General features: G+C 43.6%; 1 protein-coding gene and 1 non-coding gene across 2 annotated transcripts; one reads left to right on the forward strand and one right to left on the reverse strand.

Moving 5' to 3' along the window:
- Positions 1-3939: 3939 nt before the first annotated feature.
- Positions 3940-4011, forward strand: TRNAA-UGC (transfer RNA alanine (anticodon UGC)). The gene has a single exon. It is a non-coding gene; the product is annotated as a tRNA-Ala (tRNA).
- A 23069-nt stretch (positions 4012-27080) lies between these two features.
- On the reverse strand, positions 27081-29417 carry SOWAHB (sosondowah ankyrin repeat domain family member B). Its single transcript, XM_052642399.1, has one exon. It carries the CDS (start codon positions 29415-29417, stop codon positions 27081-27083), a length of 2337 nt encoding a protein of 778 aa, XP_052498359.1.
- Positions 29418-72089: the final 42672 nt, after the last annotated feature.

The following is a 72089-nucleotide window of genomic DNA, read 5'->3' on the forward strand; positions in this document are numbered from 1 at the left end:
AAGTCAAGTGGGCCTTAGGATGCATCTCTACAAACAAAGCTAATGGAGGTGATGGAATTCCAGTTGAGCTCTTTCAAATCCTGAAAGATGATGCTGTGAAAGTGTTGCACTCAATATGCCAGCAAATTTGGAAAACTCAGCAGTGGCCACAGGACTGGAAAAGGTCAGTTTTCATTCCAATCCCAAAGAAAGGCAATGCCAAGGAATGTTCAAACTACTCCACAATTGCACTCATCTCACACGCTAGTAAAGTCATGCTCAAAATTCTCCAAGCCAGGCTTCAGCAGTACGTGAACAGTGAACTTCCAGATGTTCAAGCTGGATTTAGAAAAGGCAGAGGAACCAGAGATCAAATTGCCAACATCTGTTGGATCATCAAAAAAGCAAGAGAGTTCCTGAAAAACATCTACTTTGCAAAGAGTCAGACACTACTGAGCAACTGAATTGAACTGAACTGAATTTCATATGCTAATGAGTGGGAGGATTCGGTTCAGTTCAGTTCCTCAGTCATGTCTGACTCTTTGCAACCCCATAGACCGCAGCACAACAGGCTTCCGTGTCCATCACCAACTCCCAAAGTTTACTCAAACTCCTGTCCATTGAATCAGTGATGCCATCCAACCATCTCATCCTCTTTCGTCCCCTTCTCCTCCTGCCTTCTATCATTCCCAGCATCAGGGTCTTTTCAAATGAGCCAGCTCTTCGCATCTGGTGACCAGGGGATTGTAGTTTCAACTTCAACATCAGTGGGAGGATTATTCCAACTATTTGGGAGAAGGGGTGGTGATTTCCAGGTTTTGGACCACCACCCACTCCTTGATCTTTTGACCCCTTGGAACTGTCATGGCACCTCTGGCTGTGTCATTTCACTTGCTGATTGAGGATCAAGGTCTAGTCTTGTCTGCCATCTTTGTCCCACTTGAATCCAACTGGTTTATGTTGTGTCCTTGGGCTATGTCATTCTTTCAAAAGCTGTGCCCTGCCCCTTTCCCTCCTGTTACAATGGTGTGGCCAGAAGAAAAAAAGTATTGACGAAAATACTCCTCCCAAATGCAAAGCATGTTTAAGAACAAGTTTCCCCCAAACCAATATTTAGCCAAAGACTGAAAACTTTCTAAAGTTAGATTATAGAGCAACCCTGATGAATACACAGGAAAACAGAAAACTTGAAATTGAAGGATTCCCAATAGACATGTAATCTCCTGAGCTGAACTTCTAAAAACTTAAAACAATTTAAAATGCACATGGAATGCATAAGTAATTGAGCAGGATTCTATGGGGTCTTCCTGGAACAGACTCTCCCAACCTCCTTGTCCTCTGCCTGCCCCTAGTCTGTAGAAAAACCGTAGCATTGTAGGCCTTCCCTGAGGTCCACAAAGTGAGTTTAATCAGAGGAAAGAGAAAACGCAGAAAGGAAAACAGTCAAGCAAGACAAAATAATAACAGTTCAGCCACTAAACCAAGTCAAGGACCTTTAGTTCCTCCTCGAGGGCTATACATGATACTCTGAGTCACATCCTTTGAGCTGTTTTGCAAATACTGAAACCCCTACCAGATGGAAGAAGTTAACTGTCTGCTGCCCACAAGGATGAAGACCCCAGACCAGTTGGAACCAGAAGGTTGATGATGTTGACTCCCACAATTACCTCACCGCCAGTCAGAAGCATGTACTTGAGCTGACACCACCCCCCTCCCTTATCTTGTTTTTAAAAACCTTTCCTTGCAAGCCTTGGGGAGTTCAGAGTCTTTTAAGCACTAACTGTCCTTGACTCCTTGCTTCAAAGTGAAGGTGTTAGTCACTCCACTGTGTCCAACTCTTCAAGACCCCATGAACTGTAACCTGTAGGCTCTTCTGTCCGTGGAATTTTCCAGGCAAGAATACCAGAGCAGGTTGCCATTTCCTGTTCCAGGGGATCTTCACGACCCAGAGATCAAACCCAGGTCTCCTGCATTGCAGGCAGATTCTTTACCATCTGAGCCACTAGAGAAGCCAGGACTCCTTGATTGGTGCCCTGCAATAAATGCTTCACTTTCATTCACTACAGGGGCTTCCCTGGGTTTAATTCCTGATTTCTTAACTTACTTGATCTGTAATTCAGAGCCTGTTGCTGCCTTTCTCCAGACCTGTTTTCCCCATCAGTAAATTAGGGATAATAATTATCCCCAGGATAAAACTGTCCTCAGGGGTTATGCAAAAAAAAAAAAAAACCATCCTCAGTTTTCCTCCTTTGTGTCTCCCTTAGTCTCACACTATTGCCACACTCAGAACATTTTTAAAAAAATATGTTTCTCCTTTAACTCACAATAATCTATTTTGCTTTTAATTGATTAATTTTTGGTTGCGCTGGGTCTTGCTGTTGAGCAGGCTATTCTTCATTGAGGTGCTTGGGCTTCTCATTGCAGTGGCTTCTCTTTTTGTGGAACACAGCCTCTAGACTCACGGGCTTCAGGAGTTGTGCACAGATTTTAGTTGCTGCCCCACCCCACCCCCCACTGGCCCTGGGATGTGGAATCTTCCTGAACCAGGGATTGAACCTGTGTCCCCTGCATTGGAAGGCAGATTCTTATCCACTGTACCAATGGGGAAATCCCTCAAAACTTCTGATACCAGATGAGTGGCTGTTTTTCCCACACCAAATAATGCTCTGTGACACCAGCTCTGTGTCTTACAACCTAACTCAGTTTTGATACTCTGCCTGGAGATACTTTTGCAGGAAGGGGGACCCCTTCCAGAGCCCGAAACTGTGCTCTTGTCTAACATTCGGAAATGAATTGTCTGAGGAGACACATGTGCTGACAAAGCAAGAGATTTTATTGGGAAAGGGCACCTGGGTGGAGAGCAGTAGGGTAAGAGAACCCAGGAGAACTGCTCTGCGGCGTGGCTCACAGTCTCAGGTTTTATGATGATGGGATTAGTTTCCGCGTGGTCTTTGGCCAATCATTCTAATTCTGAGTCTTTCCTGGTGGCGCATGCATCGCTCAGCCAAGATGGATGCTAGCGAGAGGGATTCTGGGAAGTGGACTGACATGTGGTGTCTCCTTTTGACCTTTCCTGAACTCTTCCGGTTGGTGGTGGCTTATTAGTTCCGTATTCCTTATCAGGATCTCCTGTCATAAAACAACTCATGCAAATTGTTACTATCCTGCCTGGCCAGGGTGGGCATTTTCAATCAGTGTGCTTCCCCTAACAATACTATCAACTCCTACAGGTGAAGGGCTCAGTCCTGCAAGACTGTCCCAACCCCACTTCAGATGATAATCACAAGTCCAGGTTGTTCCCTGTGCTTCTGACTGATGAACTATACACAACTCCCTCCCCACTCAGAATCAATTAATTTGCTATGGCAGCTCAGAGAATTCAAGAAAACAGTTCACTTACTGTTGACCAGTGGATTGTAAAAAGATATGATAAAGGCTACGATGAACATCCAGAAGGGAGGAATGTGTAGGGCCAGATATATGGGGGCTTCCCTGCCCTCTCTAGGTGTGCCCTTCCCTGGCACCACCATGCATTCACCGACGTAGAAGTATCTCAGAACCTGGTCCTTTGGGGATTTTTGTGGAGGTTTCATCACGTAGGCATGATTGATCATCAACCCATTTCCAGCCCTCTTCCTTCTCTGGAGAATGAAGGAGTGTGGCTGAAAATTCCAAGTTTCTGACTGTGGCTTGATCTTTCTGGTGACCAGGCCCCATGCAGGAGCCCACCCAGGGCCACCTGACTAGAACAAAAGACACTGCTGTTACCCAGGAAATTCCAAAGGATTTAGGAACCAGGGATTTAAAAAAAGATGCTCCTCCCAGTGCTCTTATCATTTAGCAAATGTCAATGGTTTTAGAAGCTCTGTGCCAGGAACCACAGACAGAGACCAAAGATGAAAGATGAAAAAAGATAATGCATGTAGAGTGCTTTGTCTAGGACCTGGCATATAGAGGGTAGGGGATGTAGCTCAGTGGTAGAGCACATGCTTTGCATGTATGAGGCCCCGGGTTCAATTCCTGGCATCTCCACATTTTTGGGCTTCCCTTGTGACTCAGCTGGTAAAGAATCTGTCTGCAATGAGGGATACCTGGGTTCAATCCCTGGGCTGGAAAGATCCCCTGGAGAAGGGAAGGTCTACCCACTCCAGTTTTCTGGCCTGGAATATTCCACAGTCCATGGGGTCGCAAGGAGTTGGACACTACTGAACAACTTTCCCTTTGAAACTTCCCTCGTAGCTTAGTCGGTAAAGCATCTGCCTGCAATGTGGGAGACTTGAGTTCAGTTCTTGGGTCAGGAAGTTCCCCTGGAGAAGGAAATGGCAACCCACTTCAGTATTCCTGCCTGGAGAATTCCATGGACAGAGGAGCCTGACAGGCTACAGTTCATGGATTGGCAAGAGTCGGATATGACTATCTATCTTTCTTTCTGGCATGTAAAAACTGCTCTATAAATGTTAACTCATTATTTTAAGATGCTGTTAGCAGTGGAGAATGAATCTGGTGATGGGATGGAAAGAGTTATGAAGCTAAAGACTAAAAGGTTAAGAATCAAGCAAGAAAGTTTACGTTTAAGAAAGAAAAATAATTTATGTTTTCCAAAGCCTGGCCTATATTCCTATTCACTGCAATAGCTATAGCAGCAATTCACAGAATGTAGTCTGGGGACATCTGAGAATCCCCCAAACCTTTTGAGGGAGTCACTGAGGCCTTTTTTCACTCTCATTTTTTCACCCGCATTCCCTGGCATTTCCTAGAGCCTTGGACTGCAAGTAGATCCAACCAGTCCATTCTGAAGGAGATCAGCCTGGGATTTCTTTGGAAGGACTGCTGCTAAAGCTGAAACTCCAGTACTTTGGCCACCTCATGCAAAGAGTTGACTCATTGGAAAAGACTCTGATGCTGGGAGGGATTGGGGGCAGGAGGAGAAGGGGATGACAGAGGATGAGATGGCTGGATGGCATCACGGACTCAATAGACGTGAGTCTGAGTGAACGCCGGGAGTTGGTGATGGACAGGGAGGCCTGGCGTGCTGCGATTCATGGGGTCACAAAGAGTCGGACATGACTGAGCTACTGAACTGAACTGAACTGAACTATGCACATATGATGTCATACCTGACGAACACAGAAGCAGATATGAGAAATCCAGCTGTCTTTTATTAAGCTAGGCATTAACAATGCTTGCCAAAATTGTAAAACAATGACAGTTCTATCGATTAATTTTTTTGAAAAATATTTATGTCAACACTGTTGTTGTTAAGTCTTTAAGTCGTGTCCGACTCTTTGAGACCCCATGGACTGTAGCACACCAGGCTTCCCTGTCCTTCACTATGTCCAGGAGTTTGCTCAAACTCTTTTCCATTGAGTGGATGATACTATCTAACTATCTCACCCTCTGCCGCCCCTTTCTCCTGTTGCCTTCAATCTTTGCCATTGTCAGGGTCTTTTCCAATGAGTCAGCTCTTTGCCAAAGTATTGGATCAGCTTCAGCATCAGTCCTTGCAATGAATATTCAGGATTCATTTCCTTTAGGATTAACTGGTTTGTTCTCCTTGCAGTCCCAGGTACTCTCAAGAGTCTTCTCCAGTCCCACAATTTGAAAGCATCAATTCTTCGGCACTCAACATACACATTAACTATTATTAATTTAAAATGAATAAATAAAATGGTAAAGATTTCTCCTTTAATATCAGGTACAGTAAACATCAATAAATATAACCCACAAAAAAGCTCAACAAAGCTCGTAAATTCTCATTTGTTAATAGTGGGAAGGGTCCTAAAACCAAAAAGTTGGTCTAGAGGAGCACGTAACATGCCGTGGGGCCAAACAGTTTGGCACTGTAGCAGGTAATCACTGGATTGAAGTGGGCTCTACTTTTATATTCAGAGCTTATTTCATCATTGGCAAGACTTTTAGGAATTTTTTGGGGATCCTGGAATCAGAGTTTCCATAATGTATCATTTCCTTGGCTTCGGAGCAACCCTTCTGATTAGGGCAGAGCTCCGTTAGTTGTAAAAGTCATCGAACCCCTCAGGACAGCGCAAGCAAAGGGGAACATGAAGTCCACTGCTGAGAACTCAGACTGTGACCTCCACTTGTACTCAGTTTCCAGCACAAACTCCCCTTATTTCACGTCCTTTCTTACTTCATTCATCTTGGAATTGCCAATTTCATTTGCAATTAACTGAAAACCACTCAAACTTTTACTTAGAAGTTAGATTACACCTTTGCTTTTTTCTTTTTTAAAATATTTCTATATTTACTTGACTGTGACAGGTCTTAGTTGCAACATGTGAGATCTTTAGTTGAGGCATGTGGGATCAAATTCCCTGACCAGGGATTGAACTTGCCCCACTGCATTGGTGTCTTAGCCACTGGACCCCAGGGAAGTCCTACTTTTGCTTTCTGTTGTCCTTGTTATGTTCCAGAACTCCTGGCATTTCTTTCCAAGATATAAATGGTCATATTTTATACCATGTGACCCCATCCTAACTGGCCACAGCAGACTGAACTGGAATTGGATACTTAATTCAAAGGTAGCCATTCATGGTTTATCTGTAATGTGTGTTTTCTGCTAGACTGATGATGGCTTCCCTGTCCTTTTTTTTTTTTTCAATCATCCAGGAGCATGCTCATACTTTTCTGATGATTAAAATACACACAGACACACACACACACACACACACACACACACACACAAGGGGCTGATTTAAAAGACTGATTCCCAGCCCTCTCGGTCTTGGAGATTCTGATTCAGAGATTTGGATGGGGCTTGTGAATTAGTTTGTCTAATAAGTTTCTAGGTGTGTCTTCTCAGTGAAAAGTGAAAGTGTTAATCACTCAGTCACCTCTGACTCTGCAACCCTATGGACGGTAGTCCACCAGGATCCTCTGTCCATACAATTCTCCAGGCAAGAATATGGAGTGGGTAGCCATTCCCTTCTCTAGGGGATCTTCCCCACCCAGGGACTGAACCCGGCTCTCGAGTACTGCAGGCATATTCTTTACCACCTGAGCTACCAGAGCAGTGTAGAAAGTGATGCCTGTTTTACAAATCCATTGGAATATCCAAGGTATGGGAAAGGACAGAGATTTTCCATCTTCATGACCACACCAGCTCCTTGGGTCCACTGCAGAGATTCTAAGTAGATCTGGTCTGGGGCCCAGGAATCACCATTTTATGCACCCAGGTGTCTGATGTGAACACTCAACTTTGAGAACAGCCAAGAATGAGATAGTTTCACCAGATTATTTTGCTTCTGCAATTCCCTGCCATGAAAGACCGAATGTTTAAATTTTATTTTAATTATTTATTTTTGGCTGTGCTAGGTCTCCGTTGCTTCGAGGGCTTTCTCTTATTGCAGCAAGCAGGGGCTACTCTCTATCTGTGGTTCTTGGGTCTTCTCACCGCAGTGGCTTCTCTTGCTGTGGCCCCCTGGCTCTAGAGCACAGCTTTAGAAGTTGTGGCACACAGGCTTAGTTGCTCCACCACATATGGGACCTTCCCTGACCAGGAATCAAACCCTGTCTCTTCCACTGATAGGTGGGTTTTTGTTGTTGTTGTTTTTTTACCATTGAGCCACCTGGGAAGCCCTGCATTTTTTTTTTTTTAAATGAAAGGTCATATTGGAGTGGATACAGTTTTGGAACAGACCACTATCTCTGCTATGGGGGAAGGTCGAGCAGGATGAGGGGTACAGGGAAACCTAAGGATGGCTCTGCAATATTTAGGGCCTGAGGCTGGAGTAGGGGCGAGGCAGGAGGGGCCTCGACAGAGAAGTTCCATTCCTTCCAGTCCTCCTGACAATTGCTCTGTCCAAACCCCACCAAACACCAGCCCCAACCCTGACACTGATCATGTGCCTGACAATTAGAACCGGTTGGAACAGTTATGCAATGTTGTAAATGCCTCTGTAAACTGCAGCACATACTACCTTGGTGAAGACAGCAAATTACACCCTGGATCTTCCCATCCCTGGAATCTCAATAGTAGCTGCACACAGGCCACCCAGAGGATGTCAGCTCTCAGAGAGTTACTTATCTTTACCATCAGACGATCCTATCACTTATTTTCCAAGAAGGTCCAATTACTCTTCTCCTTTCTGGAAAGAACGTAACCACTTGTACCAGCTTGACTTGGTGTCATATGTATTCTACTTCTCCTACTAGAAAAGGGTTCACTGGTCACCTCTCAAGATTCACAATGAACCTCTGTCTACCACAGGCTCCAAAAGGCAAGCTTTATTTTTCTCGGTAGGAGTCTATCCCCATCTATCAAACTATTGTTGCTGGTTAGTCACTAAGTCATGTCTGACTCTTTGCATAACCCCAGGCTCCTCTCTGTGTGGGATTTCCCAGGCAAGAATACTGGAGTGGGTTGCCATTTCCTCCTCCAGGGGATCTTCCCAACCCAGGGATCAAACCCAGGTCTCCCGAATTGCAGGTGGATTCTTTACTGTCTGAGACACCAAGGAAGCCTTCAGTTCAGTCACTCAGTCGTGTCCGACTCTTTGCGACCCCAGAAATTGCAGCACGCCAGGCCTCTCTGTCCATCACTGACTCCCGGAGTTCACTCAAACTCACCTCCATCGAGTCCGTGATGCCATCCAGCCATCTCATCCTCTGTCATCCCCTTCTCCTCCTGCCCCCAATCCCTCCCAGCATCAGAGTCTTTTCCAATGAGTCAACTCTTCACATGAGGTGGCCAAAGTACTGGAGTTTCAGCTTTAGCATCATTCCTTCCAAAGAAATCCCAGGGTTGATCTCCTTCAGAATGGACTGGTTGGATCTCCTTGCAGTCCAAGGGACTCTCAAGAGTCTTCTCCAACACCACAGTTCAAACACATCAGTTCTTCGGAGCTCAGCCTTCTTCACAGTCCAACTCTCACATTCATACATGACTACTAGAAAAACCATAGCCTTGACTAGACGGACCTTAGTCGGCAAAGTAATGTCTCTGCTTTTGAATATGCTATCTAAGTACCCTTACTTAAAAGTTTCGCTACTGATTGATCTAATGCCTATAATAAATTGCTACTCCTCAACATAAATTAAAAACAAAAATCCTGGGGCTTCCCTGGTGGTGCAGTGGTTTAGAATCTGCTTTGCAATGCAAGGAACACCAGTTTGATTCCTAGTCTGGGAAGATCCCACAGGCCTCGGGGCAACTAAGTCCTGTGTGCCACAATTGCTGAAACTTCAAACCTAGAAACACGACTGAGCGACTGAACTGAACTGAAACTGCTAACAATGTATCATATATTTCCGCTAATTATCCCTGACAAATTCACAAGTATTGTGAGACTGAGTTTGAATCTGAGTATTTTTTAAATATATTTCACTTTTTACTTTGAAACAATTCCAAACTTATAGAGAAGTTGCAAGTAAAAAAGAATTTCTGTATTTCAGATTCCCCAAATGTTAACATTTACCATGTTTGCTTACCGTTCTTTCCTACACTTGTTCCTTAACCATTTGCGACTGAGTTGTAGATTTAATGTCCCTTTCGCTCTAAAGATTTTTGTATGTACTTCCTAAAAACAAGGATAGTTGAGGACTTCCCTGGTCATCCAGGAGTTAAGAATCTATATTCCCATGCAGGGGACATGGGTTCAGACCCTGTCTAGAGAACTAAAGTCCCACAAGCTGTGCAGGGCAGCCAAAAAATTAAAAATAAAAACAAGGACCTTTTTTTCCCCATAACCACAGTACAATGATCAAAATCAAGTAATTAACTTTGATTCATTGTTGTTGTTGTTGTTGTTCAGTCTCATGTCCAGCTCCTTGTGACACCATGGACTACAGCACATCAGGCTCCCCCGTCCTTCACTATCTCCCAGAGTTTGCTCAGATTCATGCCCATTGAGTGGGTGATGCTATCTAACCGTCTCATCCTCTGCCACTCCCTTCTCCTTTTGCCTTCAGTCTTTTCCAGCATCACAGTCTTTTCCAATGAGTCAGTTCTTTGAATCCGGTGGCCAAAGGACATTACTATATTCTAATCTACAGACTTCATTTAATTGTTGCCCATCCCCTAATGTCCTTTTGACAAGCATCTTGCAGAAATGGGCCTGCTCAACACAAACACCATCCAGGAATCCAGAAAGACAGCCTGGCAGTGAATTCTCCTTCTGCACCAAGGGGTCTGGATGGTGGACATCTGTGGCTGCCAAAGGTAGTCTTCTTGTGACCAGACAAGAAAGAAGAGTGTCCCAACCTGAACAAGGCTGGACTGTGGATCACTTTGTCAGTAACCCTACCTCTAGACCTCATGCTGGGCCAGCAACATAAGCCCCTATACATTTAAGCCATCATAAGCCCCATCAAGATTTTTGTTATTTATGGCCACAACATTCCTAACTGACGTAATCCTCTAAAAGTGGAAATACCAGATTTTTATACCTACGCATGCACGCACACACAGACACATTCAAACTGCTCTTAAAAGAAATTTAATGAATGAATTATGTCATATGTGAGTGCACCTGTTTCCCCTCAGCATTTCTAATATATTTTATCACTTCAGTTTATTTGGATGACTGTAATAGGCATAACATCTTGCTTTACAACAAATCTCACAGGATCACAGGATTTTAGTTAGAGGAAACCTGATTATCTCATCTAAACCCCTTCACAGTATGTACAATTTTAAGAAATGTGTTTATAAGTAACAGAAGTTGTCACAAAAGGGGAAAGGGTGATTTAACAGCAAGGAGAAGAAGCAGGTCAGCTCAGGTAAAAAGGATTTCAGTTATGTTGGGACTTCCTGACATTCCAGTGGATAATTCTCCATTTTTCAACGCAAGGGTGCAGGTTTGATCCCTCATCTGGAAATTAAGATCCCACATGCTATGCATGAGACCAAAGATTCTTTTCAAAAAATTGTTTAAAAATATATTTACATTGATAGAGTTTTATTATGTTATTATATTAATATAGTGTGGTGGAGAGAATCAGATTCTTCAATAGCAGACTCAACCAATTTTATTGCCAGCTCTGCTGCTTGCTAAGGGTATAACTATGAGCTAACAATTTGTCCTTTCTTTCCCTTAATGTCTTCATCCATAAAATGGGAATGATATGAGTGATTGATAGCCTCCTAAAGTTGTCTGAGAATTAAATGAATTAAGATGTATAAACATTTAGAACATGCTGTTGCTGCTGCTAAGTCGCTTCAGTCATGTCTGACTCTGTGTGACCCCATAAACGGCAGCTCACCAGGCTCCTTCATCCATGGGATTTTCCAGGCAAGAGTACTGGAGTGGGTTGCCATTGCCTTCTCCGTAGAACATGGTAGCTATTAATTATTATTATTATTAGTGTGGCATGCTAAGCCATATGCATTGCTTATGTCATAGAAATGAACATGGATTGTTATCCTGGCGTTTATTGGCCTTGCTTGGAGGATCCACTGCAAGAGTTAGTGAACTTTGGGCTCTGTCTTCCACTGGGTCTAATGAGGCCTCAGCCTCCCTACCTTTTCATTGTTGGGAGGAGACTAGACCTCAGATCTTTGTATTTGAGAACCTTTGAACCTGAAACTACAACAAAGGGAGGGCAGTTTATTTGGGGATGTTTTACTCCTGTTGCCATGGAAATTGAACACTGTTCCAACCTTCTGTCCACATCCTCCAGTCTGAGTCACTGCTGCTTAATAGACTTTTAAAGACATCAGTAAATACCCTCAGAAGCATTTGAAAGTCTTAAACCAGGACCTGAGGCTTTCTGCACGGTCCCTCTTGTAATCTACACAGATTTTCCCTCTAGGACTTGTGAAATGTTGCAGCTCTATATTAATAAACAGAATGTCTATATACCTTTATCCACATCTTGAAAGGGAATAGCCTGTGATCCAAGCCTCAGTGTCCAGCTGAGGTGTTCACACCAGAAGCCAACAGAAAAGCATTCTCAGTTATTCAAGGGCCCAGAAGATCTACCACCATTATATCATTTCTGTAAAAACTACTCTAAGGCACACTCAGCAAACTGAGGAATAAAGTAAACTTAGTAAAGAAAAAATTGTGGCACAAAAAGCACCAGTGACGAACATAGACCAGTGAATTAAGGCCAAACAGCGTCACACTAGGTCAAAAAGTAACTGTGCGATAATTATCTGTGCCATTTGGGCAATGGTGCACACTTTATGGATTGAAAGGAAGAAAGTAATAGTGATCCATAGCAACTTAGTAGCTATAGACTTCCAGGAAAACTTCCTAGTCCACTTAGTAAACCTCATCTGCAATTGACAATAAACTAAGTAGTCAAGAATTGTTTGTTTTTGGCTGTGCCATGTGGCATGTGGGATCTCAGTTTCTTATCAGGGATGGAACCCACATCACCTTCATCGAAGTATGGAGTCTTAACAATTGGACCACCAGGGAAGTCCCAGTAATCAAGAATTTAAAGAAGTCAAGGAAGTCAAATCAGTTTCTTAACTTACGTTTACTAAGTTGAAACTAAAAGTCCATCAATTGTAAATAAAATGTTACTTCTATCTTAATGGCTTTGGGTCAGATTACCCATCTTTCCCCACTGTCTCTAAAAATAACACATATGATGGAGAAGAAATTGTACCAAAAGAACTCTGTCCTTCCCACTCCCTAACCTTAGGGGATACCAAATGACATAATGGAAATAGCAAGTCATTCAGGCCAGGTAATCAGTACTGAGTCTACAAATTGTTAGCTGTGTGCACGCTAAGTCGTTTCAGTCTTGTCCAACTCTTTTCAACCCTATGGACTGTAACCTGTCAGGCTCCTCTGTCCATGGAATTCTCCAGGCAGGAATACTGAAGTGGGTGGGTTCCTTAGACAAATCACTTTACTTCTGTTTGCTTCAGCAATTTTTGACTTATTCTTCATTCTTCCTAGGTGGCACTAGTGGTAAAGAATCTGCCTGCCAATGCATGAGACACAAAAGAGGCAGGTTCAATCCCTGGGTCGGGAAGATCCCCTGGAGAAGGAAATGGCAATCCAATCCAATATTCTTGCCTGGGAAATCCTATGGCCAGAGGAGCCGGGCAGGCTACTTACTGCACATGCACACAAACATTCTTCATTCTGCTGCAAAGGGAGATAAAGGAGCTTTCCTGATTCCTCATAGTCTAGATTCTGGGGTGAGAGAGACAATTCTCAATAATCAATACTATCTAAAGTGGTACATTGATTGAACGATCAAAAATAATGAGACAAACTCACACACCAGGAAAGGTTAAAGAAGTGGGATTGACATGGGATAGAACATAGAGAACTGGAATCCTTGCTAACAACGGACACAGCAATTACATTCATGTGTTTGTGGGTTTCTGTAGCTTCCTCAGTGGACTGATGTATGTGTGTGTAATTTGATCTTTATGATATTCTGGGGAATTATTATCTTCATCTTTTCCCAAATGGAGAAATAGAGGTTCAGAGAAATTAAGTGATTTCCTCAAAAATAAATGGCAAGTTAGAAGTGGAGAGGCAGTGACAATAGTGGGGATGGTGGGGGGAAGGACCTATGAAAAGTTGCTCTTCCATAAAAACAGCATGAACACTGGCAACAACTGTCAAAGACAAGTTTTACAGAACTCCGGCAACTGGCCAAAGGGGAGGATTTATTCATAAAAAATGGCTGAATGTCAGTAAACACAGAGAACTTTGTGGAATTTTAACTTGCCTCATTCCTTCCCCTTTTCCCCAGCTCCACAATAGCCTTGAAAACAAATGGCACCACATTCACAGTGAAAACCAGCATCTTGGCAGCCCCTGGAAGGGGAAGAAGGGGGCTGGAACTCCCTAGAAAACCTTTCTCAGGGAATTGTCATTATTTGATATGCCAGGCAGTTCCCTGGAAAACTTTGTTCTAAGGACTTGTCTTTATTTGATGTGACTCAGAACAGCTTTTTCCACAGGAACACTTGTCAAAAACAATCGACAGCAGTTATTTAACATCACAGCTGCCTAAGGTAGTACAACAGTTGAGACAAACAAGAAATTGACCAAAAAATTAGAAGGAAAAGCTAGGGAATAAGATATCCATGGGAAGCTTTGAAAAGGTCCAACAGATTTCTAGAAACCTAGAAGGATTCAAATGATAGGGTTGGGCTCATGCTTCAGGAAAGACCTAAATAAATTGAAAGACATCTTATGTTCATAGATTGGACATTTTAATATTGTTAAGATGGCTGCTGCTGCTGCTGCTAAGTCACTTCAGTCGTGTCCGACTCTGTGCAACCCCAGAGATGGCAGCCCACCAGGCTCCCCCGTCCCTGGGATTCTCCAGGCAAGAACACTGGAGTGGGTTGCCATTTCCTCCTCCAATGCATGAAAGTGAAAAGTGAAAGTGAAGTCGCTCAGTCATGTCTGACTCTTTGCGACCCCATGGACTGCAGCCTACCAGGCTCCTCCACCCATGGGACTTTCCAGGCAAGAGTACTGGAGTGGGGTGCCATTGTTAAGATGGCAATACTCTCCAAATCGATCAACAGATAATGCCTATTGAAATCCCACATGCCTTTTTTTTAAGGTTTTGTTTATTTGCTTTTATTTTATTTTTGGCTTTGAAGAGTCTTTATTGCTGCGTGTGGGCTTTCTCTAGTCACAGCAAGTGGGAGCTACTCTCCAGTTTGGGTTGCTTGGGCTTCTCGTTAGGGTGGCTTCTCTTTGTTGTGGAGCATTAGGCTGTAAGGTGCACGGGCTTCAGTAGTTGCAGCTCACAGACTCTGGAGCACTGGCTCAGTAGTTGCGGAGCACAGGCTTAGTTGCCTTGTTGATTGTAGGATCTTCCCAGAGCACAGATTGAACCCTTGTCTCCTGCACTGGCAGGTAGATTCTTACCCACTGGACCACCAGGGAAGTTCTCCCTATCCCATGAGCCTTTTTTTTTCTTTGCAGAAATTTACAAACTTCCTAAAATTCATATGGAAATTCCAGGGACCCAGAATAGTCAAACATTCTTGCAAAAGAACAAAGTTAGAAACACACTTTCTAATTTTGAAAGTTATTGTAAAGCTCTAGTAATCTATTCAGTGAGGTATTAGTGTAAAGATAGATGTATAGATCAATGGAACTGAATCTCGAATCTAGAAATCAATTATTACATTTCTGGTCAGCTGATTTCCACAAGGGTGCCAAGACAATTCAATGGAGAAAAGAATAGTACTGGGACAACTGAATATTCATGTGCAAAAGAATGAAGTTGGAACCCTATTTACATTAGTCAGGATTCTGCAGAGAAAAGAACCAATAGGATATACACAGATGTATAGAAAGAGACTCATTATGAAGGATTGGCTCACAAGATTGTGGAGGCCCAGGGAAACCAGTGCTGCAGTTCTAGTCCAAACCTAAAGGACTAAGAACCAGGAAAGCTAATGTTGTAAGAATCCAAAGGTCTGAGAGCTGCAGGGGCTGATAGTATAAATCCAATCTGACTTCAAAGGTCCAAGAACTAGGAGTGCCAATGTCCAAGGGCATGAAAATATGGACGTGCCTGCTTGAACAGAAGAGTAAATTTGCCCTTTCCCTTTTTTTGTTGTTCTATTCAGGGCCTCAGTGGATTGAAAGATGCTCATCTGCTTTGGTGAGGGAGATCTTCTTTCCTCAGTATATCAGTTGAAATGCTAATCTCTTCTGGATAAACCCTGACATATCCACCCAGATAGGTTGTACCAGCCATCTAGGCATCCCTTAGCCCATAAAATTGACACATAAAATTCACCATCACGTCATATACAAAAGTTAACTCAATATCAGTCAAAGACCTAAATGTAAGATCTAAACTATAAACCTCTTAGAAGAAAACATAGGAGTAAACCTTCATGAGCAATGGCTTCTTTTTTTTCCTGGCCATGCCATGCGGCTTGTGGGACCTTAATTCCCTGACAAGGGATTGAACTTGGGTCCCCAGAAATGGAAGTGTGGAGTCCTAATCACTGGACTGCCAGAGAATTCCTAGCAATGGTTTCTTAAATACAATATTAAAAGTTTAGCAACCAAAGAATTTGCACTTTGTCTAAACTTAGAACATTTTTGTTTCAAATGATATTATTAAGAAGTGAAAGATAACAACAGAATGGGAAAAAATATTTGGAACTTATATATCTGATAAGAAACTACTACCTAGAATATACCCCATAGACTGTAGCCTGCCAGGCTCCTCTGTCCATGGGATTCTCCAGGCAAGAATACTTGTGTGGGTTGCCATGGCCTCCTCCAAGATATCTTCCCAACCCAGGGATCGAACTTGAGTGTCTTGTGTCTCCTGCATTAGCAGGCAGGTTCTTTACCACTATAATTCTCCACACTTCTAATTATTATACAGTGCCTGAGGAATGTAAAGCAAAGTTTTTCTTCAAACTTCAGTGAGCATAGTAATCACCAGAGCCTTTGACCAGGCCCCAAAGATTTGCCTTTGTTAAATCTGGGGTGGAGTTCAGGCATCCATCATTTTTATCTAACAAGCAATGTAATGATGCAGATGAGCCATAGACCACACGTGAGAAAACCTGCTTTCCATCATCTTCCAAGGTCTTGACTTATTTCTAATTCAGAAGTGGCCAGCTGTAATGAGCTCTGCTATGAAAGATGAATTCTGAAAAATTCACCAAACTGTAATTTGGGGACATCAGCGACCCCAAACTGGAAGGTTATTTTTTTATAATTAATTAATTTTTTTATTTTTGACTGAATTGGGTCTTCGTTCAGCACTGGGCATTCTGGATCTTTGTTATGTCATGCAGGACACTTCACTGTGGCCAAGAGGCCTTCTCTCTAACTGTAGCACAAGGGGTTCGGAGGGAGTGCATGGTCTCAGTAGTTGCAGTGGGCAGATTTAGTTGCCCTGCAACATGTGGAATCTTAGTTGATCAAGGTTAATCAACGATACAACCCTCATCCCCTGCATTGGAAGCAAGAAGTTTTAATCACTGGACCACCAGGGACATCCCCAAATTGGAATTTTTACAGAGCACCTCACCTTAGTTTGCTGTCCCTTGGACTGCAAGGAGATCCAATCAGTCAATCCTAAAGGAAATCAGTACTGAATATTCAATGGAAGGACAGATGCTGAAGCTGAAACTCCAAAACTTTGGCCACCTGATGTGAAGAACCAACTCACTGGAAAAGGCCTTGATGCTGGGAAAGATTGAAGGCAGGAGGAGAAGGGGACAACAGAGGATGAGATGGTTGCACGGCATCACTGACTCAATGGATATGAATATGAGTAAGCTCCGGGAGTTGGTGATGGACAGGGAGGCCTGGCGTGCTGCAGTCCAAGGGGTTGCAAAGAGTCGGACACGACTGAGCTACTGAACTGAACTTAACTGAGGGAAAAATAGAGAAAATGCCTATGTTTCAATTCAGACAAATGCCTTGTGTCTTGTCATCTTGTGACAATACAATAGGTGAGCAGTCACTTATCATTTCTAAACTGGCTCCTTTGATAAATTTAACATTAAAAAAAAAAAACAAGCTAAAGAACTACTTAAAACCCTCTTTCCTAATTCTGAGAAATTTTGCTATTCAGTTACTGTTTAGACTTAGACTTTGGATAAGCAATGATAACATCTCATCCGCACTTCAGTGTAATTTTATCATCTTTAAACTTGGACAGTGCAGTGAGAATCTGGCTGTCTGGCAGGGACTCCTCTCTCCCAGAGATGCCCTAGAGGTGAGAAAGAGGGACATCCAAATATTCCATCTGATCACAACCCCGGCCCTTGCCAAGTACATGTCCAGCTGCTTGGAGTCGGTGATGAAAGGAAAAGGAAATCTGTGCTGGAAGCTCTCACCTAATTCTAAAGGGAATTTCACTGCCTTTGTAGCCAGCCCGGAGTTCTACTTCTCCAGCAGACATGTGATTCAAGTGCAAGTGTTAGACCCACAAAGAAGAGCTTGTAAGGGGAAAAAAAAAAGGCTTCAGCAAAATCTGTTTACTGCAGTTAACTGTTAAATCTGTTAACTGCTCTTTGTTGTTGGTTTGTTTTGTTTTTGGCTGCACTGGGTCCTAATTGTGGGATTTTTAAAAAATCTTATTTGAGGTATGTGGGATCTTTAGTTGCAGTATGTGGGATCTAGTTCCTTGACAAGGATGGAACCCAAGCCCCCTGCATTGAGAGCATGGAGTCTTAGCCACTGGATCACCAGGGAAAGTCTCATCCTTTTTGCTGTTCTTGATATATATATATATTTTTTAACCACAAGCTATAGCACTGGCCCACGCATGCAGGTCCACCTCTTTCCAGCCCCAGACAGTATCTCTACAAAGATGGTGGGGTGGGGGAATCATTAGAGAGGAGGTGGTGGGCAACAGGCTACAGGGAATTCCGGGTCCTTTGAAAACCGATACCAGAGGGGACAGAGGCTCAAGATACATTTTTAAAACTCAAATGGCTTCTGGGATATACCTGTTGGATGGCACTTGCACCTTTATTTACCTGGCCAGGAGACATTCAGCCTCTGGCTATCCTTGGCCAGACCTGTCCCCTTCCCAGTTGTGGAGAACCCAGATTCTGCCTAGTAACAGGCCATTTGAGATTCCCATTGGTGGGAACCAATTTTAGTTAATAAAAACAACCTCCCTTATTACATTGCAAGATTAACTATTGGTGAGCAGCTAGGATAGATGTGGTTCCAAAACAGGGATAATCAGTTATAGTTTTAAATTTCTGGTTTGAAATAAATTAAACTTAGAGAAAAGCTGCAAGAACTGTATAAAGAACTATTTACCCTTTACTCCTATTCCATGTTAAGGTTTTACCATCTTTGCTCTGTACTTTTTCTTTTTTTTGACTAATGAGCTTTTTAAGAACAGCTTTAGATTTACAGGAAAATTCAGCAGATAGCATATAGAGTTAAAATATCCCCCAGCATAGTTTTCCATATTACGTAGGTATAGTACATTTATTATAATTAATGAACCAACATTGATTCATTATATGCAGTCTATAGTTTACTCAGATTTCTGTAGTTTTTACTTCCTTGCTTATGTCACTTTAATTTGACTCAATCCTTTTGAAGTTCAAAGTGGTAAATGTAAATGTAAGCTATTAAATTGCACCTGGGAAAATAGCCAAGAAATGAAAGGACCTCACAATTCTTTTCAAAAAGATATATCAGTACTATTATAGTGAGAAATGATCCGCATGTCAAAAAGTAGAGAAATAGCTAAGCAAACTATTATATATTAACATAGTGATATACCTCCTGGCCATTAAAAATGTAAGCTAGCAAAATTGTTTTAATATATGAAGTATGCTCTTAATGAAAATAGTGGAAGAAAAGATAAAATATGCATGCTAGTTAGCATTAGTCAGTTAAAAGTAAATTAAAAGTAAAAGTAATTGATGGGATTGAAAATGATTAGAACTTATTACTCCCTAGAGTATATCTTTTGTAACTATGTTTGAATTGTTTTTTATTATTATTAATAGAAAATAAAAAACTAACAGCAAATTTCATCTTCAGGAAATTCTTTAAGTAAAAGATGGCTACAATCAGAAAAAAAAAAAGCCTTTGGTATAACTATATTCCCTTCTCCATTCTTATGTTGAATGATAAAGTCATTCTAAAATATTCTCCCTAGCTATCAAAAACAAAACAAAACAAAACAAAACCATACCAGTGATACTGGTAGATCTAGCCCACTTTAAGTAACAATCAAGCGTAGTATTGATAAATGTTCTTTAGTCATATCTGGCTCACACCTGTCTCATGTCTCCACTACCCCACAAGCAAACAGAACAATCACAGGTTTGAGATGGGCAGTAACAGGAGTACCTTCTTGTTTTCCTGCCATGAACAGGAGCAGGCAACCAGTTTCCTGGAGGAGGGCCCTCCTGCCTAAAAAGTCATGCACCCAGAACACTGGGCCAAAAGAAAAAAAAAAAAAAATCTGCTGAAAAACAAAAGAAAATCATTGCTTCAAGTCAAATGAATGCAAAGAATGATTTTTAGAATAATTTAAAACTTAATACCTTTAGGATCTAGTCCTATATGGTAAAAGAAATGACACCGAAGCAAAATCTGGTCTACAGATGAATTCTGAACTGCCCCACTTTCAGCCATTTAAAGATCTAAACTTTGACCTTGCACTCAGTATATAATACCCAATTCAAATGGAAAAATAATAACATATTAAGCAATAAAATAGGCTGGAAATTTCTATGCACAGTATAGCTTCATTTTTGTTATAAATTCTGGAAAGATACACACCAAAATATCATCAGTGATTACCCTAAGGTAGTAAAATAGGGTAAGTTTTGGTTTTCTTATTCTCTTCTCTTTATCTGTGTTATCTGATTTTTTTTTTTTACAATAAACATGTATTGTTTATATGATTTTAAAATTCTTTGAAAATATGAAAATAGATGTAAAATTTATCAAACCCAACCTTTTATCAACTGACTTTAGTTCTGTGTATTTAAATGCAAAGATAATTGATATTTATAGTAATAATCACAAAGCATTATGGATCTTGTATGGCTTTTTGAAACCATAAATTAGTTTGTGTTCAGTTTTAGTGCTGAGTGTATTTAATTGTAGTTCAATTTTCTTAAACTATTAATTATGTGAAGTACATGTGAGAAATTCTTACGAAATAGCATAATTTATTATTCAAAGCAATCCATTTCCCATACCTACCAGATAATGGGAGTATTATGGTACCTTGCCACATCACAAAATATAACAACGTCTGTAAACTTCCTATTGTGGTTTTGTTTTGTTTTTTAAGGAACACCAACAGTTCATTACTGCAAATCCAATTCCCATTATAAGCCAGTATCTGGATGCTGTGGCTTTAAATTTATAAAGAATTAGGATTTTCTCTTCTTAACTCATAGAAAATAAAGACATAAGGAATTTTGAACCTGAGGAAATATGTCCAAAGTGGAATTCGAGTCAGATGCTTACCACAATAAAGAGTAAACATTAATTCTGGTAGAATAAAAACAGTCCTGTGCCCACGATCCGAGATTGCCAGGTAATACGAGTCCCACCTGTTCTCTCACTCTGCTTTTCCAGGTGGTCTTAAAGAAGCTTTTAGCAGGAAAGCACCTGGACCCAAAAGACCGCAGAACGTGTACGGTGACACACACATAAGGGACATACAGTTGTGGTGAGGTGGCACCCAATGCAACTTCTGTCTGTGTCCTGCGTTTAGAGAACTAATCCTTTTCTCAGAGAGGCACAGATCACTCCCAGGATTAGGAGTTTTCACGGTCACTTGGTCAGCTGCTTCATGCAGATGCCTTCCTTTATTAAGAATCTTGGATACATCTCAAATAAAAACACTAAATCTTATGGCATAAGAATATAAACTGAATTGGTTTTATTTAAATAAAGTTCTGTCAGAGTAACAATTATGGTTTCAGAAAGTGCAATGGCATTAAAATGCCTACTAATAGCTGCTGGATTTGGGAATATTCACTCTTCCCTCGTAGCTCAGTTGGTAAAGAATCCACCTGCAATGCAGGAGATCCCGGTTCAATTCCTGGGTTGGGAAGATCTGCTGGAGAAGGAATAGGCTACCCACTGCAGTATTCTGGCCTGGAGAATTTCATGGACTGTATAGAGTGTTGCAAAGAGTCAGACCCGACTGAGCAATTTTCATTGTCACTTCACTCTTAAAAGGAGAAATGGAACACATGGGAGAATCAGACCCTCTGAAAACAGAATTCTGGCTTTGACGCCAACATGTAACTTCAAAAATATCTTTCTCCTTATTTGTCCTGTCATTTTCTTGTTTGAAGCATAACTTACATACAGTAATGCCTTAAAAAAAAAAAGTCTTAAAAGTAGAAAAGAGGAGGCCAACTTGGGAGCTAAGAATCAAGAAGTGCTAGAGTAAAGAGGAAGAATATTTCAATACGTCAATAATTTTTAATTCAAATCAGTGAGACTTCATCTTGACCAAGTTAGTGGAATTTTGGTAAAGTTTACTGCATGGTTGAATTTAGATATTTCAGATTTCCTGAGTGATGGTAGCTTTACATAGACACACACTTGACTCCCCATAAGCCTTACCCCTTCAGACCTCTGCCTGGGTTTCTATTCCAGACTAAACCAGAGCTGCTAATTTGACTGGTGCTAATAATAGTTTACATGACTTCAATTAAAACCAAATTTTGTTTAATGACATACCATAATAGCTCATGATTGTTACACAGGAGAGATAATTGAAAAGTCTTTTTCATTTCAAATGAGACATAAAAGCTCTTTTTGTATCTGAAACAAGGAAAAGTGTTTGGTTTTATCAGCAAATCTTATTCTTGTAGCACCTTTTTAATCAACTAGAGAATTCTTTGTCTTCAGCATAGATGGAAAATTTAAGTGAACTGTATATTTTGAATGGTGTTTAAAATAATAATAGCTAACATTTACTGAGGATTTACTATGTACCAGATACTTTCTCAAGACTTTGTGTTCATTCACTTGATCTTTAAATTAAAAAAAAAAAAAAATCTTAAAAATGAGAAAACCAAGAAGTTGAAGGCTGTCCATGCCAGAACAGGAACCCAGGTACCCACGACCCTAAATACTACACAGTCCACTGATTCATGACACATTTTTAATTATTTGTTTGATGTCAGCGAACTCAAGCACACACACTCATACTGCTGTGCTATAACAGCCTCTACAGAGATCGCATTCATACTCTTAGGTCAGTGCCAACTTGAACCTAGACCATCTTCACAGTAGTGAAGAGGTCTGCTGCAAGGAGACCCAACCAGTCCATTCTGAAGGAGATCAGCCCTGGGTGTTCTTTGGAAGGACTGATGCTGAAGCTGAAACTCCAGTACTTTGGCCACCTCATGCGAAGAGCTGACTCATTGGAAAAGACTGATGCTGGGAGGGATTGGGGGCAGGAGGAGAAGGGGACGACCGAGGATGAGATGGCTGGATGGCATCACGGACTCGATGGACGTGAGTCTGAGTGAACTCTGGGAGATGGTGATGGACAGGAAGGCCTGGCGTGCTGCGATTCATGGGGTCGCAAAGAGTCGGACACGACTGAGTGACTGAACTTAACTGAACTGAACTGAATCACTGAACTAGGACATTGGGATGAGAGGAAATGGAGAGATCCTTTTGGAGCTTACTTAATTTTTTCTGATTTTAATCAACCAAGGCAGCCCCTCCAACTAAAATTTTCTTTCCTCATCTTAGACATTCAAACTCACTCACCTCATCCAGCTGATGGAGTCAACAATCCTATTTCCAATATGAAACTAGGACACTACAATAGCTTAACTGATCTCTGCCTCTAATTTGTCTCCCTGGCTGCAGCAAGAGGAATCTTTTTTTTTTACCCCAGTCTTTATGTGTCTACGTTAACTGTCAGTGGCTCCTCATTCCCTGGGTCAGTAGTTCTCAAACGTATACAGGAATTTATTGTGGTAATGGTTGTGCAACTCTATGAACATACCTGAAACCACTGAACTGTATACTTTAAATAGGCGAATTATATGGTATGTGAACTATTAAATATAGATCAAAGTTGTTACTTTAAAAAATGCATTAAGAAAATAAAATCCTCTGGAAGTCATGGCATGCTGTGTGGAACATTCTGAAATGTTAAATCAAAAGCAGTTTTGCTAGCAGAAAATAACAATATCACAGTATAGTAGATATTAGATATAAAATTAAAACTCACCACTTTACAACTTTATCTACAAAAAAGCAAGTGGTTGAGCTAAGATTATCACGTTTCTAATGTTTGCCTCTAATAATAAATTTTTATTTCTTAAATTATTTTATTGCCTCCCCCTATTTGCCAGCAAAGCAGCATTAACATCAAAGGCAAGGAAAATCTGAAAGGGAAACTTCAAAATTGAGTATATCCTATACAGTACTTCAATTTATATGTCTACTTATTTGCTTTCAAATTAAGACATTAGGAATGTCTCCATACTTGTATTACACTAAGGTACACTAAGGTTTTCTGGAGGAGATTGGACAATCCTTGGCTTTCTGGAAAATGCCTATTTTTCTTTTTATCTTTAATAGGCTTTTTTTTTTTTTTTTAAGAAGTATTTACTTATTTGGGTGCTCCAGGTCTTAGTTGTGGCATGTGGAGTCTAGTTCCCATCCAGGGATCTAACCTGGGCCCCCTGCATTGGGAACATGGAGTCTCAGCCACTGAACTATCAGGGAAGTCTCTAAAATGACTATTTGTCTTGACATATAAAATCGGGGAAGCCTGATGGCTCAGTGAATAAAGAATCTGCCTGCAATGCAGGAGACCTGGGTTCAATCCCTGGGTTGGGAAGATCCCCTGGAGGAGGAAATGGAAACCCACTCCAGTATTCATGCCTGAAAAATTCCATAGACAGAGAGGAGTCTGGTGGGCTGCAGTCCAAAGGGTCACAGACTGGGACACGACCGAGCGACTAAGCACACACACACACATACACACACCATAAAAGATCTTTTCCAAGTTGACCTTAAATTCCCTTTCCATCCTCACCTTATTCCACACCACCTCAGGCTGCCACACCACAGATGCCACATACCCCGCACAGTCATGAGCAGCTAAGTGTCCTCCAAATACATCCCTAAGCTTTGCCTTCATGAAGGCATCAACCTCTGAGCTGTACTCTGAAACACACAATATCTCCAGGAAAGGAGCAAAAGGGATTCTAAGCTGAAAGAATTCAGCACCAGGACAGAAATTTTGAGGGTAAGAGCATTCGCACTCTGGTAGTTTGGCGAGGCCTCAGTGTGGGGTGCGTGGAAGGGAGAGGCTCGGAGGAGATTGGCCCGGGCAGTCCACCTAGTCTGTGCTTTACGACATGAGCAAAAGAGTGACTCCAACAGGTCTGTGCTTCGCTCTCAAAACCCTCTTCTGCCCCACATTCTTCCCAAATACATGTTAGCCACGTTGGAAAGTCGATCAGAGTCAGAGGTGTGATAGTGGACAGAGGGACCTGATGGATCCTCCTAAGAATGAACCTGGGACTGTGTTCTAACCATTGAGCAATCAGTCAATGCTGTGCTATGAAATCACACGTGGCAGCCAGTCAAGAATGTGGTAGAACCAACACAGCTGGTTTCTGTGGAAAGCCAAGATCATTCACCTAAAGATGCCTGGCCTTCCAGCAGCCCGCCCTGATCTTCCTAGCCCAAAGGAGTCTCTCCTCAGAAATCCTCTGGAGCACTTAATTTTGTACTTGAAACACTTAGAAAAAAAAAATTTCTTCTTGCATTGGAGTGGTTTTGTCCTCATTCCTGGTAGTATCTTTTTGTTTTTTCCTTTGTCTCAATTTCAAAAGCTTATACCTAATATAATGCAACTTTAAAAGACACTTTGAGAGAAAGGTATGGTATAAATCAATCAGTAAAAAGTCTTGTTAGATCTTTAAGTTCAAGACGGGAGAAGTTGTGTCCCACTCGCCTTTATAAATCCCAAAGCACTAAGGAAAACATACTTGTTGAATAAATTGACATTGTGATAACAACATGGTAAAGTAAAAACATTTCCTTGACTTTTAAAAGAAGTTGACATTTTTGTGATTTTTTTCCACCCTTGGAGACCACCAGGTTTACTAGAGTATTCACATAAATGTTTATCTTTTATCTTAAAAAATTTCATTTCTTCTAACCATACACCTACCATCTGTGCCTGTAGCTTTCTTGATTTGATTTGCTAAAGTTTCATCCCGAGTATAGGCCTTTTTGGAGAAAAGCAATACTTAGATTTATTTATTCTGCCTGTTTTTTGTTTTCTAATAGAACAGAAAGACATTTATTTCAGCAAAATTATAAAGTAACAAAGAAACAAAAATATTTGACATTCACTGAGACACAATTTTGTAAAGAAGAAAGTTAACAGTAATCAGCATAAGAACAATAAACTACAAATATCTGTTGATATTTTAATGGGGTGGGAAGCCAGAAGAAACACAAAAATACGTTAAAAATACAACATCATTGCCACAGCACATAAAAATATCTCCATAAAAAATTAACTATTTCGATTTGGACACTTAATCTTGCAACTCTCTTTGAACTGACATTCTGAAATCTTGATGTCCTACTGCAGTTTATTAACTAGTCATTATTTTATTCCATGGATCCACAGAGATCAGTCTCATCACAAACAAATAAAAGAGCACTTCCTGTTAGAGACACAGCACTAACTCAAGGCTAATATTTAATCTTAATTGGCAATGAGTTTAGTGCAAATAAAATTATATTTAGCAGCTTAGAGAATTCCTGGTGGGGATGCATTCACCTCACAACCCTTATTGCATCCCCAAAACAAAATCATTTCTCTTTCCATGAGTATGAATATTGGCCATTCAGACCCACTAAAAACTACTAATGCTAATTCTGCCGTTTGTCACAGAAGGAGTTTCCATAAAAGATGGTTTCAGTCACTATGCAAATGAGCCATACAGTTTTTACATTTGGAAAGTTCCCCTTAGTTTTGATTTTTTTTTTAAAGCAGGGCCTGAATGTCATCACAACTGGATCTTACCCAACTGCTTCTCTGAAAAGAGGCATTAATCTTTTCTTGCACTGGCCACCAAAGGTCGCCTTCAAAGGAAAACCTGAGGATAGGGTAGATGAATCTCTTAGTGCAACTTCTACTTCCCAGTAATAATTTTATTGCACCGATTTGAATGCAAAAAAAAAAGAGAGAGAGAGAGAAGAAAGAAGAGGAACCATCTGATTTCAAACCTGGTACTTTTCCTCTCAGCCAAGATTTATTCTCCAAATGAATGGAAGCCAGAGAGCTCCTAGCCAGCGAGAGGATTTTGTTTGAGGCTTGTCAGTTCCCTGAATTGCCTCTCTTCTTGTTAGACATCTGTTCCCTCCCTAGCCAAGGCCTGGGGTGGCTGCTTGGGAGAATGGCGTGGCCACCTGTGCCCAGGTGGCAAAGGAAGGGGAAGAACACCCCGGTTTAGGTACCTTGTCTACATTCACTGTTAGAAAGCTTGGATGACCTTGAAGGCCCAGGATGCGCTGACACAGAATAAAGGGAGGTAAACAGGCAGGCCATCTCACTTGACCTCTCAACCAACTCCTCGGCAATTTTTCCACTCTCCCTGGATTCTCTCACTGAATAGCTCAAGGATGGGGGTGTGGAGGTCATGTTGGAGAGAGGGGCTCCCCTCAGTCACTGTCCTCCTCTCTTTCCCTCAGATTGGGGCATTTCTCATACTGGTTGGCCAGCTTCCATTTGGTGTGCTGACTTTTGAGGAGTGCAGCTAAGGAAGTCTTTCGGGTGACATGTCGAGATACTTCCCGGCTCTTGGCCTTCCTGGTGGGGGAAGAGCTACGAACCAACGAATAGGCGGGGAAAATGGGCTTGCCCCGTGGGGCCTCCAGTAGCTGCCATATTTCCCCAGAGGTATTACTGGTCAGATACTGCCAAGGCTTCTTCCCACTGCTGTCTCGGATGCTTACACGAGATGCCAGCCTTTGCACAAGCAATTTGATGATCCCCTGGTGGCCGTGAATGGCCGCAAGGTGTAGCGGGGTGTACCCACAGCTGGACTTCACATTTACATCAAGAGCAATCCCTGCTTTCTGTGCACTTGAGACCAAGTCCTGAAGGGCCCTGAGAGCACCGTGTTTGGCTATCCAGTGCAAGGCAGTGTACCCGGTCAAGAAGTCTTTGTGCAAAGCCAGCTGGGGGTCCTCCCAGAACAAACTCAACACCCGAATCCAAGAGCCACTGGCCAGCTTCACGATCCATTCATGCTCCCTGGCATCGAGGGGGACAAGGGATGACTTGTGCTCGGAAGATCTGTGGGGGACCGAGGCCACGGGCCTGTCCCCTCCAGGGGCCCACCAGCTGTGTGGATGATCCTGCTCAGCGGCAGCAGCAGCCTTAATGTCTGCATGTCCTACTGTCAATGCAGCATCCACCCTTGGGCTGGACATGGCTCCCACTCTGGAGGGTTTCCTGGGCCGGGGTGGGCGCCGGCTCCTTTTCAGCAAATCCTCCTGAAGGCACTCTTCATCAGAGGAGGACAATTTGGCTCTCCCCGCTCTGGAGCTCCTCCTTAGGGATCTCCTTAGTTTGGGAGCTGGCCAGGATAAAGGTTGGGAGTCGCCTGCAGGACCATCAGCTCCTGTGGAGACCGGCTGAGAGGTGTGAACATCTCCTATATTCCTGAGGCCCTGGGGGCTCCTGGTGGGCCTGGCCTCCTTTGGAGAAGGGGCCCCAGCTGGATTCCTGAGCCTTCTCCCATGTGGGGCTCCCAGGGCCAGACGCTGCCCGTCTTCGGAACCTCCAGGGGACTCTTTGGGGCCGCTGCTGCTCTCCTCACTGCCATGGCTCTCCTGTTCCACGAAGTCCTCCAAATCCTGGAGGGACAGCTGACAACGAATGCTGCGAAAGACTGCCAGCGGAGAATCCCCGGGCCAGACTTCCGAAACAGTGGGAACGACGAGAGACTGAGAAGGAGGAGGGGGTTCCGCGGACGCTGACTCAGATTCCTGGACCCAGGAGCCCTGCTCCGAGGGCAGCCGAGGGAAGTCGTCTGGCAGCACCGACCAGGCTCGGACTGGGCCGTGGTCCCGGGTCTCGGGTACCTGGGGGTGTCTGGCTACCCACTCGCGAGTGCGCTGCTGCTGCTGCTGCAGAGTGGAGTAGTGCACGGAGCCCGGGGTCACCGGCGCGGGCGGATCTCCTGCGGGACTGGGACTGGACAAGACAGCGGGCGGTGCAGCAGCCTCGACGGTGGCAGGAGGCGAGCGGGGCGCGGCAGGCCCTGGCGGGGGCTCCGCGGGCGCATCTTCCCGCTGCGGCCTGAGAGCCCCGCGGTCGTCCTGGGCCGGCTTCTCCGCGGCGCTGGCGGTGGCGGTGGCGGGGTCCGGGAGCCCCCCCAGGCCGTTCTGGAGGCATTCCCAGCAGCAGCGGCCCTGCGTCTCTGCCGCCGCGCATCTGTCTCGGTCCTGAGCAGCCGCCGCCACCGCGGCCGCGGGCACCGGCGACCGATGTCCGGAGCGGCCCCTCGGCCTGCCGCCTCCCCGCGCCGCCTCCCGGGCGCCGCCCGCGGGGAGTCCATTGCAACCTGCGTCCGCGACCCGGGCTGCGGCACCTGCTGGCGCCTCCTCACGCCGGATCCGCCTCCCCGGCTGCGGTTGCAGCGGGTGTTCCCCCCGGCGCGCGGGGAGCGGGGAGCCGGGCGCAGCTCCCCCTGCAGGGGCGGCGGCCGCGGGCGGGTCGCGGGGTCGCCGCAGCCCCTCCTCCTCCCCTACAAGGTCCCGGTACCTCCTCTTGAGCACCACGTACTTGGTGCCGTCGGGGTCCTGGCGCACTGCGGCGACCGAGTTGACGAAACCCTTGAAAAGCTCGCGGCGGCGCTGCTGCTGGCCCGGGGGCGCATCGGGGTCGCGGAGGAAGCTCTTGAAGTGGCTCAGCAAGGCGGCGTTGGTCACCCGGCCCCCGGCCTGGCACAGAAAGTCCAGGAGCGCCTCCTGGCTCAGCTCCCGGGCCATCGCGGCCCCGTCGTCCCCCGGCCCCGAGGTGTCTGCGTCTCGCCCTCCCCGCGCTCTCCCGCGCCGGCGGAAACCCCGGCCTGGAGTGTGTCACCTGCGCCCAGAGTGGCGCCACCCGCCTCCATCAGCCGCGGCCTGCGGGCAGACCCAGAACGTGCCGAGAGGGTGGCGGGCTGCCCCCGGCCACAGGCCCCGCGCGCCGCCCAGGTGGGAGAGGGCGGCTCCCTGGGAGGGCCCTGCGCGCCGCGCGCCGCGAGTCCCCGCGGCGAAAGTTCCCGGGATCGGCCGCAGCCGGCTTCACCTGCGCCCTGGCAACGCCTCCTCCCCGGCTCGGGGGAAGGGCCTGGCCCGCCTCCTCCCGTCCCTCCGCCCTGTGAAGTCTCCCCCACCCCTGCCACCCATCCCAGATGAGTCAGGCGGGTCCGAACCGGGAAGAAAGCGCCATAGGTGAGGTGGCCGGCGACCCGGCGCCGGCCACGAACCGCGCGGCCGGTCACGCAGCCGCTCCCGGCCCGGGCAGGGAAGGCAGGTAGGCGACCCGCCGCTCCTCTGGGTTTCGGCCACGTAGGAAACGCAAACAATAGGAGAGCTGTTCTCGCCCGCTCCTTTCTTAGCGTAAGTCCGGGCTGAAGTCGCTGGGCAGAGAAAAAGGTGCAAATTAACCAGCGTCTTGCGGTCTCTCCAAACACACCTTTAACGCTGTAGGCTAATAATTTCAGATACCCGGAGGCAGCATCGAGGTGCGGGGGGTGGGGTGGAGGACAAATTTCGCATCCATAGCAAGCCCACCTGGATCTCGGGATAAACCCTGGGGCGACTCCTCCGGACGCTTGCTGCTAGGGGTCCGAATAAGCCCAAGTCTGCACTGAAAAGAGAACTCACTCCGAAGGTTACAGGTTGGTTACAGGAAGAAGGCCTTTTTCCTCCTAGTAGTCTTTGGAAGGACTGATGCTGAAGCTGAAACTCCCAATACTTTGCCCACCTCATGCGAAGAGTTGACTCATTGGAAAAGACCCTGATGCTGGGAGGGATTGGGGGCAGGAGGGGAAGGGGACGACAGAGGATGAGATGGCTGGATGGCATCACGGACTCGATGGACGTGAGTTTGAGTGAACTCCGGGAGATGGTGATGGACAGGGAGGCCTGGCGAGCTGTGATTCATGGGGTCGCAAAGAGTCTGACACGACTGAGCAACTGAACTGAACTGAACTGAACTGAGTCTCACTCTAAGCTGCTGAAAAAATCAAATTTGATGTGTGAATTCCCTAGTAGCTGAAATGGACAGTTAAGTTATCTGGTGCCCTTGCTCTTATTTACTTCAAAATTTAGGAACAGAAGAGATTTGTACAGTCTCTTTTGTGTTGGCTTAAGTGGTGAAGTTGGTTCCCTCCAAATGTCACATTTCCTCCAGGCATTCAGAATGTGAAAGCAGTGGCTTTCACATGGCTGGAACAAGCGTCTTGTGGTTGGATTCGACCAGGTTGTTTCCAGCATTCAGCTTGACTCTCATTCTCCACTTAGGGTCTGTAAACTTCCTAATTCCACATGCACTTGTGGACTGCCTGTGTGCCTTTGTGGTTGTTAAATCGTGTCCAACTCCTTGCGACCCATGTACTGTATAGCCCACAAGGCTCCTCTGTCCATGGGGATTCTCCAGGCAAGAATATTGGAGTGGGTTGCCATTTCCTCCTTCAAGGGATCTTCCTGACCCAGGGGTAGAATCTGCATTTCCTGCATTGGCAGATTCTTTACCAGTGAACCATCAGGGAAGTCCCATTTGTAGACTAGAGCTTGACAAACTCTAATATGAAAATCTTGGCCTCTCAAGACAGTAGAATTACAGCACGTTTCCTAACAGTTGCTTCTTCTACAGTTTACCTGTCCACATGTTCATCCTGAAATAATCCTTCTGGTCCTCTTCTGTTTCTTTATTCGTCTATTCACAGGCCCAAGTACTTTTCTTGTTTTATCTACTTACCTATCTGATACCCCGCCCTCTCCCATTCTTTTCTTTAGCTGTCTTCTTATTTCCTTCTGTTGTGACTGTTTATCCTCACCCCAAATATGCTTATTTTTTATATCCTCTGCTGGCTGTATTTCCTATTTTCTCCTTCATGTCAGTGCCAGTCTTCCTTCTTGTATTCCCTTCATTTTTCCACTTTTTCTTCTTTTGCTCTACTATTTTTAATTGTTTCATGAGCCCCTGTCCTTTTTGCTAAGGGAAGGTATTGAAAGTATCTTGGCCTCACAATTGTCAACTTGTGTTATCGTGGGCCAGCTTTACTGACTGACACAAAGGTCACATTAGCTGAGCTTCGTTTAAGTCTCCAATATACCCTGGTACTATTCCATGAATGAATTGGAACCCTTGGCTTTAAATTATTTAGGTCAGAAAGAACTGGAAAACATTTTTGTCTATTTTTGGCATTTTCTTGAATCTGAACCCAAAACAGGGTTAAGAGGGGGTAAGTGTTTCCCACTGAGGTCTCTACGTTAACATCAAGCTTTTGAAAGAGAAAGTTACTCAGTTGTGTCCGACTCTTTGCGACCCCATGGACTGCAGCCTGCCAGGCTCCTCTGTCCATGGGGATTATCCAGGTCAGAATACTGGAAGGGGTAGCCTATCCCTCTCCAGTGGATATTCCCTACCTAGGAATCGAACTGGGGTCTCCTGCATGGCAGGCGGATTCTTTACCAATTGAGCTATCAGGGAAGCCCAGATATTCAAGCCTTTAGAATAGTTATTAAAATAAAGGTTTTATATTACACTTTAGTTTCTTTTCATTTTTTTTTTTTTTTCCCTGATGGAGTCTTGATGGACCTGCCAGGTGTATCCACACCTGGGACAGGAGGGAAGCCAAACAGAAAACTCAGATGGGCACTGAAGAGTGGCAAGTGAAAAGAATCCCCCTTTAGTACTTTTTGAAACTGGATAGGGTACTTGTGGCAAGAGAGGGTGATGACATAGAGGTCTGAACTTGAAGCACTTAGACTAGAAAAAAAGGAAGGGGTCATCAAAGTCCTGGTTGTTGAAATCAGATTCTCTTTGGTTGAGGGTGGAACTAGGTCTAGAGGAGTAGAAAATGGGGAAAAGGAAGAAAATCCCCATTATTTAGCTTTCTGGGTGCCCAGGTGGTTTAGTGTCCAGACTTTCTCTCCCTGCTCTGTTTTTTTTTTTTTTTTAATATTTATGTATTTATTTGGCTGTGCCAGGTCCTGGTCACGGCATGCAAACCCTTAGTTGAGGCATGTGGGATCCAGTCCCCTTACCAGGGATGGAACTCAGGCCCTCTGCATTGGGAGCATGGAATCCTGGCCACTGGACCACCAGGGAAGTCCCCCTTCTCTCCTCCTTTTTCTCTCTTGTCCCAGGTTAAGGTGATGGTCTATAAGAATGCTCTCCACCATATCTCAGGGAACATTTTTATGCTTCCCTCATATACAGTTCATTATTTCCAGAAATATTTATGCGACACTATGTTGGGCTTTCCTAGTAGCTCAGAGGGCTTCTCTGGTGGCTCAAATCTGCCTGCAAGGCAGAAGACCCAAATTCGATCTCTGGGTCAGGAAGATCCCCTGGAGAAGGGCATGGAAACCCACTCCAGTTTTCTTGCCTGGAGAATCCCTTAGACAGAGGAGCCTGGCATGGTCAGTCCATGGGGTCGCACAGACTGGACACAACTGAGCAACTAACACTCTGTGTTGCCCTGGCACTGCTGGAAATGAATATAAAGAAGAACACGTACTTGAGAGCTAATGATTTGTTGGAAGCAACAAGTAAAAGAGGCTTAAACCTGTGTGTTAAGTAACTTAACAAAGACATGCATCTGATGCTGGAGAAACTGAGAAACAGTGCGTAAAGGAAGAACTCAGGCTTAGCTTGCAGAGGGTCGGGGACAGTTTTCCAATAAGAGGCAACTTGGAGTAGAAGAGGTGAGGAAGAGGCAGAGGAAACAAAGGCACAACAGCACCAAGATCTGGCTCAGCAGAGTCTATTTGGAGAACTAACTGCAAATACATATCCTTGACTTTGAGGAAGAGGATGTGTGAAGATGTGCTGGAAACAAAACTTGCAAAAGTAGGAGACAGTCAGATGATGAGGGGCCTAGGAAGTGGAGGTGGGGTAAGGAGGGGAAGCTTTGAAGAATTTGGGGGAGGGTAGTGACCCAACCAGATTTGATGTTTAGAAAGATCATCCTGGAGATAAGTGCTGGTTTGGAATGCTGACCCATATTAATAAGTAAAAATAGCACATTGCAGAGCAATAATGTATTTAATCAAATCTCAGACAACACTGACTGTATGATACAGTTTGATTTCAGAGATATTAAAATATGAGGGGGAAAAAAGTGCCTCTTAAAATAGAAGAGGGACTTCCTTGGTGGTCCCGTGGTTAAGAATCCACTGCAGGGGACGTGGATTCAATCCCTGCTTGGGGAACTAAGATCCCACATGCTGCACAGTGTGCCAAAAAAAGAAAAAAGGTGAAGTAGAAGAAATGCAAGTGTATTTGGGAGTAAGATTTGAGGACTGGATCAGGGTAACTTTTTCTTTACAGCCTTATAAGCGATTGGCTATTTTACAATAAGAGTATACTCCTTTTTAGTTTGAAAAAGACACTGAAGGAAAAAAGACATAACTGAATAACAATGACAAAGGGGGAAAAAAGCAATATCAGGAGGAGGGAGATGGAGGCCAGCAGGAAGAACAGTCTGGAAATGACTGAGATAATCCAGAAAAGGGAGCCAAAAGTTTTATGTTCAACAGTGTCAGAGAAAGAGACGAATGGATGGATTGGAGAGATGGGGCCATGTCAATCGCATCCGGAGCCAGAGGAGTCGGAGGTGAGGAACAAGCCGGCTTTTTTCACGTATCTGGCCAACTCACTAGATGGATGTGTTACCCATACACTCAAACAGTAAATGTAGAATGAAAAGTCAGTTTTGGAAACAAGAAAGATGATCGATTCAGCTTGGGTCACACTAAGTTTGAAACGGCCACAGGCCTTAAAAACAGGAATGTTTAAAAGGCAGTTGGCCATATAGATTGGAGTCTCCAAGAATGTATGCCATTAGTGTATATAAGCAGTCATTTAAGCCACAGGTGATGATAAAACTGCTTAGAAAGAGATATGCCAGCAGTGGGAAGGGAAGGGGGTGGAGGGTGAAAAAGGGAAATAAACCTGTTAGGAGACTTAGAAGGAGCAGTTAGAGGGGGCAGGGGAACACCACTGAGTGGTATCAAGGAAGCACAGAACTAGAAGGGGGAGCAGCCTTCTAGAGTTGATGCCAAGTTAGATAAGAGGTGAAATGTGACCGTAGCATGTTAGGTCACTGAGGCCAGGTCTGGAGCAGTTTCAGGAGAATGGCGAGGACAGACCTCAGGTTATGGAGGGGTGTGGAGTGATTAGAGGGGAGAAAGATTTGACCCTGAAAAAAGGAGGAGAAAGAGAATTCTAGATATGGAGACTATCAGATCATGTAATCTAAGATCTTTTTGGTAGTTGTTAGAAGAGATATGATCGTGTCTAGGTGCTGAGGGAAAAAAGCCAAGAAAGGATAAGTTGAAAGACCTAGAGGAGAGGGTAAATAATTGATGAAACAGGGTGTGGGGGTGGGGCTGGAGTCCAGAGTCCAGATGGAGAGATTCTCTGGGGGAGGATAGAGAGCCACTCCTCCACTGAGAACAGAAAGAAGAAAAATGGCTATTGCATTAATTAGGGGGCTAAGAGATGGGGAGGAGGTATTTGAGGACATCTTGGTGGGGTTGAAAATTAGGTACAAGGCAGTAAGCGTATATAGAGCTATAAGTTTAGGTTACTGTAAGTAGGACATCAAATATTCCTAGGTCTTGAGGTTTAAGGCTTTCAAAAATAAAATGATTTAGACGTGATGACAAGATTAAGAGCCTGACCATATGTAGTGGAAATGAGAGGCTTTGGAGGAGATCCATCACAGAACTGTGACTTGGGGTGTTGAATGAGGATAGTGAAGTCATCTAGGAGTGAGAGGATACCATGGAATCACTTACGTAAATCTTTAGTACTACGGTATGAGTAACACAAATGGCATTTTGCCAGGAGCAATCGCTCAGCTAACAGTGTAGTATAGTGACTCACGAATACGTGTCACATTCCAGCTTATTCTCCTTTATTTGATCCTCAGAACAAGTATGGGAAGTGTGTAGGACAGAGATCATTGTCTTGCAGGAAGTAGCTCTCCTTGCTATTAATATATATGTATGTTTTGTAGGATGTATACTGATGGGCTTGTTCTTTGCCTTCTGTCCAAACTTCTACTGTGGCTGTAGAGTGGAAATCTCCACCCAAGAGGGTGGAGCTGCCCAGTGTCAACCCTCCAGGTAGGCGGACAGCTCCCCGGGTAAAGCTGGAGCTAAGGTTGCACCACAAAAGGCAGGAGAGACACCCAGGGTGCTAGCCCACCCTTCCTCTTTCTCTCTCTCCTCCTTCTCCCCCTCCCCTTCTGCTTCTCCTCTCTCTTCTCCTCCCCACCACCCCCACCCTTTCTCCTCCTTCTCCTCTGTCTCTCTCAGATTTGGACTTGCAGAAGCCTGGGTACTCCCCCAGGGTGCTCTGACATAGCCAGGGGAAACCATTTTTATGCTGGACTGCAAGCTGAGGTCAAGGGCACTAATTTACAAGTCAGATGATCTAATGATATGGGGCTCACTGCATTTATTTCCCTTCTCCTGTCCTGAGCCTTTAGTCATTAATTTATTCATCAATATTTATCAAGGGCCTACCATATATGCACTTTTCTGGAGCTGGAATGCAATGATAAACCAAACAGACAGATTCTCTTTTAGGAAACCTAGATCCAGTACGGAAAACACAGAAAATAAACATAAAAATAAATAAGAAAATGTCAGTGATCAGGTACAAGAGCCAAATGATAAGATATTGACTGGAGAGTGATTCTGGCCAGGATGGATGAGGAAGGTCTCTCTTTGAAGGTATCAATCAATGGAGACCTCAGTGATGAGGAGACAGTCAGGTGAAGGTGGAGGAGAGGGGAGCAGGATGGGAAAGCATTTCAGACAGGACTAACTAATGTTATGTCAGAAATGAGTGTGATGTGGGACTTCCCAAATGGCCCAGTGGTTAAGAGTTTACTTCCAAAGCAGGGGATGTGGGTTCGATCTCTAATCAGAGGCCTAAGATCCCACATGCCGCTGGGTGTGACCAAAAGATTTTAAGAATCAAACAAGAACTGAATGTGATATGATAGAAAGCTAGCAAAATGCCATGAATTCCATATGAATTAGCATGATGTGCTTATAAATTAGTTGCCCAATAAACTTCTATGACCACTTCTTCTATTTAGTAAACACTTGATCATTTGGACTTCCCTGGTGGCGCAGATGGTAAAGCGTCTGTCTACAGTGCAGGAGACCCGGGTTCGATCCCTGGGTTGAGAAGATCCCCTGGAGAAGGAAATGGCAATTTCCTGGAGTGGCAATCCAGTCCAGGACTATTGCCTGGAAAATCCCATGGACAGAGGAGCCTGGTAGGCTACAGACCATGCGGTCGCAAAGAGTCAGACATGACTGAGCGACTTCACTTCACTTCACTTCATTTGATCATTTAATCAGAATTTTCAGAATGAAAAGATAATTCATTTTCTTTTCTTATTTACTCTTTATGATTGATAGTTCTGATGCTTGAAGCATATCACTTCATACACAAAAATGCTGGTTGGTTGTAGAACTGCTACAAATTTTTGTCATATGAGCACAAGAATTCTGATACATTTATCTCACAAAGCTCTTCTTTCAAATTTATTTTATTGAAGTATAGTTGATTTATAATGTGTTAATTTCTGCTTTACAGGCAAGTGACTCAGTTATATACATATATTCTTTTCCATTATGGTTTATCACAGGATATTGAATATATAGTTTCCTGTGCTGTAAAATAAGACCTTGTTGTTTATCCAGTCTATATATAATAGTTTGCATCTGCTAATCCCAAATTCCCCATCCATTCCTTCCCCACTGTCCCCCTAGCAACCGCAAGTCTGTTCTCTGTCTTATTTCACAAAATTCTTATCAAAAAAGAAAAAAAAATGTGTTTATAATTGTTTATGCTTTATTATCAAGTATATTCCTAACAAGGAAAGAAACTTTTTTTTTTTAGTTGGGGAGAGTTGCCCAAGCATACACTATTTTTAAAAATATTTATCTATTTGACTGTGTTGGGATCTTTGTTGCATCATGCGGGATCTTTTGTTGCAGCATACAGATTCCCTAGTTGTGGTGTAAAGGCTCCAGAGTGCTCAGGCTCAGTTGTTCTCTGGCAATGTGGGATCTTAGTTCCCAGACCAGGGATCAAACCCACATCCCCTGCACTGAAGGCAGATCCTTAACCACTGGACCAACAGAAAGTCCCATCAAGCATTCATTATATTCCCCCAGCTTTACTGAGGTATAACTGACAAATTAAAAATTATATATATATGTTTCAAATTAAAAGACACTTGCTCCTTGGAAGAAAAGCTATGACAAACATAGACAGCATATTAAAAAAGAGATGTTACTTTGCCAACAAAGGTCTGTATAGTCAAAGCTATGGTTTTTCTAGTAGTCATGTATGAATGTGAGAGTTGGACCATAAAGAAGGCTGAGCACCAAAGAATTGATGCTTTTGAACTGTGGTGTTGGAGAAGACTCTTGAGAGTCCCTTGGACTGCAAAGAGATCCAACTAGTTCATCCTAAAGGAGATCAGTCCCGGGTGTTCATTGGAAGGACTGATGCTAAAGCTGAAACTCCAATACTTTGGCCACCTTATGCAAACAGTTGACACATTGGAAAAGACCCTGATGCTGGGAGGGGTTGGGGCAGGAGGAGAAGGGGACAACAAAGGATGAGAGGGTTGGATGGCATCACTGACTCGATGGACATGGGTTTGAGCAAGTTCCAGGAGAAGGTAAAGGACAGGAAAGCCTGGTGTGCTTCAGTCCATGGGGTCTCAAAGAGCTGGACACGACCGAGCGACTGAACAACAACAAATGGTGTATTTGAGGAACAGAGAGAAAACCAGAAGCTAAGCTAGAGCACAGTGAGAGAGGAAAGTGTGAGATGAGAAGTCTTAGCCATGAGCAGGATCTGAGTCTTGCAAGGCTTAGTGGGTTTTGGGTTTTAGTTTAAGTGTGATGGGAGACTATTGGGGGTTTATAATCAAGAGAGCTGCATGTGATTTATGTATAACAAAACATCTGGCTGGTGTGTTAAGGGTAGATTATCGGGGATGCAAAGTAGAAACAAAATTAGGAGACAGTTGCAGAGGGCCAGGCAAGAGATGGTGGCAGCTTGGAATGGCAAGGTATTGGATGTAGAGGACTGAGATCTGGAGAATGTGCTGGTGGGTTGAATATAAATTCACCAAGATTGGAACTATCAGGGTAAGATCTGATTTGGGGACAGGAAGTCAAGCATTCCCTTTTGGAAAGGTTAAGTTTGGGATGAACATTAGCCACCTAAGGAATGATCTAGAATAGGCAATTATTCAAGGATGGGGTCAGAGCTGGAGATATAAATTTAAGAGTCTTGGGCATTGAAATGGCATTTGAAAGTTATGGGATTATTTGATTTTTTCTATGGAGGAAGCCTGGGCTTTCTCGGGTGGCTCAGATGGTAATGAACCTATCTGCAAAGCAAGCGACCTGGGTTCAGTCCCTGGATCGGGAAGATCCCAGAAGGGAATGGCAATCCACTCCAGTATTTTTGCCTGGAGAATCCCATGGACAGAGGAGCCTGGTGGGCTACAGTCCATGGGGGTCACAAAGAGTTGGACACGATGGAACAACCAACACACACACACACACACACACACACACACACAGGGAGCCTAGAAAGAGAAGAGAAGAGATCTATAACTAGCCCAGCATTAGAGATCTTGCTTAAATATTTGACGCATCTCAGCCATACAAAGGCAAAGAGAGGAACTGTAAAATCTTGGTTTGTCCTGCTAAGGCCAGTCTGCTCTTGTGGCTGTAATTTACCTTAGGGTGAGACACTCCAAGAATGAGGTTAATTTCAGGGTCTGGAGGAAGGTCCACTGAACCCTCCCTGATTGGAAAGTCTCCCTCCATTGCCAACTTTACAAGATACAGGCTAAAAGTTTGTTAAAGGAGTCAACAGATTTTCCATGTATATTCTGATTTTCTGTGTATAGGAAAATCAAGTTTCAGAGCTCAGTGTCTTGTGAAACTGGTGCTCACATCAAGTTGACATCAAACCTAGCATTTTGTACCAGAGGCATAATCTTTCCTCAACTCTCTGGAGTACTTGACCCAGTTGACTATTTCCTCCCTTTGAAATCTCTGTCTCGGCTTCTACAATCTTTACTCTTTCCTGGTTCTTCTCTTATCTCCCAGACCCAACTCTGACTCTCCCTTGTTAACTCTTCTTTCCATGTTCTTTGCTTGTTCTCTGGGTTCTACGTGAAGGATGTAGTCTATTTTCCCAGACTCACTTACCACCCGCATTCTTAAGATTCCCAAATCTGTCTGTGATGCTCAGCTAGAAAAGGCACAGACTTCCAAGTAGCTACTGTAGTCTTGACTCTGCCTTAATTTTTAAATTTTATTTATTTATGTATGGCCACAATCAGCAAATGGGATCTTAGATCCCCAACCAGGCATCAAACCCATAGCCTCTACACTGGAAGCAGAGTCTTAACCACCAGACCACCAGGGAAGCCCCATGTAACTATCTCTAAATTGGCCAATGTACAAACTTTTTGGGCCTCCATTTCTTTATGGGGAAATTAGAACAGACAATTCTGAAGTTCTTTCCAGTGCTCACATTCTGACTCTAAATTGGTGTTTCTTCTCATGATCTCAGTCGTAATAATGACATTGATTGCATGCTCTGTGCCAGACATGGAGCCAAATACTTCATACCTCTGAATATATTTATTTCTCCCAACAGATTTCTATGAGGTAGGAGCTAGTAGTATCCTGATTTTTTAGTGGAGGGCTTCAAGATCCAAATAATGTAATTTTGTACTATTTTGTCACCAGTAAGTGGCAAAGCCAGGCTTCAGACCCTGAAAGTTTGAGTAGAGCCAGCATCGTTTAGCCCCTGCTCTCTTCTTACTGTTTCCCTTCAAAGACCCTGACCCCTGATCTGCTCTCTCACCTGAGCCCCACATCCCCCCTGCCTCCACGGGACCTTTACAGCTTATGTTGCCCCTCTCCCTTGTGTCTTCATCCTCTTCCTCTCTTCATCCCCAAGGGCTGCTTTCCTTCCTAAAACAAAACAAGACCTGAGCACCTTGCTCTGAACCACTCGCCTTTGGTCACCATCTTAGCTCACCCTCATCATTCCTACAGATGTCACCTCCTCCCTACAGATGTCACCTCCTCCCAGAGGGTTTTCCTGACCATGTGGATAAATCAGCTTCCACTTCCAGGTACTTCTGTTTGGGGAAAGTGAGGTTTGAGATGCCCATTAGACATTTAAGTAGAGATGGCAAGTGGGCAATTGGATACACAGTTCTGGCACTTAACTTGCACAGCACCTAACACTCTGCTATTAACAATAACTTCTGTATTTGTTCATTTCCATGTGGTCCCCTCAACAAGAACGTGGGTTCTGTGAGAGGTAGGACTGTGTTCACCACTGACAAAGAATTAGTTGTGGAGAGGACTCAGAATAGCAAGATCTATTCATTTCCTGGGGCTGCTAGAATGCATTATCACAAACTGGGGTGTGGGTGTCATGAATTAACAGATTTATTCTGTCATAGCTCAGGGGCTGAGACATTGGAAATCGAGGTGTTGGCAGGGCCACCCTCCCTCTGGAGACTCTAGGAGAGAATCCTCCTTTCCCTCTTCCAGCTCCTGGTTGTTGCTGTTCAGTCGGACTCTGAGACCCCATGTACTCCAGTATGCCAGGCTTCCCTGTCCTTCACCATCTCCAAAAGTTTGCTCAAACTCATGTGCATTGAATTGATGATGCCACCCAATCATCTCATCTCTGTCACTGCTTTCTCCCCTTGCCTTCAATCTTTCCCAGCATCAGAGTCTTTTCTAATGAGTCAGCTCTTCATATTGGGTGGCCAAAGTATTGGAGCTTCGTCTTCAGCATTAGTCCTTCCAATGAATATTCAGGGTTGATTTCCTTTAGGATTGACTGGTTTGATCTCCTTGCTGTCCAAGGGACTCTCAAGATTCTCCTGCAGCACCGCAGTTGGTAACTGCCTGCATTCCTCAGCCTGTGGCCACCTCACTCCCATCTCTGGTTCCATCTTCACCTGGTCTTTCTTCTCTGTGCCTCTCCTCTTCCATCTCTTACAAGATTTGGATTTAGGATTTAGGGCCCACTCAGATAATCCAGGATGATCTGATCATAAGAACCTGAATGTACTTGCATTTGCAAATCCTTACCTTTTTACAAATACAGTGGCATTCACAGGCTCCAGAGATTTGGACATAAATTTTGGGCAGCCACTATTCAACCCATTACACAAGGAAACAGGAAGATGTTCAGGCAGGTCTTTGCTTATCCTGGCTAGCTTAAATTCCCCTCAAGATTCGGCTCAGTGGTTGCCCAGTCAAGGGAGTCACACCACCAGGCCTAGTATATGCCTCTCCTATAATAATAATAGTTATTGCATATTCAGCACCATTTTAAGGACTTTATGTGTATAAACTCACTTAACTCTTGCCACAACCCTATGAGATCATCCCTGTTCCTATCCTGATTTTACTGAAAGCTAATGGTCTGTTTTGGGCTTCCCTGGTCTGGCTCAGACAGTAAAGAATCTGCCTGCAGTGTGGGGGTCCTGGGTTCAGTCCCTGGATTGGGAAGATCCTCTAGAGAAGGGAATAGCAACCCAGTCCAGTATTCTTGCCTGGAGAATTCCATGCACAGCGGAGCCTGGCAGGCTACCGTCCATGGGGTTATAAAGAGTTGGACACAGCTGAGCAACTACGTGCCTACGTGCCTACATTTTAGTGTCTCTCTTCCCCAGTAGACCCCTGCCTCCTGCCAAGGCAACAACCAAGACTTATTATCTCTCTGTCCCTAGCGTATACCATGGTATAGCCATGCTCTTTATGAAGATTGGTGGGTTGAATAAATGACTGAGCAAGAGATACACTGGTACTAGACTGGGCAGGGTTTTGACTATCAGATTGAGACATTTGGGTCTGGGAAATTCCCTGGCCCTTCAGTGGTTAGGACTCGACACTTTCACTGATGTAGCCTGGGTTCAGTCCCTGGTCAGGCAATTAAAGACCCCCCAAGCCATGCAGCAGGGCCAAAAAAAAAGAAAGGAATTTGGATTTAATCTTTTAGATCACAGGTGGCCAATAATTTTAAAGCTAAGAAGTGATAGGATGGATCCCTCTTTCAAATATATCCTCCTCTTGGGAGAAATCTTGAGTGAAGTCGCTCAGTTGTGTCCAACTCTTTGTGACCCCATGGACTGTAGCCTACCAAGCTCCTCTGTCCATGGAATTTTCCAAGCAATAGTACTGGAGTGGATTGCCATTTCCTTCTCCAGGGGATCTTCCCGACCCAGGGATCGAACCCGGGTCTCCCACATTGTAGACAGACGCTTTACCGTCTGAGCCACCAGGGAGAAATCTTATCAAATATCATTTTAATTATCACCTCCAAATCACCAACTCCCCCGGGCTTTCCTCCTGAACTCTAGTCTCACACTACCTTCTTCTTGCTGGGTCTCTCCAGGCTCAAATTCAGCATGTCCAGACCAGCCTTCATCATCCTTCCCCCAAACTCACCCCTCCTGTGTTATTGAGCTCACAAGCATCCAGACAAGACAATTTGAATTAATCCCAAACACTTTCCTCACCCCTTGACTCTACTCCAATTAGTCCTCAGGTGCTGTCAACCCCACCTCCTGAACTTTATCTCATATCCACTCGCCTGGCCTCTGCCATAGTTCAGGTTCTTGTATCTTTCACCTGGACCATTGCATTAGCCTCCTTACCAGTCTCCTGGCCTCTACTCTTCCCTCTCCAACTCCAGCCCATTCTCCGCTCTGCTGCTTGCTTTATAAGCCTAAAAACCAGATCTGATAATTCGCTTTCTTGCTAAAATGATAAATAAATAAACAAAGCTCCAAAACAACTCTGCAGTGGTTCTTAATTGTTCATAAGATCAGGAGCTTCGAGACCTGACTGCAAAGATCTACTTTTTTTTTTTTTCCTTCTGTTTTCACTCAATACAAGTGTTTTGAATGTCTACTGTGTTTCTGGTACTGTGCTCACTGCATTCATGTACTGGTGAGGGAGATGCCCCACAAGCTACAGATGGACACAGCTGTTTTCACTTGGGTGACCTCATGTCATGGGCAGTAAGGGAAGTACCCTAAGGAATATTCTACAACTGGAAGAGGCTGAGAGAGGCATCCTTGCTGTTTGCTTTCAGGTTATATTGTCACTTTATTGCTATTTACATGCCTGTGGAATAGCTTTACAGATGATATTTATCTAGTTTCAAATTAATCTTAACCAAGAAGGAAAATAATTTTAAATAATGCTCACTGGGTCTTCTCTGGTGGTCCAGTGGCTAAGACACTACAATCCCAATGCAGGGGGCCTGGATTTGATCTCTGGTTGGGAAACTAGATCCTGCTTACCACAACTAAAGATCCTGCAAGCTGCAAGTAAGATCCAGTGCAGCCAAATAAATAAAAATAATAGTAATTCTCACAAAGAAATTGTGAATTAAAGACAATACTAAACTTTAAGCCAAGAAAATAATACAGTCAGCCCAAGGGACTGGGGCTACATCTAATGTGAGCCTTCAGCAATGTTAGACTTAAGACAATAAACTAACCACATATGACAAAAATTGGCCCTCAAAATTTAAATTATGGTAAAGAACCTTTGAAATAGAGATTTACCATCTCCATCTTTAATGACAGGCTCCTGCTTAAGCATATATTGGGGTTTGAAATTTTAGTTGATAATGCCATTATGATTAGCCATATATTTTTGTGTGTGTGGGTGTGCAAAGTATAAATAGAATCTGATGTGACTCTAATTTTTGTGTTTATGGAGGGGATGGCTCATAAAAATTCCCAAGTAGAGTATCATGCTTTTATTAGTTCTCACAACCTTTCCTAGTATATCTCTCTCCTGGAAAAAATAAAGTACCCAGACGAGTACAAATTAATCGCTCAGTTTCTTATTGTTAAACATTGCAAGGTTAGAAAACAAATTAATGAGCTTTTAGTTCTCACTCTTTTTAAACTACTTAATTTTACCATGTTCATGGTTCATGATTGCATGGGTGTTTGCAACCCCACGGACTGCAGCCCGCCAGGCTCCTCTGTCTATGGAATTTTCCTGGCAAGAATGTTGGAGTGAGTTGCCAGTGCCTACTCCAGGGGATCTTCCTGACCCAGGGATCAAATGCTAGTCTCTTGAGTCTACTGCATTGGCAGGCAGATTCTTTACCACTGAGCCACCTGAGAAGCCCATGTTCATAACTAGCAGTATCTTTATACTTGCTTATTTTTTCCTTAGAAGTTCTATTTGTATTTGTTTTCACATGTTCCCTGCTGGCTCAGATGGTAAAGAGTCTGCCTGCAATGCGGGAGACTTGGGTTCAATCCCTGGGTTGGGAAGATCCCCAGGAGAGGGAAATGGCAACCCACTATTCTTGCCTGGAAAATCCCATGGATGGAGGAGCCTGGCAGACTATAGTCCACGAGGTCTCAAAGAGTTGTACATGACTGAGTGACTTCACTTTCTTTCTTTTCTTTACAATGTCATTAGTATGGTAGTACATGCATATAACTTTAAAGAAATAAATTGCCCTGAGTTACTTGTCACTCCCGAATACTGTTCCATTTTTCCTACAGCTTTGTGCTTTTTTTGTTTTAAAACTTTTTTTCTCAGTGTGTTTTCTCTCTTCTCCATTTGGCAGAATTCTAAGGATTATTCAAGCCTTCCCCAATATCGAAAGGCACAAATAATCACTTTTCCCTCTCTCCTCTTAGAACATACCTTCAGGGTCCATCTCACTTGGTTCCACTTGTCTTGTTAATGTCTCCCCTAGTGGACTGTGAGTTTCTAGATGATAAGAATCATTCTCACTCATCATTTTATCCCCAGTGTCCCACAGCTGCAAGTAGGGGGGGTTGCAAGTGTTAACTGAATTTAATCCTCTCACAAAATTCCGTGTCCTAAGTTTCAAACTAATCTGAGAGATATAGAAATATATGAGACAACTATGAGATATAAAGAAATAGAGGCTACAAATTTCAAGCAAGAGGCTTAATTTCGCATACAGCATTTTATAAGAATGATTCTCAAGGTATGGTATGTAGGTCCTCTTGACAGACTGTAAATTTAACAAATGCACAATCCTCATTCATTATACGTTGAGGGATGTATAATTCTACAGATTTTTGTTTTTGCATACAACCAAGGGCTGCTTAGTAATCTACTAAATGACTTATTAAAATTTGATATTTATAAACTGTAATTGTCATAATGCTAAAGATTCTAATTTAGCGTTCTACTCAAAAGTCTGGCAGTCACAAAAATGCTTGGCAAATGCACACTTGCAGATAGTTGGATTTCCCCCCCAAATTCAAAAGGCCTATTTCTTATCATGCCTGGTCACTGTTCGCAGAAGGCAATGGCAGCCCATTCCAGTACTCTTGCCTGGAAAATCCCATGGACAGAGGAGCCTGGTAGGCCACGCTCCATGGGGTCGCAAAGAGTTGGACACGACTGAGCGACTTCACTTTCACTTTTCACTGTCATGCATTGGAGAAGGAAATGGCAACCCACTCCAGTATTCTTGCCTGGAGAATCCCAGGGATGGGGGAGCCTGGTGAGCTGCCATCTATGGGGTCGCACAAAGTCGGACACAACTGAAGTGACTTAGCAGCAGCAGCAGCAGCAGCATGGTCACTGTTATATTGAGATAGCTGAGGTTCTGATTAGTGTTTCTCCTGCTTATTAATTATATATTGCTGTTATTTGCATTTTCTCCTCATCAGTGTATTCTGGGAGTCATTCATTTGTTGATTTCTCAGTGTGATAGTTTCAGACATGGGCTCTGGAGGTTGTGTCTTGCATGTAAAATCTGTGATGAACTTGGGCAAGTTTTTAATTTTTCTGAGCCTCAGTTTTTCCATCTCAAAATGTGGCTTGTAGGTTGAAGTATTTATCTCATTGGTTTGACATGAGAAGACATTGAGTTAACGTGTGTAAAGTGTTTTCACAGAATGGTACTTGATGCACAGAGAAAGTGCTGGCATGTAGAACACAGTTATATTCGATTAGCTTTGGTTCAGCTAAGAATGACAGGAAATAGTGACTTATTAAGATAGAAGTCTATTTCTTCCCATATAACCACACTCAGCCCAGAGTGTGTATGACAATCTCTGATCATCCCTTTCTTCTCATCTTGTTCCACTGTTTCTTAATATGGGATTTCCATTCCACAGTCTGATGGCTGTTCCAGTACCAGCCATCATATCTGCATCCCAACTTGCAGGAAGGAAGAATGGCAAAGAGAGGGCACACTTTTTTTAAGGACTCTTCTCGGCTGCCACACACATCACTTCCATTTCCGTGTCATTGACCAGAACTTGATCACATAGCTACATCTAGTTACAAAGGCAGGCTGACAAATAAAATTTTGAGTAGGCATATTCCCAACTAAGAAAATGACGAGTTTGTTAACACAGAACTGAGTTGATCACCTGGAACATTATTGGCCTTCGGGCAGGACAACTCTTTATTAAGTGAGGCTGTTTTGTTTCAGGGGATTTATGCTTCCAGGCCCCAGATGCCACCTAAACCTCAGAGGCATCCTCCCAGTCATTGTATCAACCCAGTGCTCCCACACAGTGACAGTTCCCCTTGGGGGTAGCACTATTTTTATATCTTAGGTTTCTGTGCAGGCATTTTTTTTTTAAGACATGTATTTATTTATTTGCCTGTGCTGGGTGTCAGTTGCAGCATGTGGGATCTAGTTAGGTGACCAGGGATTGAATGGGGGCTCCCTGCATTGGGAGGAGAGAGTCTTAGTCACTGGACCACCAGGGAAGTCCCTGTGCAGGCCTTCTGTATAGCAGTACATCCCTTTCCAGGGAAACACTCCTTCCCATGGCCATAAGCTGGATAACCATATTTTTACATGACTCTTTTCTAACAACAGAGATGAGAAAACGGGTCACCATCTGACCCAGGCCAGGCCAAATAAAATCTCTTCCCAGGTTTTAAAAAATTGGACCTAGGGCAAGAGTTTTAATTTCTTCATGGGTAGGGGGAGATACAAGGTCTAGTGTTCTTCATACACCACTGGTGGGAATGTAAAATGGTGCTCCTGTTACAATCTTGAAACTCTTCAAAAGATTGAATATAGAAATACCAGATGACACAGATTCTTTGTTCCTGGGCATATATCCAAGAGAAATGAAAACACATTTCACATAAAAGCTTGTATGTGAAAGTTCATAGCAGCATTATTCACAGTAGCCAAAAAGTAGAAACAGCCCATGTCCATTAACTGATCAATGGATAAATAAAATGTGGTATATCTATACAATGGAATGTTATTTGGCAATAAAAAGGAGTGGATTACTGATAATGTGCTACAACGTGGATGAAACTTGAGAGTATTGTGCTAGGTGAAAGAAGCCGATCACAGCCACGTATTGTATGGTTCCATTTATATGTCATGGGCAGCATGGGCAAATCCATAGAGATAGAAAGTAGATTACTGGTGGTTGGGGGGAGCGGAGAATGAGGAGTGGTAATGGTTTGGGGAGACTGAGTCCAACCATATGACCAATGATTTAATCAATAATGCCTCTGTAATAAATCCTTGATAGAAACTCTAAGGAGGTTCAGAGTTTCCTGATTGGTGTGTATATCAATGTACCAGGAGGCTGGCACAAGCTCCCCAGGCTTCCTTCATTCCAGACCTTGCCTTATGTGTCCCTCCCATTTGGCTATTTCTGAGTTGTATCCTTTATAATAAAATAATAATTCTAAGTATAGTACTTTCCTAAGTGCTATGAGTCATTTGATCCAGTTGTCAAACTTGCAGAGGGGTCGTAGAAACCCCCACATTAGTAGTCAGGCTGGCCCATAAGAAGTGCAGCCCCCTGCATTTGTAGCTGGAGTCTGAAGTGGGGGCAGTCTCTGGGGGCTGAGCCCTTGATCTGTGGTGTCTGTGTAGCGTCAGATTTGAATGGAATTGTTGGACATGCATTTGGTGTTGAAGATTTGCTGGAGAGCTCTGGGGAAGGTAGCATTTGTTGAATGGGACATTATCTAAGAAGTCTGAGAACACTGCAGAAAGGTACTTAGTACAGAATCTTGACTACAGATAGAAAGTAGCAACTGTGTTACTTTGAGGCACTTCTCAAAGTGAGAGATAAAACGTAACATTTTTAGAGTTGAATTGTACTTTATAATACAAATGTTTACTAAGGGTACTTTTCAAAAGACACTTACTCTTCTTACCAACCTTTTCACAAACAATGAAGTCTGTCTACCCAAAATGACTTAGGGATAGGTCTGCCTGAAGATGAAAAGATGAAATTAGAAGCTCTCTTTTAGCCATATGATTATGTATTACATATTTCCATCAGGGGAAAACTCATCCCTGAATCCTGAAACAAAGAAGCTGCTGCTATCCAAATAGGTAAGAATGTAACATATTCTATCTCTTTAAATAAATATTTTTACTACATTGATTCTTTTGAAAATGCTTTGCACCATCCTGTCCTCTTTGGTCTTCTTTTTTTGTCCCCTCTTCTCCTACATAGGAAGAACATTCCTGGAAATTCACATATAAGATAGCAGAAATACTCAAGGCTATACAGGGACATCCCAGGTGGTGCTAGTGGTAAAGAACCCGCCTGCCAATGCAGGAGACATAAGAGACACGGGTTCGATTCCTGGTTTGGGAAGATCCCCTGGAGGAGGAAATGGCAACCCACTCCAGTGTTCTTGCCTGGAGAATGCCGTGGACAGGGGAGCCTGGCAGGTTACATTCCATAGGGTCACAAAGAGTCGGACATGACTGAAGTGACTGAGCGCACATGCATACAGGGACAAGAAAAAGCCCACTATGAAAAAATTACATCACTCGGATGAGATAAGAATGAAGAATGTTACATCCTGCTCTTTGTGGCACTGGGTCAGGGGAAAGAAGGAGGAAGCTTCAAAGCAATTCATGTTGCATAGTATAAATTAAATACTTATAAGATGAGTAAAAATAATATGAGGGTTTTAAAAAACTGCAAAAATAATAAAGAAAACAACTAGTCAGTGTCTGTGGATTCCTTATGGGGAATCGTATTATTAGTGTGACTTTGCATTAAATCAGAATCCCCACATATGGCATTAATTTTCAAGCTAAAATTTTGATAAAAATTTGTTTTCCCCTAGATACAAGCAATGTGTCTAATTTTAGTGTAATTTTAGATAAGAATTACTGTGCCTCCTTTTTTGTAAAAAATAATTAACTTTTGGCTGCACTGGGTCTGCAATGCTGCCTGCAGGCTTTCTCGAGTTGCGGTGAGCAGGGGCGACTCTCCGGTTGCAGCGTGCAGGTTTCTCAATGTGGTGGCTTCTTTTGTTGTGCAGCATGAGCTCCAGGGCACACGGGCTCAGTAGTCGTGGCACACAGGCTTCGTTGCTCCGTGGCATGCAATCTTCCCAGACCAGGGATTGAACTCATCTCCCCTGCGTTGGCAGGTGGATTCTTAACCACTGGACCACCAGGGAAATCCCACTGTGCTTCTTTCAATTAGTTCATCGAATGAGAAAAATGGTGTAATGACATTCCCCCCCCCCCACCCCATTTTAAATGGTTGCAATTAAGAAGCACAAGCTGAAATCAAGATTGCCGGGAGAAATATCAATAACCTCAGATATGCAGATGACACCACCCTTATGGCAGAAAGTGAAGAGGAACTCAAAAGCCTCTTGATGAAAGTGAAAGTGGAGAGTGAAAAAGTTGGCTTAAAGTTCAACATTCAGAAAACGAAGATCATGGCATCTGGCCCCATCACTCCATGGGAAATAGATGGGGAAACAATGGAAACAGTGTCAGACTTTATTTTAGGGGGCTCCAAAATCACTGCAGATGGTGACTGCAGCCATTAAATTAAAAGACGCTTACTCCTTGGTGTGGGGCCCTAAATGGGAAACCTTGAAAAAGAAGGGCTAGCTTTGCGGTTTACAGCTAAGATGGTGCCTGGCGGAAGAGATGAGGGCGTGGCATAAGTTGTTTGTCAAAACTTTTGATTGGCTCTCTTGATTTGCGTGCACGTGGACAGCACGTGATCACTATAGACTCCGTTACAATGAAGGCGCATGACGATTTGACCTTTAATGTGATTGGTGCAACTATGGCATATTACAATTTGACCTTTAATGTGATTGGTGCAACTGTAGAAAGTCCCTCGCAAAACCTCCTTGCTTGCCTATATAAACCAAGAGTTTGTGGCAATAAAGCGGAACTGCTCAGGGGGAATCCCTGTCGCTTCTGATTGTCTCTCGCTCGGCTGATTGTCTCTTGCTGGCCGAGGGGCTGGGTTGGCGGACAGCAGGCTCACTTCTCCCGGGGACCCCTCGGCTTTGCTGAGGGAAGTTCCACTGCCTTTCTCTTTCTGTGGAGCGCCCCCCGCACTTGGAAGAAAAGTTATGACCAACCAAGATAGCATATTGAAAAGCAGAGACATTACTTTGCCAACAAAGGTCTGTCTAGTCAAGGCTATGGTTTTTCCAGTAGTCATGTATGGATGTGAGAGTTGGACTATGAAGAAAGCTGAGTGCCAAAGAATTGATGCTTTTGAACTGTGGTGTTGGAGACGACTCTCGAGAGTCCCTTGGACTGCAAGGAGACCCAACTAATCCATTCTGAAAGAGATCAGCTCTGGGATTTCTTTGGAGGGAATGATGCGAAAGCTGAAACTCCAGTACTCTGGCCACCTCATGCGAAGAGTTGACTCATTGGAAAAGACTTTGATGCTGGGAGGGATTAGGGGCAGGAGAAGAAGGGGAGGACAGAGGATGAGATGGCTGGATGGCATCACTGACTCGATGGACGTGAGTCTAAGTGAACTCCGGGAGCTGGTGATGGACAGGGAGGCCTGGCGTGTTGTGATTCATGGGGTCGCAAAGAGTCGGACATGACTGAGCGACTGAACTGAACTGAACTGACAGTCTTATAATGGGTCTTTATAGTTTGCTTTTGCACTAGAGAAAACATCTTAGATTAGTTTCCTCATATTATAAAACTACAGAAGTCCCTGTTCATAGCACCTGAGGAAATGGTGAATATGAATAAAATTATACAGGTGATTTTTAGTTTGCTAAATGAGTAACACTTTAGTTCATACAAAGTGGCTCCTGGAGACTATAGCAAGTAGTTCATTTATTTTTAATTGCTAATTTAATTTCAGCTATAACACTTTTATTTGGGAAATGACTTCCTAGGAGAAAGTGTGAGGCAGCAAGAAGAGGAATAATCAAATGTGGAATAATCTTTAAGATTCCATTAGACACAGGGCTCTTGATACTACTTAGAAGAAATGAGGCTATTCTGTAATATTAACTTTCAAATGTATATTAGATTTGAAATAAAAGTAGATCTGTATCTTTTAATTTTCTTAATGAGTTAAATATATTTACAGAGCGGGGCTGTGCATTGTTGTGGAAGGAGCAGTGTATGGCAGTCTGCAGGGATGATCCTACTCTGAAACCATCCAGCTCTACAATCTCAGACTTAGAGGCTAATAAGCCTTCCTGACTCCTGAGTTCTCGTCCTAAGGAACGGACTCAAAAATGTCTAATGTATTTCTTAGCTCCAAATTTCTGGGATTAACTCCAAAATGTCCAGAGTGTACATAACAACGTTAACGTGATTTAGAAAGAGCAACAAGTATGGGATTGTAGTCACACTAAATGGATCCCCAGTTCTGCTGCTCACTTACAGTGTAACTTTGGGCAGGTAACCTTCCTGAATTCCAGTTTGTTTAACTTTAAAACCGGGTTAGGGACTTCCCTCTCAGTCCAGTGGTTAAGACTCCACTTTTCAATGCAGGGGATAAGAGTTCGATCCTTGGTCTGGGAACTAAGGTCTCACATGCCAAGGGAAGTAGCCAAAAACTTAAAAACATAACATAAAACCAGATTAGCAATACTACAGCAGACACTGTTGATGCCATCCTCCAGAGCCCCTCAGCTCAGTGCAGCTAGAGGGGCAATGCTCACACCCAGTCAGCTGCCCAGTTCTGCCTGCCTTTATTTCCTTCCCTGCCCCTGGGCTTCCTCTGGAGCATAGGGACTTGCAAAGCCCACAAGAACCAGGGATATTTCTACAACACTTCTGAAATGTAGAGGGAGTTATTACAAAGCCCTGGAGGCAGAGAGAGGTGGCTAAAGATGAGGGGTTTTCTCAAGTCCCTACAATATTCATCAACATCACTACTTGGAATATATTCTAAGGAAATAACTAAATGAGTAGTGAAAGATCTATGTGCTAGATTATTGCCCACAGGCTTATTTATATAAATGAAATATAGGGATAATCTAGATATCAGTGGGTAGTTGTGCTCGTCAAAAATGTAATGAAGGCTTGTATGCATTAATATGGAAAGATGTCCTGATATACTTTTAAGTGAAAAGGTGACTATAAAACAAAATACCCCTTTTGTTTTTACAAATATATATTTATCTGTATAAAATGGCAACCCACTCCAGTATTCTCACCTGGAGAATTCCATGGACAGAGGAGTCTGGCAGGCTACAGTTCATGAAATCACAAGAGTCGAACACGGCTTAGCACTCTATTTATCTATATATGTAAATATGTGTAGAGAAAAATCTAGAAGTGAATATACAGAAGTACTGACAATGGGTATCTGAATGGTAGGATTGTGAGTGATTCTTGTTTTTGTATTTTTCAGAAATTTCCAAATTTTTTGCAGAGGTACTATGACCTCTGCAATCAGAAATAATCAAGGGACTATTTAAAAAGCAATGTTCTTGAATCTTCAACAGTATAAAAATGTTAAGTAGAAAAAAAAGATAAAGTACTATTTTTAGCACCACCTTATTTATACAAAGATATTCACTGTTTTAATGTAACTAGAGATTATCATACGAAGTGAAGTAAGTCAGAAAGAGAAAGACGAACACATGATATCACTTATATGTGGAATCTAAAATATGGCACAGTGAACCTATTTGCAAAACAGAAACAGACTCTTAGAGAATAGACTTGCTATCGCCAAGGGGATGGGGAGGAAGAGGGATGTACTTACTGGGAGTTTGGTGTTGGTAGACACAAACTATTTCATACAGAAGGATAAACAACAGTGTCCTAGTGTATAGCATAAGGAACTATATTCCATATCCTGTGATAAATCATAATGGAAAAGAGTACAAAAAAGTTTGTCTGTATGTGTATAACCGAGTCGCTTTCAGTCAGTCAGTTCAGTCGCTCAGTCATGTCTGACTCTTTGCAACCCCATGGACTGCAGCACTCCAGGCTTCCCTGTCCATCACCAACTCCCAGGGCTTACTCAAACTCATATATTGAATGGGTGATGCCATCCAACCCTCTCATTGTCTGTCGTCCCCTTCTCCTCCCGCCTTCAATCTTTCCCAGCATAAGGGTCTTTTCCAATGAGTCAGTTCTTTCCATCAGTTCTCCGCATCAGGTGGCCAAAGTATTGGAGTTTCAGCTTCAGTATCAGTCCTTCCAATGAATATTCAGGACTGATTTCCTTTAGGATGGACTGGTTGGATCGGACTCTCAAGAGTCTTCTCCAATACCACAGTTCAAAAGCATCAATTCTTCGGTGCTCAGCTTTCTTTATAGTCCAGCTCTCACATCCATACATGACTACTGGAAAAACCATAGCTTTGACCAGACGGACCTTTGTTGGCAAAGCAATGAGTTGCTCTGCTGTACACAAAGACTGGCATAATGTTGTAAATCAGCTATACTTCAATTTTTAAAAAAAAATTCACTGTTTTAGGAGAAAACATAACAGCATATTAACGTGCTTTTCTCTGAGAGGTTGGATTATCAAAGATTCTTATAAATAAATTGTATGTATACACATATATAATTTATCTAAACAAAAATTAAAAGTTAAAAAAAAAGTTTTCAACCAAAACACAAATATAAACTTTGTCATTGCATAGAACCAGAGAAGAATTGATTACACATTTAAATTCAGTCACATTCTGGTTAATCTGTTTTATCTGATAGGGAAGGCTGATGATAATAAGATCAGAGAAAAACAGGTGATCAGACTCAGTTTTGGATTCACTCTAAAAAGAATTCATGGACTTAGCTTCTTTTTCCTCCTCAATCCTCTCCGTGAGGGTCAGTCTAATTCTTGTCCAATCACTCTTCCAGTTCCCTTAATAATGATAACAATTATTAATATAATTTTCTACTGAAACTAGAATATCAATTGGGCATACATAATAGCCAAGCCGAAACTTTGTAATAAGGGTGTTAATTCTTTTACGTTTAAAAGTTACTCTATTGGATGTATATGTAAGTAACTATTCACTTAAGGTCTATCATATGTATAGCCTTATAAGAAAACTGAAAAATTACAAAATAATTAAACACTAATTTAATGGTGACAAAGCAATGTGAAGTCATTCTGGGGTGTGGTATATTCAAAAGCAGAGACATTACTTTGCTGACTAAGGTCCGTCTAGTCAAGGCTATGGTTTTTCCTGTGGTCATGTAGGGATGTGAGAGTTGGACTGTGAAGAAGGCTGAGTGCCGAAGAATTGATGCTTTTGAACTGTGGTGTTGGAGAAGACTCTTGAGAGTCCCTTGGACTGCAAGGAGATCCAACCAGTCCATTCTGAAGGAAATCAACCCTGGGATTTCTTTGGAAGGAATGATGCTAAAGCTGAAACTCCAGTACTTTGGCCACCTCATGCGAAGAGCTGACTCATTGGAAAAGACTCTGATGCTGGGAGGGATTGGGGGCAGGAGGAGAAGGGGACGACCGAGGATGAGATGGCTGGATGGCATCACGGACTCGATGGACATGAGTCTGAGTGAACTCCAGGAGATGGTGATGGACAGGGAGGCCTGGCGTGCTGCAATTCATGGGGTCACAAAGAGTCGGACATGACTGAGCAACTGAACTGAACTGAACTGAACTGATGTCAGGGACAGGATGACATAGAAACCAGTGAAAGTCAGCCTGCATTGGCTTCCCATCAGCATCTACCAAATTCTTATAAAATGTGTGACTTTAACACATCTATAGACCCTACAAGCATCAGATTTCTCATCTGTGAAATGGAGACAGTTACAGCTATATCAGCCACCAAGATAGTCCCTACAATTCTTGCCTCATGGTAACCCCTGTGTGGTCACCTCCTGTATTGAATAGAGAGAACTTGATAACAGATGGGATGTTGCAGTGTGTGTGTGACTTTCCTAACTGTCTACCTCACAACTTCCACTTGGCTCATTTCTCTGTTGTGGATTACTTATTTGGGGAAAGTCAGCTGCCATGTTACAAGGATATTCAATCAGCCCTATGGTGACATCTGCATGGGAAAGAACCGCATCATTTCACTAACAACCAGTGCCAACTTGCCAGGCATCTGAGTGAGCTGCCTTGGGAGCAGCCCCTTCTGCCCTTGCCAAGGCTTCAGATGACTGCAGCCCCAACCAACATCACCATGACTGTAATGTCATAAGAGACCCTGAGGCAGAACCATCCAGATATGCTGCTTCTGACTTCCTGACCTGCAGAGACTGTGAGATAATCAGTGTTTATTGTTTAAAGCCTCTATATTTTAGGTAATTTTTTATGCAGCAATACATGGGGGAGCCTGGTTGGCATCCATCTACGAGATTGCACAGAGTCGGACACGACTGAAGCGACAGCAACAGCAGCAGCAGCAGCTAACCAATACTCTATGTCGTGATATATTCGTGTCTTTTTGTTTCTTTTACTTTGTGCTTCACCACAAGACAATTGACAGGGCAGGGTCTGGGGACCAGCATCTTTGGAAAGGAAAAGGGATAATGTGAGCTATAGATACATGTGCCAATTTGTATATTAGTGGGGATAGGACACTCCTGGGCTTCCCTTGTAGCTCAGCTTTTAAAGAATTTGCCTGCAATGCGGGAGACCTGGGTTCAGGTTGGGAAGATCCTCTGGAGAACGGAACAGCTACCCACTCCAGTATTCTGGCCTGGAGAATTCCATGGACTGAATGGTCTATCGGGTCGAAGAGTCAGACACAACTGAGCAACTTTCACTTTTTCAGGGCACTCCTGCTGGGAAGATTTGGTTTTCTCTGTCAGTAGAAAGCATGGAATAGCAGCCAGAGGGAATGGCAGGCACTAGAAAATAAAAAATAAAAAAAAATAGGAGTAGACAGCATGAATATGTATTGATCTGGTCTTTTGCCATCAATTCTCTGTGATCTAGGGGTAGAAATGAAAATAGCCAGCAACTGGGAAAAGCCTAAGGGAAAGCTGATTAATGGCCAAGCTTATTCAGGGCATTGGCATGGGAGTCTGATGAGCCTAGTACTGTGTGTAACTTATGTGTAATTTCTTCTACGTGAACATGTGTTTAGTGATTTATACTGAAAAATTGCCAATATTTGACCATCTTGACCTACAAAAATGTCAGTTTCATATAGTCCAGCCTGTATTAACTCTGTGAAGTGTAAATCCATATTTTCCTTGTAGAGGAGTTGGGATGGTTGACCTCGTTGAGGAGAAACAAGCAAATCTCTTAAAGAGATTTTAAGATTAAAGGGCACTTGAATACTCTCTATTTCTCAATGCCTGGAACACAGTAAATTCTTACAATCTTTTAAAATAGACATACATGCACATGATTTAAAAAAGAAAAGATAGAATGTATATAGAAGGGAAACAGTCTCCATCTCATTAATTGTTTTCAGCTACAAGTGGCAGAAATTGGACACTTGACCAAAACTGGCTTAAATGATAGGGAAATGTATTAGCTCATTTATCAAAGAAATGCAAGATAGTGTTCAAGAGTTAGTTGAGTTAGCAGCTTAACAGTATCATCAAGGACCAGATTTTTCCTGTCTTTCTACTTTGCTCTCTAGTTCATGGGCTTCAGCCTGAGGCTGATTTCTTGCATAGTTGTAAATGGAAACAGTTGACTTCATTCTCCCTTGTTTGTGTCCAGCAGAAGAGAAAAGCTGATGAAAAGCAAAAGTGATTATAGCTCAGTCATGTCCAATTCTTTGCAACCCATGGACTGTAGCCTGCCAGGCTCCTCTCTCTGTGGAATTCTCCAGGTAAGAACACTGGATTAGGTTGCCATTCCCTTCTCCAGGGGATCTCCTGACCCAGGAATCGAACCCGGGTCTCATGAATCAGCAGGCAGATCCTTTGCTGTCTGAACCACCAGGCAAGCATCGTGTTAATCCCTCCTAAGAGTGAAAAAGCATAATTCCAGAAGCTTGCAGCAATACTATCCTCTCATTTCACCAGACAAAATTGGGTCACATGTAACAGGTCAAGAACATGGAACCATATTTATGTCAATCAGAGACATCCCTGGAGAAAAAGTCAGTTTTCCAAATACATTTGGGTAAAATGGATATGGTTGAGGTGCCCACAGTGTTTATTAACTTGGCCCACACCTGCCCCATATGCCCTCTCACAGAAGCAAACACTATTAGCAATTTCCTGTGCATCCTTCCTTCTGAAGACATTCTATGCACATTTGCTTTAGGAGCCTTTCTTTTTCTATCCTCCTTTTAACAGAAATGATATACTATACACATGTCTTATAGTGAATAATTTCTTCTTCCCATAATATATGACTGATAAACATTTAATTAACAGACGGTAAGAATATTTTGTAAGTCAGATGGTTTTAATCATAATTATCCACTTTGCTTATTTGCCTTTTGTACTCCACTAGCATTAAAGTGGAGAAGGCAATGGCACCCCACTCCACTACTCTTGCCTGGAAAATCCCATGGGCGGAGGAGCTTGGTGGGCTGCAGTCCATGGGGTCGCTAAGAGTCGGACACGACTGAGTGAATTCACTTTCACTTTTCACTTTCATGCCTTGGAGAAGGAAAGGGCAATCCACTCCAGTGTTCTTGCCTGGAGAATCCCAGGGACGGGGGAGCCTGGTGGGCTGCTGTCTATGGGGTCGCACAGAGTCAGACACGACTGAGGTGACTTAGCAGTAGCAGCAGCACCATTAAAGTCTTTTTTGTTTGTTTGTTTTAAGTTTTGTTCAGTTCTGTTAGGCTAAAGGGGAACAATATGGCTCAGTGGGTAAAGAATCTGCCTGCAATGCAGGAAACACAGGAGACGCAGGTTTGATCCCTGGGTCAGGAAGATTCCCTGGAGAAGGAAATAGCAACCCACCCTAGTGTTCTTGCTTGAAAAATCCCAAGGACAGAGGAGCCTGGCAGGCTACAGTCCAAGGGGTTGGAAAGAGTTGGACATGGCTGAGCGACTAAGCCCACATGGAAAAAAACAAACAAAAAAGCACGCAAAGGGGTACTAAGGAGGGGCTTTGTCTAGATTGGGATCAGAGTATTAAAAGGGATCAGCAGACCCTGGGTGTGATATGATAGCGGCAGCAGGAAGGGAGTCTCAAGGGTCAGGTGAAATAACCTAACAAAACCACAATAGTGAGGCATGTTGAGCGCATATATGGAGGTGTTCCAAGTTGTGATAAACATATCCTCAATAACAACAGAATTAGGTTTGCCTAACTGTCTCCTCACATCTGAGGATTCTCCTTCAAATGCAAAACTTTATGTTTCTTAGTGTTTCAGTAATGCTGGTGATTCTCTTACACTTGGTAAGTAAAATTTCAAAGAGCTGCATGAAGAATGATGTGAGTGTTAAGGCAGGGATGGAGTTTCCGCCACTTCCTAATGTCACAATGATAACTGGACATTAGGCAATTTTCTTAAAGTCTCTGTGCTTCATTATCTTCATCTGTAAAATAGAGCAGTTATCAGATAACTTGGGCTTCTCCGATGGCTCAGCGTGAAAAGAATGTGTCTGCAATGCAGGAGACACAGGGGGCACAGGTTCAATCCCTGGGTCGGGAAGACCCCCTGGAGAAGGAAAATGGCAAACATCTCAAGTGTTCTTGCCCAAAAAACTCCAGGGACAGAGAAACCTGGCAGGCTACAGGGCAAAGTGTCACAATGAGCCGGACACGACTGAGTGACTAAGCGCGTTGTGATGACTAAATGAAATGTGCATGCAAGATACCTTGCCTGCTGTCTAACAGAGTAGATATTCGATAAATCTAAGTAGACAAAAGAGCCCTACTCTTATAGTTTTTTATATAACAAGAGCTACCTTGGTACAGTAATTTTAAAAATAAATTTTATTATGTATAATTGATAGACAATAATACATGTCCATTTTAAGTATAGAGATCAGTGAACGGTGACAAATCAATTCATTCATGTAATCACCACCACAATCATAATAAAAAAACACTTTGGGGATGTCTCTGGTGGTTTAGTGGTTAAGAATCCACCTGCCAATGCAGGGGACATGGGTTTGATCCTTGGCGAGGGAAGATCCCACATGCCACGGAGCAACTAAGCCCGTGGGCTACAGCTATTGAGCCCGTGCTCTAGAACGAGAGAAGCTGCAATGGGAAGTCTGCATGCTGCAGCGAAGAGTAGCCCCTTCTAGCTGCAACTTTTGCAATGAAGACCCAGCGCAGCCAAAAGCAGATTAATTAATTTAAAAAAAAGACCCATCAGTTTGGCTATAAGAAAAGAATTGAAAACATATTTTATCACTTCAAAAATTACTTTTGTGCCCTTTCAAGTAAATCCACCCTATGTGAGACCCCAGGCCACTACTATTTTGCTTTCTATAAGTACGTTTTGGGTTTTTAGAATTTTATTTAAATGGAATCATATTGTATGCACTTTTCTGTGTCTAGCTTGTTTCATTTAGCATAATGCTTTTGAGACCTATCCACATTTTGCATTATCTGTGGATTATTTTATTTTATTTTGACTATGCTAAGTCGCTTCAGTCGTGTCCGACTCCTTGGGACCCTATGGACTGTAGCCTGCCAGGCTCCTCTGTCCGTGGGATTCTCCAGGCAAAAATACTGGAGCAGCTTACCGTGTCCTCTTCTGGGGGATCTTCCAACCCAGGGATCAAACCCACGTCTCCTGCGGCTCCTACTTTATAGGTGGATTCTTTACCACTGAGCCACTGGAGAAGCCCCTATTTGATTGTTGAGTAGTATCCAATTGTATAGATAGCCCACAATATAGTTAATGATTAAACTGTTGAGGGACTCTTGGATTGTTTCCATTTCAGGGCTACTATGAATAAAGCTGCTATGAATATTCTTTTTGTGGGTACAAGTTCCTATCTCTCTTGTAAGTACCTCTGAATGGAATTATTGAATCATATGACTTATTATTTAATGTTTGTAAGAAATTGCCAAGTTGTTTCCCAAAGTAGTTGTATATTTTACATTCTCATTAACAATACATCAGAATTCGTTACTCCACATCCTCCCTAACAATTGGTATTGCCAATTTTTTCTAACTTTCACCATTCTAGGAGGTGGTAAATAATTGTGGTTTAATTTGGATTTCCCTAAAGACTAGTGATGTTGAATAGCATTTCATGTGCATTTGGCTAAACATAGTTTATGATGTCATGTGGCTGAACTACACTGACTCCACTCTGTAAACTGCAGTCAACTGCATCTTAGGAGTACAGTCCTACCCTCTCCCCTTCCCACACGACGGAACTTTCAGTTCAGTTCTGTCACTCAGTCATGTCGGACTCTTTGCAACCCCATGAACTGCAGCACGCCAGGCCTCCCTGTCCATCACCAACTCCCAAAGTCCACCCAAACCCATGTCCATTGAGTCGGTGATGCCATCCAACCAATGCCATCCAACCATCTCATCCTCTGTCGTCCCCTTCTCCTCTTGCCCTCAATCTTTCCCAGTATCAGGATCTTTTCCAATGAGTCAGCTCTTTGCATCAGGTGGCCAAAGGATTGGAGTCTCAGCTTCAATATCAGTCCTTCCAATGAACACCCAGGACTGATCTCCTTTAGGATGGACTGGTTGAGCAATGCCCTCTAGCCAGATAAATTAACAAAAGGAAATGAAAGCAATCCAATAGATATTGATAGATGAGGAATCAAGATATTGATAGATGAGGAATCAAGATATTGATAGATGATTGAAATAGGGAGAGAAAATTTTACCTCATTCTAAAGGAAGGAGTTGACAAGAAGAGAGATGGTAGTGCAGAGGAATCTCATGGGCCAGAGAGTTATTCAGCTGGTAGAAATTGATGATGGTAGAATGATGGATCGCAAACAGGTTGAGACAAAAGGTGAAAATGTAGAAGTGATATTGTTGCTTGAATATATAGGTATGTATGTATGAATCTGTTCCAATCCAGTGTCAATATCTAATGGTCGAAGGGACTTCAACTATGTAAAGTTTTAGGCTCACAAAAAAGGAGTAATAACTGATATTACAATAAATGGTTACAGGGAGAAAGGAATTATCTGAGAATTAGAGATGCCAGAACTATGGGAACCGACCCAGCTCCGGGGCTGGCTGCCAAAGAAAGTGACCACCAGGCCAAGTCATCATACTCCAGGGAGCATATCATTTCACAGCATGCTCTTTAATAAGATCAGATTTTAAAAAGGAGCATGTATTAAGGAGTAGCACAAGCCTACAAGGATTGACACTTACAGACTTAATTTTGCTTTTAAAAAGAAAATCAAGAATTTTTCAAAAATTGTTTCTTGCTTTTTAAGTAATGCTTGTCATAAGAGGGTGAAAAGGAAGAATAAAGTCACCTGTTGATGCTGATGATATAATGCTACCAGATGACAAAGTAAAAGCTACCCAACTTTAATTTCGCTTCCTCTCTCAGAATAATTTTTAAATGAAAAATGTAGTATTAACGTGATTAAAAGGTTACTGAAATCCAATGTGGTAAGTGAGCAACCAATTGCTTTCTTTAAGTGAGTTAAACTTTGCAGGCCTCAATGAATTATCCATGAAAGACTTTGCATAAGTGATTGTAGATTAGTGTCAGTCAGCTTTGGAAAACCAGAGAAAAATAAGAAATGCCAGGGACTGAAATATTGTCTTTCAAACAGTAAAAAAGCAACAGGAACAGGGCGGAGTTTGAGTTACTGGTAAATTTAACATTGCCTAGAATGAATTTTTAACCAATTGTTTCAACAACAGGGAAAGAAATTGAGCTTATGAATGACAATATCAACTTTTTTCTTGTTTCCTTATATAGTGACCAGAGTCTCCATGGGGGAAAAAAATTATAGCAGATGTTTCAAATAAAAAAAAATTAATAAACAAAAAACCTCTTAAATAAAGGGTAGAACTGTAAACACTTCCTAGTCTAGTATAATCACCAAATCAGCAGCGTCAGCATCACCTGGGAGACTGATGGAACCAAGGAGCTACACCAGACCTACTGAGTTTAGAATCTGCATTTTAACAGGATCTCCAAGTGACTCATATGTACTAAAACTTGAGAAGCACTGAAGTTAAACAAATATGGGATGGCAAGGTACCCAAAGACTAATAAAATTAGGAATCATTATCATCCTTAGGACTGAAGGAAAACAAAGGGAGGAAATTGTGAGACTGGAACTGGTGAATCTATTAAAAAAAAGTTGAACTGTATACTTTAAATGAGTAAATTGTATGATATGTGTATGTATGGATGTGAGAGTTGGACCATAAAAAAACATGAGCGTTGTGGTGCTGGAGAAGACTCATGAGAGTCCCTTGGACTACAAGGAGATCAAATCCTAAAGGAAATCAACCCTGAATAGTCAATGGAAGGACTGATGCTGAAGCTGAAACTCTAATACTTGGGCCACCTGGTATGAAAAGCCAACTCATTGGAAAACCCTGATGCTGGGAAAGATTGAAGGCAAGAGGAGAAGGGGACAACAGAGGGTGAGATGGTTGGATGGCATCACCGACTCGATGGACTGGAGTTTGAACAAATTCTGGGAGATAGTGGAAGACAGAGGAGCCTGGTGTCCTGCAATCCATGTGGTCACAAAGAGACAGACACGACTGAGCAATTGAACAATAAGATGGCATGTGAATTGTATTTTGATAAAACCATTGGAAAAAAAAACAAAAAAAAAAAGTAAAATCTGTATTCTGAAATTAAAATGTTAAAAAAAGCAAGCAGGGGGGAATAAATATCATGTTCATGGATTGGAAGATTGGATAGTGTTAAGATGTTAATGCTCCCAAGTGATTCTATAGATTTGATGCAATCCAAAATAAATCCCATCATGATTTTTTGGTATGATTTTACAAGCTTATTATAAAATGTATACAGAGGCAAACAATTTAGATTAGCCAAAATGATTTTGAAAGAGAATAAAGTTGGAGAGTTCATATTTCCTTATTTCAAGACTTCTTAGAAAGTCACAGAAACCAAGGCAGTGTGGTGTTGGCAAAAGGATAGACACATTGACCAATACACAGAATAGAAATTAGTCTCAGTTCAGTTCAGTTCAGTCGCTCAGTCATGTCCGACTCTTTGCAACCCCATGAATCCCAGCACACCAGGCCTCCCTGTCCATCACCAACTCCTGGAGTTCACTCAAACTCACGTCCATCGAGTCAGTGATGCCATCCAGTCATCTCATCCTCTGTCGTCCCCTTTGCCTCCTGCCCCCAATCCCTCCCAGCATCAGAATCTTTTCCAATGAGTCAACTCTCCGCATGAGGTGGCCAAAGTACTGGAGTTTCCGCTTAAGCTTCATTCCTTCCAAAGAACACCCAGGGCTGATCTCCTTCAGAATGGACTGGTTGGATCTCCTTGCAGTCCAAGGGACTCTCAAGAGTCTTCTCCAACACCACAGTTCAAAAGCATCAATTCTTCGGCATTCAGCTTTCTTCACAGTCCAACTCTCACATCCATACATGACTACTGGAAAAACCATAGCCTTGACTAGACAGACCTTTGTTGGCAAAGTAATGTCTCTGCTTTTTAATATGCTATCTAGGTTGGTCATAACTTTCCTTCCAAGGAGTAATCGTCTTAATTTCATGGCTGCAGTCACCATCTGCAGTGATTTTAGAAATTAGTCTAGACAAGCATATATATGCTTGATCAATTTTTGAAAAAGGTAGAAAGGCAATTCAGTGGAGAAAGGATAATCTTTCCAATATGTGAAGCTGGAAAAATTGCATATGTGAGAAAATAAACTTTCATCCATATCTCACACCATATACAAAAATTAACTCAAAACAGTGCACAGACTTAAATGTAAAGACAAAAACTACAGACTTCTAGAAAAAAACAAAGATTTGACAGATTTCTTAGACACCAAGAGCTCAATCCATAAAAGAAAAAAAAATCAGTTATACTCCATCAAAAAAAATTTTCTGCTCTATTAAGAAAATGAACTATGGATGGAGATTCGTGACATTGTACAGGAGACAGGGATCAAGACCATCCCCTGGAAAAGAAATGCAAAAAAAGCAAACTGGCTGCCTGAGGAGGCCTTACAAAAAGCTGTGAAAAGAAGAGAAGAGAAAAGCAAAGGAGAAAAGGAAAGATATTCCCATTTGAATGCAGAATTCCAAAGAATAGCAAGGAGAGATAAAAAAGCCTCCTTCAGCAATCAATGCAAAGAAATAGAGGAAAACATCAGAACGGGAAAGACTAGAGATCTCTTCAAGAAAATTAGAGATACCGAGGGAACATTTCATGCAAAGATGGGCTCATTAAAGGACAGAAATGGTATGGACCTAACAGAAGCAGAAGATTTGGCAAGAAGCAAAAGTAGAAGAGGTGGCAAGAATACACAGAAGAACTGTACAAAAAAGATCTTCATGACCCAGATAATCATGATGGTGTGATCACTCACCTAGAGCCAGACATCCTGGAATGTGAAGTCAAGTGGGCCTTAGGAAGCATCACTACGAACAAAGCTAGTGGAGGTGATGGAATTCCAGTGGAGCTCTTTCAAATCCTGAAAGATGATGCTATGAAAGTGCTGCACTCAATATGCCAAATCGGAAATCTCAGCAGTGGCCACAGGACTGGAAAAGGTCAGTTTTCATTCCAATCCCAAAGAAAGGCAATGCCAAAGAATGTTCAAACTAGCGCACAATTGCACTCATCTCACACGCTAGTAAAGTCATGCCCAAAATTCTCTAAGCCAGGCTTCAGCAATACGTGAACCGTGAACTTCCTGATGTTTAAGCTGGTTTTAGAAAAGGCAGAGGAACCAGAGATCAAATTGCCAACATCCGCTGGGTCATGGCAAAAGCAAGAGTTCCAGAAAAACATCTATTTCTGCTTTATTGACTATGCCAAAGCCTTTGACTGTGTGGATCACAATAAACTGTGGAAAATTCTGAGAGAGATGGGAATACCAGACCACCTGACCTGCCTCTTGAGAAACTTATATGTAGGTCAGGAAGCAACAGTTAGTACTGGACATGGAAAAACAGACTGGTTCCAAAGAGGAAAAGGAGTATGTCAAGGCTATATATTGTCACCCTGCTTATATAACTTCGATGCAGAGTACATCATGAGAAACGCTGGACTGGAAGAAGCAAAGGCTGGAATCAAGATTGCTGGGAGAAATATCAATAACCTCAGATATGCAGATGACACCACCCTTATGGCAGAGAGTGAAGAGGAACTAAAAATCCTCTTGATGAAAGTGAAAGAGGAGAACGAAAAAGTTGGCTTAAAGCTAAACATTCAGAAGACAAAGATCATGGCATCTGGTCCCACCACTTCATGGGAAACAGATGGGGAAACAGTGGAAACAGTGTCAGACTTTATTTTTGGGGGTTCCAAAATCACTGCAGATGGTGATTGCCGCCATGAAATTAAGACACTTACTCCTTGGAAGGAAAGCTATGACCAACCTAGATAGCATATTAAAAAGCAGAGATATTACTTTGCCAACAAAGGTCTGTCTAGTCAAGGCTATGGTTTTTTCCAGTGGTCATGTATGGATGTGAGAGTTGGATTGTGAAGAAAGCTGAGCGCTGAAGAATTGATGCTTTTGAACTGTGGTGTTGGAGAAGACTCTTGAGAGTCCCTTGGACTGCAAGGAGATCCAACCAAACCATTCTAAAGGAGATCAACCCTGGGTGTTCTTTGGAAGGAATGAAGTTAAAGCAGAAACTCCAGTACTTTGGCCACCTCATGCAAAGAGTTGACTCATTGGAAAAGATTCTGATGCTGGGAGGGATTGGGGGCAGGAGGAGAAGTGGATGACAGAAGATGAGATGGCTGGATGGCATCACCAACTCGAAGGACATGAGTTTAGGTAAACTCCGGGAGTTGGTGACGGACAGGGAGGCCTGGCGTGCTGCGATTCATGGGGTTGCAAAGAGTCGGACACGGCTGAGTGACTGAAATGAACTGAACTGAACTGAAGAAAATGAAACGACAAACCTTAGAAATATGTGTGAAACATACATCAAGCATAAGAATAAATAATAAAATAACTCAGTTTAATAAAAAAAAAAACAGCAAAAAAACCCCCGCACATAACCAAAGAAGGGATGAAAGTGAAAGTGTTAGTCACTCAGTACTTGTCTGACTCTTTGGGACCCCATGGACTGGAGCCCACCAGGCTCCTCTATCCATGGAATTCTCCAGGCAAGAATACTGGAATGGGTTGCCTTGCTCTTCTCCAGGGGATCTTCCCAACTCAGGGATTTAACCACAGTCTTCCACATTGTCAGCAGTTTCTTTACTGTCTGAGCCGCTGGGGAAGCCCAAAGAAGGCATATGCATGGGAAATAAGCAAATGGAAAGACTGTCAACACCATTAGTCACCAGAGAAATGCAAATTAAAAGATCATTGAGGCACCACTGAAAAATGACTAGAATGACTGAAAATTTAAAAACTGAATATACTTACTGCTCATACAGAACCGAACAACTGGAAATTTACGTGTCACCATGATACATTTTAGAACATTTTTATCATTTCAAAAAGAAATCCCATACCCCTTAGTTATTACTTAGTTATTAGTTCTCTACCACTTCAGTCCTGAATAACTGTTAATTTACGTTCTGTCTGTATTTGTGTTGTTCAATCCCTCAGTCATGTCCGACTCATTGTGACCCATGGACTGCAGCACACCAGGCTTCCCTGTCCTTCATGATCTCCTGGAGTTTGCTCAAACTCATGTCCACTGAGTTGATGATGCCATCCAACCATCATCCTCTGTCACCCCTTCTCCTCCTGCCCTCAATCTTTCCCAGCATCAGGAAATCTTTTCTAAATCCTTAGCATGGCAATAACAGTTTTTTGCAACCCCTAGCCTCATCTCTATTCCAATGTAATTCAACATTTATTGAATGTATCAGACTTTGTGTGTGTGGACTTCCCAGGTAGCGCTAGCAGTAAAGAATCCGCCTGCCAGTGCAGGAGGTGTAAGAGATGCGGTTTGATCCCTGGGTCAGGAAGATCCCCTGGAGAAGGAATAGTCTCATCTCTATTCTAATACAGCTCAATGTTTACTGAATACATCAGACTTCATGTAACACAAATAAGCACTCTTGCCTTGAGACACTCACCGTCCAGTAAAAGATGTGTATTAGTAGGGTCATCTTTCAATTAATAACATCTTATAATAGCTAGGGTGACCATACGTCCTGGTTTTTGCCTATTGTCCTAGTGTAGTTACTAATAGTACCAATGCTGTTTTTCAGTCTCAAAAGTTTCTAGAAAGTTTGAGCAATAGCATGAATACTGGAGTGGATTGCCATTCCTCCTCCAGGTTACCCTGGGTTACCCTAGAAAAACCTAGTCACTGTGAGCTTCAGAAATAGCCAGCTTGCAGTCATACCATAGCAAGGGAGCCTAGGGGAATAAGTAACCAGACTCCTCTGCTGTATTGCTGTTGCTCCCCATTGCCCGAACTCAGCTAACTGAACCTAAGGGAAAGAAAGCCCTTTATGTTCAGGCTCTCTTGGGGGCAGAAACATGGATATCCTGCATTAGGACTCACTGTTACTACCCTATTTTGCAATAGGAAAAAAAAATGAGATGAAGAAAGGCTGATGTGCTCAATGTGACAAAGATGGTCTGTGATAATATGGAGTGCTGTGTGCTCCCCACTCCCCCAGGCTCCCTCTGCAGCTGCTATGTACTAGCAAATGCCAAAACACCTATCCTCACCACAGCATCAGTACCCCTGAAGCCACTGACTCTTTGCTCATCCTCATCCCTTGTTTGGAATGTCTTCCTTGCCCTCTCCCCTCTATTTCCTTGGTGAAGCCTTTCCTGTTCTGACAGGCAGAGTGAATGGCTCCTTCTCCTGTGCTTTGAAATCTCATAATTCGTATATCTTTTCTAGGATTTGGCCTATTTATTAGAGTTCTTCAACATCTGTCTCTCAGCAGACTGGTTAAGAGTCAGAGAGGCATCCTCATTAAAAAATAGTTTTTTAGTTGCTAGCACAGTGCTGGGCAGAATTAAAAACGTAATCTAAGCCCTTCGCCACTCTATTAGGGAGGACCGATCACTAAACAGGTTTTAAAGATGAGAAAATTGAAGCACTGAAATGTTAAGTAATTTGCCCAAGGTCACACAGCTGTCAAGCAGTAAAGCCAGGATTTTGAATCTAGGTAGTCAGGTTGCAATTGTTATGCTTAGTTGCCCGGTCATGTCTGACTCTTTGCAACCTCAGAGACTATAGCCCACCAGGCTCCTCTGTTCATGGAATTCTCCAGGCAAGAATACTGGAGTGGGTTGCCATTCCCTTCTCCAGAAGATCTTCTCGACCCAGGGATCAAACCTGGGTCTCCTGCACTGCAGGCAGATTCTTTACCATCTGAGCCACCAGGGAAGCCCGCTGTGATTGTAGAATGATACATAAATAACTTCATAGTAAGAACTGAAATTCTGAAACAGCCTTCCTTGGTTGAAAGGACTTAAGTTGTACATTTATTAAATATATTTATGCCTACCTGCCAAAAAAACAAGGAGGGGGGTGGATTTAAGGCACTGCCCCTCATCAGTGAAAAAATTCAGGCAGAAACTGGGTTAACTGATGATTTTATCCTGAAAGTTTCCTTAAACAGATGAAACTTTGGAATAAATGACTTTGAGCTTTTGTGAGGAGCATAAAATAGTCTACCAACAAAGGCAGGGAGTTCACATAATCAGTTGTTTTCAATATAGGTGAACTCCCTGCCTCAGTCGTGTCCTACTCTTTGTGACCCCATGGACTGTAGCCTACCAGGCCCCTAGGTCCATGGGATTTTCCAAGCAAGCATACTGGAGTGGGTTGCTATTTCCTTCTCCAGGGGATCTTCCCAACCCAGGGATCGAACCCAGGTCTCCCAAATTGTAGGCAGACGCCTTACCATCTGAGCTACCTTTGGCCCCTTTCAATATAAGCATTTGCAAACAAAATAAGTCAATAAAATAAAAAACAATTAATAAGACCCTGCAGCCTGGTTTGGTCAATCTAACACAAAATGGAGAGCTGGTTTGCGGCTGCCCTTATGGGGTTGGCAGCTTGTGGAGGGACCTACCCTCTGGTCCAGGGCAGTGTTGCTCTTAAATCCTCCCTCCACGAGAAGGAACCAAATGTCCATATACCACAGAGAGCTGCGGATCAAGTATTTCTTGCTCCTCCATTTGCACAGCATCCATGCACCTGGTAATCCTAACTCAGTGCCTAGGGTGCCTCATGTCTGCTTGACATAAATTGGTGGCCTTGTCTTACAAAGATCTGAAGCCTAGGGGACGACACTGGTCAGAACTGAAGAGGTTAGTGCTCTGAGGGTCTGGGCTACAGACGGGAGCTGCTCATCTTTCTTTCATCCAGTGTGTGTGTGTTCAGTCGTGTCCAACTCTCTGCAACCTCACCTTCGCTCACCAGCCAGGCTCCTGTGTCCGTGGGATTTTTCCAGCAAGAATACTGGAGTGGATTGCCCTTTCTCCCTCCAGAGGATCTTCTCCACCCTGTGATGGAACAGTGGCTCCTGAATTGGCAGGCGGGGTCTTCATCACTTGAACCAGCTAGGAAGCCCTTTCACTGAGAGCTCTTTCATCGTATGCTCATTCTGGGCGGTCCCATCGGCACCCTGTGGATGGACTTCAGCCTGGGTTGCCTCTAGCCCCTCGACTCCTCCCGGGGCAACCTAGTGTCTGTCTCGCAGCAACGGGAAGCGCACCCGGAGCCCACTCAACATTTAGGCAAAGGTGGCGCAGCGAGTTTGAATCCTGCACCCTTAGGGGCCGAGACAGCTGGAGCGGCAAGCCTAAGGCCCCGAGAAACCCAGCTAGTTGAAGTCTCAGCTCAGACTCTGAGGCGCCCCAGTCTGAAGAGGCGGTTTGTCTTTTCACCTAATTCAATAGGCCCAGGATTTCCCCAAGGGCTCAAAGCCGTGGGCTGATCACAGACAGCCCTTCATCGCCTTACCACACCTTCCCTGCGCTGGCATCCAACGGCTTCCCTCTCCCCGACCTGTCGCTATCCTCGATCATCGTGTCGTCAGACACCCCATCTCCCCCCGCCACCGTGACTCCACGAGGGGCCGCGGTAATCTACAGCACTCCAAACACACCTCGCCACCCCAGCCCTGGCCGAGGCGCTGCGCCACCCCCCGTGCAGCGGGACTCTGCCGTTCTTCCTGCAGCACAGACACGCAGCAATGCCCCAACACCTCCCGGAAAAACCCTTCCCCACCGCAAAGCAGTCTCCAGTCCCACGCGCTCGGAGTCGCACCCGCTCCAGGGTCACCCGCCTGGCGCCGCCGCCGCCCCGCGCGCCCGCCTCCGGGTCGTGGGGTCGGGTCTCCAGCGACCAAAAAAGGCCCTCACTTGCGCCCAGCTCTCCGGTTACACCCGGGGGAGGCCTCGGCCCCACGCTCTAGGGCCGTCAGCAGCTGCTTTCGTTCTCCGGCTGGGGCGTCCTTTTCTTCCTCTCTGGCAGGCGGTGGTTAGTGGTGCACGGCTGCCTCTACTCCGGCCTCTTCCTCTTCGGTGGGGTCGCCTACCCGGCCGCACGCGACAGTGACAGCTTCCAGCTGCCTGCCTTTGAGTCTCTCCCTTAGGAGAGAAGAATTGTGGAGGGGCAACTCTTCCCTTGCAGGGGTCTGCCCAGCCCCACTTCGGTCGCCCGCCGCTCTCCCTAGTGACCCACTCCCCTTTCAAGCCTGTTCCTCCGAGGGGGGCGTGCTTGCCCGGGGCTAACTCTCGGCGAGATGCTGTCCGCGTGGACCTGTCTCGCCCCAGGGCCCCATCTCCCACTCCGCAGCCGCTCCAACTACCAGCTTGGGGAAGCGCGTGGCAGGACCCAGGGCTGGGACCTCTGCGCCCAGGCTTTTACTCGGACTCCAGCACGTGGTGGAACGGGGGGTGGCGGGCAGCGCACAGGCTTGAGGGGCGCTCCCGGGGAGCCGATCGCTCCATTCGGGGAGGGCGAGCCCGGCGGCCCGGGCCGGGAGACCGGGGTTGGAGACCCGCCCATCCTCCTCCCTCCCACTGCCTCAGCCAGGGCGCGCCGGCTCACACCCCTTCCTGGGGAAGCAAATGGTCCCTTCCAGGCGGGTGGCCATGTTGCTCTAATAAAGCGGGAGGGGCGGCGGCGTGGGGGCAGCAGATGCTG

This window comes from Budorcas taxicolor, chromosome 6, assembly GCF_023091745.1.
Source record: "Budorcas taxicolor isolate Tak-1 chromosome 6, Takin1.1, whole genome shotgun sequence".
Lineage (NCBI taxonomy): Eukaryota > Metazoa > Chordata > Mammalia > Artiodactyla > Bovidae > Budorcas > Budorcas taxicolor.

What these genes read in the sequence shown, in the direction of transcription:
- SOWAHB (XM_052642399.1), bottom strand. Translation starts at nt 29,417, where the DNA reads ATGGCCCGGGAGCTGAGCCAGGAGGCGCTCCTGGACTTTCTGTGCCAG.